The sequence below is a fragment of the Molothrus aeneus genome, chromosome 1 (assembly GCF_037042795.1).
Source record: "Molothrus aeneus isolate 106 chromosome 1, BPBGC_Maene_1.0, whole genome shotgun sequence".
NCBI lineage: Eukaryota > Metazoa > Chordata > Aves > Passeriformes > Icteridae > Molothrus > Molothrus aeneus.
Genome location: NC_089646.1, coordinates 5,449,289 through 5,514,846, shown reverse-complemented (window position 1 = coordinate 5,514,846; position 65,558 = coordinate 5,449,289). Strand labels below are relative to the sequence as shown.

At 39.4% G+C, this 65,558-nt stretch overlaps 2 protein-coding genes across 2 annotated transcripts; one reads left to right on the top strand and one right to left on the bottom strand.

Moving 5' to 3' along the window:
* The first annotated feature begins 13,444 nt into the window (after positions 1-13,444).
* Positions 13,445-40,282, top strand: WDR48 (WD repeat domain 48). Its single transcript, XM_066550776.1, has 19 exons — positions 13,445-13,541; positions 22,564-22,704; positions 23,028-23,106; positions 23,384-23,466; positions 23,582-23,711; positions 25,505-25,593; positions 26,459-26,560; positions 26,880-27,104; positions 28,467-28,541; positions 28,855-28,957; positions 29,255-29,352; positions 30,925-31,032; positions 31,389-31,485; positions 31,992-32,087; positions 34,105-34,210; positions 35,593-35,680; positions 36,244-36,320; positions 37,072-37,264; positions 38,259-40,282. Exons 1-19 carry the CDS (start codon positions 13,494-13,496, stop codon positions 38,352-38,354), a joined length of 2,034 nt encoding a protein of 677 aa, XP_066406873.1. The 5' UTR covers positions 13,445-13,493; the 3' UTR covers positions 38,355-40,282.
* A 3,168-nt stretch (positions 40,283-43,450) lies between these two features.
* Positions 43,451-52,189, bottom strand: GORASP1 (golgi reassembly stacking protein 1). Its single transcript, XM_066550764.1, has 9 exons — positions 52,072-52,189; positions 50,086-50,166; positions 48,873-49,076; positions 48,110-48,196; positions 47,642-47,772; positions 46,953-47,094; positions 46,299-46,443; positions 45,849-46,004; positions 43,451-45,569 (listed from the first exon to the last, which is right to left on the bottom strand). The coding sequence occupies exons 1-9, from the start codon at positions 52,132-52,134 to the stop codon at positions 45,286-45,288; spliced, it is 1,293 nt and encodes a 430-aa protein (XP_066406861.1). The 5' UTR covers positions 52,135-52,189; the 3' UTR covers positions 43,451-45,285.
* Positions 52,190-65,558: the final 13,369 nt, after the last annotated feature.

The window sequence follows — 65,558 nt, the reverse complement described above, 5'->3', positions numbered from 1 at the left end:
CTAGTTTTAGCATAGATTATAACCAATTCTGAGTGTCAAATTATTCAAATCAAATCCCTTGTCAAGGGCCACCAATTGAATATTTCCTATGAGCACCTGGATCTAGAAAAAAAATAAAGAGTAAACCAACTGTAGTTTGGTTTTAGTGTGCATTTAGTATAGTCTTTCACACAGGAATAAAGAATAAAGGTGTGTTCACCTCTTCACCTGAAATAAGAAAAAAAAAAAGAGAAAGCAGAGCTCACAGCAACACCTTATGAAACAGGACAGGAATTCCCTGTTTTCTATTCTGTACCTTGCCAAAAGCTTCTGCTATCATCTACTCAGTTTCAATAAGCAGAAAAAAATTCTGTTTCTGATCACGATTTTCTTCTATTTAACTGCCAGTGATGGTGAACAGATCCAACAGATTTTAATTCTTAGTAAAATCCAACTTGGACATTTAGAAGACAACTGCTGTTTCTAAAATACAAGGCCATTTCTTCCACCCAGCACTTTGTCCCCCATTCTCCACTTCTCACTCATCACCCCATCTCAAGGAAAAGTTTATGTTTGAATGGGTTGGATAAATATCTACCAATGCAGTTTTTGGGGGATTTTTTTCCTACCAGTGCAGTTTTTCAGTGGGTTTTTCTTTTGTTTTCTGGGGGTTTGTTTGGGATTTTTTTTGGTGTTGTTTGGTTTGATTTTTTAACACATGTAAGAGACAAAGTTATTCACAATATCAATATAATATAATATAATATAATACAATATAATATAATATAATATAATATAATATAATATAATATAATATAATATAATATAATATAATATAATATAATATAATATAATATAATATAATATAATATACTCACTCATTACTTCCAAATTCAGAAATCTATGCAATGGACTAGACTGTGCATTACTTAAACATCCTGAAAAAAAAATCACTCACCAGTATTTTTGTGAGAAAAACATTCCAGACTTGTGTAGGTAAAGAAATTTTAGCATGTCAAGTTCAGTGTAAATAAGATTTGATAATAATAAAGCAAATTTCAGGAATACTCTGCATGAGGTGATATAACAACACAGAGCAGTCAGTAATTAATATGATAATAATTAATATGACAATAATTAATAGTAATTAATATGACAAATATATCAATGTTCAGTAAAATGTTTCACTGAGACATGTTAATTATAGGAAGGGCTACATGTTCACAGCAATGTAGTGGTTTTACATTCATGACAGATTTTCTTACATAGATGCTCCCTGTACCTAAAATAAAACCACATCTAATACTTGGAAACATGTCTGCACATATTTTATTTATATACAGACACACACATGTATACATATATCCCCAAATATTTTGATCAACTAGACATAGAATTAAATTAAGATAATCAGCAATTGAGATTTCTCTAGTACACAAATACTTAGCAAAAACAAAATACTTACAATATCCCCTTCAAACTAGACAAGCCTTCACACAGATTTCTGAAGGTAATGTTGGCTGGCTGTTATCTCCAAGGAGACACAAAGTCTTGGTTTTTCTCACCTTCACCTTTCCATTCCCAACAACATCATTTCTCCTGAGCCAGCTCCCATGCAGAAAGTTTTCTTTGTAGTGGGATGCCTGTGGGAGGGATGGAGGGAGGAGCTTGGTTGCATTTCTGAAAACAGTAAATGAAATTTTGTGCTCTCACTGACAACACTGTAAGAAAGGGAAAAGCGTTTGGGTGATACTTTTGAAGAATAATCACTTAAATATTAATTAATTATTTTCTTTCTGCTGAAATCATAGTTACATTTATTAAAAGCAAAGATGGATTTTTGTTCAATTGGAAATATATGTGTAAAATGGTAAGAAAGCAAAAGGTTTCCTATCTCACATTTCATTCTAAGCTTTTAACCATGCAGTCATGCATTAAATATTGGCACAAAATTTATCTTTCATTAAAACCTTTTGTTTAGAAATTAGAGTATGTATTACTATTTTTTGTTCATTAATTTCCACTTTTTTATTATTCCCAGTCTCTGATATATGTTCATTATATCTTGTACAGACAAAATCTGAAATTCAAATATACTATCTGTAATACACAAGACCAGAGCCCAAAATACATTCAATATCATGTCATAACCTGCAATAAAACCTACAAACCTTGTCTGAGCAAAATGAAAATCACAGCATTTATCCTCATATCTGAAATTACTTATTTATTTAAAAGTGATGTATAAAGCCTGCTAGCAACAAGTACTGGACAGTAACACACACCCACATTCATGGTAAGCCCTAATGGTAAGTACAGTTATTTCTCTTAATTACATCAACAGAACCCATTACTGTCTGAAATTTCTTTTCTTCTTTATTAAGTAGAATATAAATCTTTCCTATCATCTTTCCTGATGATTAGAGAGCTACTCTGGGTTTTGCATGAAGAATTCTACTGGAGGAACTACGCTGTCCTTAAAAGCCAGGCAGCACTAATGCACGCAAAGAAACAAACAGTGATTAAACACTTTTCTGGATAAGTACAACTGCAGATAGTTTTAAAAGAAATAAAACTCCAAGTGTTCTGTGGTGCAAGCAGCAACAGGACATTTTAAGTGCCAGTGTAAGTTGCTTTTCTAGAAAGCAAGATTATGTTCTCAAGACAAGTTCAATTAAGAGAGCAAAATTTTCAAGATCACTCAAGCATCACTCTATAAAAGGTACTACATTTACAGTGCTGTACCACTAAATGCAATAAAGATCCCTACCTGCATGTATTTATTCTGCTGTATCTTCTCCATCCATCTGGCCCTGTGAAAAATGGGGCACAGGGGATCAACACAGACCTCAGCACAGCAAAAAGGATTCCACTCCTTCTGGACACTGTAATGTTTAAAATCCAAAAAGTGAGAGCTCAGAGAAGAAGATTTTTTTATCTGCAGCAGCTTAGGACTTGCAGCTAACCACAAAACACTCAGACAAGTTACTTCTCTTGTGCTACAGTGGAAAATTTCCTTTCTCCCATTAGGAAGACAGTTTCTTACAGTGGGAGAGGGCAGAAAACCAGCCTCAGAGTAACAACACTCTCTTCTTCCCTTTTTCATTCATTATTCCTGTGGAAATAGGAGGAGGAAAATTGAGGAAATAAAAAAGCTGACGTTTAACAACAAAAAGATAATGTTTGTCATATAAGTTACTAAAATTAAATTCATTACAGAAATTACTGTTAATTTATTCACCATGCTCTTGACGTGGATCTGTTTCCTCCATTTACTGCAAAGTACAGCACTTTTCTTGTTCCTTTTTATTGCCAGAGCACAAGACAAATATTTCTTGTTGGTAGCATTAGCACACTACCATTAGCTTAATGACTAAGAGCGTACAGATGTCAAGAGCTGAATAAACCAGATTTTTGCATAATTAAATGTATCTTGTAACTGTGCCATAACTCTAAACATTAGTTGCTACTTTAAATTATGGATCAGAAATGCAGTCATGAAAGATTTCAAGGCATCTGACAGCTCATGCACACTGCATGACCCTCTCATCCTTAGGTTCCATCCAGCCACCTCCATCATTTTTCCTGTGTGTTTGAGACTTTCCCTCAATAGCTTGCTGACCATGGGACCCCTGCTATGGGACACCTGAAATTCATATCATCAAAAATCTCTTTATCACTACATTATCCTCCAAGATATATCTGTATTATTAAGATACTCTGTCTCAAATTGGCTAAAATCAAAAGCTAGACACAAGATCCCAGATGGATAACAGAGGGAATGGAACAAAAATTTCAAACAAAAAAATCATTGCCATCAGTTGAAGTACCTGTAAACCTAATCCTGAAATGTGTGCACTGACCTTTCCAATAGTCTCTTTGTATGATTCATACAAGCACAGAAAGTTTGAGTAAAGAAGTGTTTTACAGAGACAAAATAAATACATTTACCGAAGATTTAATGGAGAAATCAACATTCCTTCACTTGCAAGTTAAAAACATCCAGTAACTTTGACCATAACAGCTGGAAGGAAAACTAATAAAGCCTGAGAAACATATTTCATATTTTGAAGAAATGGCTCCTGCAAAACAAAATCATACAATCCATAACTAGATCATGTCATCCATTGACAAAGAATGCCATTAAATTTGATATAAAGTATCATTTTGAGTGTTTTAATTTAGGTCAAGATTCTCACAGAGACAAATCACAACTGTTAATTACAGTTTATGGTTATGAGTTTATGGTTATGGTTCACTGTCCATTAGCCAGCACCAACCACAAGTGAGTCTGAGACAAACACAACAATGCCAATGATCTCCATTAGAATCAGCAAATGGAAATCACTCTTCACACAGAAAACCCCTCAAAACACAGAAAATTCAGCTGTGCACATAAAAGCAAAGCGGTGTGAACACAGACACCAAAATAGTCTCCTGAAAGCAAAATCTCAGACTCTGGAGAACAGGGAATGGAAATCAAGTCAGAGCAAGCACAGGCAGATTCTGAGTTTTGTTAAAGATAGATCCACCACAGGAATAGAAGTTGTCTTTTTTGGGCATAATGAAAATAAACACAAATCATAATCATAGTAAAAAGCTTTTATTAACAAAAATCAGTTGTTATTTTTGTCTCCTTACAAAATGCAAGGGAAAAATATTTCCAAGTAACTTAAGAGGTAAAAATCAGAAAGTTGCATTAAAGAGGAGGAACTGTTTAAATGCTGTAAACCTGAACAAGTGATTTTGTGACAGACAGAATTTCTCAACAGAAAATCATAAAGACTTGCAGATGAATGAGAGCTTTAATATTGGATGGCTTTTCAAGTTGAAGTTAAAACTAGTCAATGCAGACCAGTAAAATGGCACCAGTATTTAACAGGATGGATCATTTCCTACCAAAACAGCTTGTGAGCACCTGTGGCCTTCTCAAATACTCAAAATCATTGGTGTCTGATGGTGTCAGTAGATCTTTGTTTTTGCATCCCCACCTTGCTTTATGTAGACAAGGAATTCACAGCTGATTTTCATAGGGCAATAATTTGTTATAACACAGATCTTGAGCAGTGTGGTACCTTAAGTTTTAGCTTTCATATTTTCCAGATTCTGTACTGCATTGGTATATAACTCTGAACTTCATATCAAGTGTTAGCAAGTTCTCCTCACAGTGTAGTCAGATGAAACAATCCTTTTCCAGTCCCAGAACCAAGGACACCGTTGAAGCTTCAGGCCCAAAAAGTAAAAACAAAAGTGAATTGAGGAGAGCAAACTGGGAGGATGGGACAGCATAACCTGGAGCTGTAATTGGACAATCAACCCCAATATGGAAATGGACCAAAACTTATAAAAGTGTAAAAACTCATGACTCAGAGTCCATCTTGGGTCCATCTTAGGTAGAGCCATGGACAGGCTCTTGTCCTACCCAAGGTGTATCCTTTGAAGGCCTTTTATAAATCCCTACTTTACTCCTTTAACTCTGTCTAGCCTCTGTTCTAGGTAGCCTCTTTAGGCATCAAGTGTAAAAGTTGCTAACTCTGATGCTAACAGCTCATAAATTATATTTATTACAAATTTATGTTTAAATACTCCTTGGTAATTCAAGGGTTTGCATTGGAGACACTTGCAATGAAAATTATCTGCAGAGATTTCTGTTTACTCTGGCTGCAGCTTCAGAGACTTTGCAATCCTCCTTCCTGTCTGTAACTGAAACTGGCACACAGGGAATGCAGTGCCCACAATGTGGGAAGCACTATAACCTCTGGAATATCACATTAAGAGTGATCTCTAAGTAATGCACACACATTTGTTACAATGCAAACTCAAATGTATCCTTTGTGGGCTGAACTAATTCAGCTGCTGGCCAGAAGCTTCAGGATTCCCCTTAATTTCAAGGGTGACTAATTTCAAGATGTAGAGGAGATTCCTGGAATGTCTTATAAAACATCATAACCCTGGAACAAGAACAAAAGTAATAGGGAACATCAGGGGGGAAAAAAAAGGATGGGAAAATACAGAAATACATCTGCTTTGTTACACTTGAACACAGAATTACTAAATATTACATACACAGTAAAACCAAAACAATACACAGAGAAAATAGCATACAAAATCTTCAAAGGCACAAGTCCAGAAAAGAGGGGCTTTGGCAAATTATCTGTGAGATAAACAAAATGTGCAACTCAATCTTTCCTAGAAAAGAATCTAAGAGTCTAAAGGACATGCTGTATTTATCTAGACAATAATTTGCATGATTGCCATTTCCCTTTTCTCATGCTGCACAATGAAATAAGAAATCGACAGACATGAAATTTGGTATTTGGTAAATAGCTAATTGACTTTACAGAACAACAGGAAATAGCTTTTATGGTAAGTACACATTAAAGGCATTGTTACACAAAATAGCTTTCTGCCTAATGACCTAATGTACACTGAAGAAGTCTGAAAATGATCTCAGTGCCTGAAGTTCGAGTTATTCCATCTGTTTCTTCTTAGTGTTCTGAAAAACAGGATTAGTATTTTTGAAGCATTTTACATTTCTCTAGAGTCAGATGCTAAGAGCAAAGTACTGCTGTTACAACCTCTGAAAGGTTTCCAGCATTCCTGATGTAGTCTCGTTAACACAGTTTATGAAGTCTCCCCTTCTATTGCATGGCCTCCAAACACAACCATGAAATGAGAAACACCAAGAGGCCAGCAAAGGTTGAGATATTTGGTTTCACATCTATTTCTTACTGTACCTCCCTGTATTATTAAAGTCTAAACTTCAACATGTCAAGAGTGCAACTTGTAAAAAAACTAAAATGGAGATGTTTTTGTGATTGCTGTGCAAGGCTTACACAGAGCCTGCTTTTCATATTGCCGCACTGGCAAAAGAGGCTGGGGATGCATGGGAGGTTGGGAGGAGACACAGCCAGGACAGGTGACCCAAACTGGCCGAAGGGCTGTAGGAATCCTTAAAAATCAAGAGGGTTTTGGGAGAGCTGCAAAAGGCAGGCCTCAGAGACAGCAGGACTGTGGTTAGAGCTAAGCAGTAGCCATGAGATAGGTCAGCAGAAAAATTATGTAAGAAGTAGAAAAGTAAGGACAAATAGAATAATGGTCTGTGTATTAACACTTGTCTAGAATAACTCCCTAAGCTGCAGAAAAGTTTATCTAACAAGATATTAGGAAGTTCTAAGCTTGATAATGGAGCTCTGTGCATTGTGTTTTAAGGCTTACAAGCAGGTATTGTATTCAGAATAAGCAAGCATTGTTTTAACCAAAGGTACCTGTGCTTATAGTGGTTGGATGGAACTACTGTCAATGTGCTTTTGCTTCATGTGATTGGTCAAAAAACTTTTAAAGTAAATTGTAACATGAAGTTCTTGGTCTGCTGCCTGGGACGTGAGCTGCTGGCATCTTCCCATTGTCATAATCATGTAATGAGGCTGATGCTGGAAAATAAAACATCTCAAGGCACGTTCCTAGCAGTCCCATCCCATCCATGATTTGCACATAGCCCCCAGCCGGCGATAAGGGATACTTCAGCCCATGTGACATCATGCTCAGGAAAAAGTGAGGGAAGAAGGAGGAAGGGGGGAACATTCAGAGTGTTGGCATTTGTCTTCCCAAGTCACTGTTCCACATGATGGGGCCCCTCTCTCTTGGAGATGGCTGAACACCTGGCCAGCCATGGGAAGAAGGGAATTAATGCTTTGGTTTTCCTTGCTTGTGTGCATGGCTTTTGCTTTCCATGTTAGACTGTCTTTAACTCAACCCAGCTTTTACCCTTCTGATTCTCTCCCTGATCCCGCTGGTGGGGGAGTGAACGAGTGGCTCTGAGGGGCTTTGGCTGTTGGCTGGGGTGAAACCACAATTCCTTATTCACCAAATACTCCACTCACTGAATCCATCTCTCTCCAGTTCAGATGATGCCTTGCCAAGGCTGCCCTAGAACAGAGGTTAGATGGAGCTAAAGAATAAAGTAGGGATTTATAGGAGGCCTCAATGGATCCACCTTGGGCAGCACAACAGCCCAGCCAGAGCTACACCCCAGGTGAATCCAAAATGGTCACAAAAAATGGATGCCCAGTCATGGGATGTCTCATTTTTATAGGTTCTGCTACATTTGCATATTGGAGCTAATTGTCCAATTCCAGCTTTAGCCCATGCAGTCCCATCCTTCTTGTTTTTCTCTCTTCAGTTCACGTTGTTTGTGCTCTTGGGCCTGAGATTTGGATCATTTGTCCTTGGTCCCCAGTTAGAGAAGGAATTGTTTTGTCTCCCTGCTCTGTGAAGAGAGCTCACCATCCCCTGAAGTGAAGCTCAGAACTACACTCTAAAGCAGCACAGAATCTGGAAAATATAAAAGCTAAACCTGAGGCATAACAGAGAAAAGAATGTTGTAGGGACCATGTCAATGGCTTTACAGAAATGACATCCAGAGCCCTTCCCTTGTCCACTAATGTGGTCACTCCATCACAGAAAGCCACTGGGGTGGTCAGGCAGTATTGTATCTGCAGGGTGCCCTGATGAAGGAAGGAATGATGAATCTGACTCCATGTTCTCAGAAGGCTCATTTATTATTTTATGATACTATATTAAAGAATGCTATACTAAACCATACTAAAGAATACAGAAAAGATATTTACACAATGCTAAAAAGCTAATAATGAAAACTCATGACCCTTTCTAGAGTCTCGACACAGCTTGACACTGATTGGCCAATGAGTAAAAACAACTGACTTAGAATCCAATGAAACAATCACCTGTAAGTAAACAATCTCTAAACACATTCTACATGAGCAAAACAGAAGAGAAAAAAATGAAATAAGAATTGTTTCTTTTTTCTCTGAAGTTTCTCAGCTTCCTAGGAGACAAATCCTGACCGAAGGGATTTTTCCAGAGAATTTGAATGCCACAAGGCAGGGCTTGCCCTTGGTGAAGCCATGCTGGCTGTCCTGAGTCACCTCCCTGTCCTCTGTGTGCCTCACTGCAGCTTCCAGGAGGATCTGTTCTGTGATCTCCCCAGGCCCAGAGGGAAGGCTGACAGGGTAGGAGTTCCAGCAGCCTCCTTTCCACCCTCTTTAAGGATGGGGAAAAATGTTTCCCTTTTCCCAGTTAGCTGGGACTTCACCAGGACTTTTCAAATAATTAGAGAGAGGCTTGGCAACTACAGCAGACAAATCCCTCAGGCTTTGGGAGGTATCCCATCAGGTCACATAGACTTAGGTACATTCAGGTGTCATGAACCTGATTGTTACTCACACTGGGAAGCATTTTTGTTACAGCAGTGCGAAGATTATGATTTAAAGTATCTCCTAAGACAAACTTGAAATGTGTTTATTGTTTATTTTTTTAAAATATTAAATGAAGGCTTGGTTTTTTTCAGTTTAGACGTGCTGGCTTCAGGCTAAAGGTAATTGCTGAAGTGTTTCAGATGCTGTCATGCACAAAGCATGGAGATTTACTGGATTCTGGCATGGAAAAGAATGAGGCAAAGTGAAGTTTTCCCTGTAAGTAAATACTGAGCAAATTGCTTGACTACATTTCACTACACATTAGTCCATTAAGAAGCAGATTATTTCTTCTCATAACAGTCATTTTCATGCATACACTTAAGTGATTTCTTGTCTTGTCTTAGAGGTAGTGAAATTCTGATGTTAATTTTGTGTTGTTCTTTGATAAAATGAAGCACTAATTTCATTCATAAACCATAACTTCATTATCCATAATCACCAATGGATTATTCATTTAATAAAGATAATACTGTGTCTTTAAGAGCAGTCAGCATCTTTTGCACATTTGATCTGAAATTGACTTTGTTTATAGATAGAGAAGTTTGCTTTTTACATTTCTATGCAATTTAAAAACGGGCTTTCCTCTTTTTTTTTTTTGTGCATCAAGGAACTTTAAGTATGTTGTGGCTGCTATTAGTGTATATAATGCAGTGTTTGTTCAACTTGTCAGACCATTAAATTTAAGGAGAAGACAAAATGTACAGTGATGCCTTTGTATCACAGAACCATTGTGGTCAGAAGAGATCTCTGGGGATTGCCTGCTCCAACAAAGATCACATAAAAAATATGATACTCATATTTTTACTGAGGGCAGCTAAAAATATGAATATCACAATAGTGATAATTTTCTGGTTTCTGTGTGTATGTTTACCAAACCCCAACTGAAGGCAATATTACATTAAAAAAACATGGTGGGTAATGACTTCTTTGTTATGCAGGAAACCTTCCAGCCTTTCATCATGTTTGTGTCATTTCCTAGTAGGAAAGGGGTAAGATGAGCTGGTCTATAACATTAGCTGTTTGCTTTAGGTTTTGGAAGAGAAAGAATATGATGTTTATATGAGTCTAGGGATTATTTTTCAATTACCATGAAAATCTGATCTTCTTAGGCTAGATTGTGAATCTCTGAGAACACTGCAGTGAGCAAACTGCTGCTGAGTCAAAAAGGAAGTGGTGGAGAGCCAAACAGGTCTCAGGAGTGAAGCCAGGATGTTGAGACAGGGAGAGAAGGAAGAATGGAAATGCCCAGAATGTCAGCATTGAGTGAATAAACATTGTAATGAAGAGCAAGCAATGTAAGTAAGAGTACAGAGATTATATTTCTTTAATAACAGTGACTTCTAGAACGCTGTGGAATTTCCCAGCTTCCTCTGTGTGCTGCTGCACTCTCTCTCATAAAGCTTGACAGTCACAGAATTAAAATGTTAAAAGATTTTAGAAATACACTGCAAGAATGATTTGTAGCCTGAGAAGTATGATTTTATCCAGTGGAGAGAAGATGGAAGGAAACACAACAGCATGACAAATAATTAAGAAGAAATGTGGAACAAACTCATCTTCATGTCCACAAGGAGTGAACCAAGCAGTAACAGGCTGAGACTGCAGCTCAGGAATTCAGATGAAGCACAAGAAAAGCCTTTTTTGGCAGTGAGAACAGTGAAGGAATAGAATATATTGCAGATGAAAGTATTGGAATCACCATCTGTTGCAACTAGGGACTAATCAGATATCTCCAGGAATTACATCAGTGGAGTTGATGCTGTTTTGGGATAAAAGAACTAATTGGTTTTAGGACATCACTCCCAAACCCATTTTTAAAAGGCATAATTATACAACTACAAGTAGAAAATATTTTTCATAAAAAAGGCCTCTCTAATCCTCCAGGAAAAGCTGTAATAGGTTCTCTACTTGGGATAAGAGCTACACAAATTCAAGAGATAAGACATGCATTTTAAGATCAGATAATCATGGAAAAATTACCCAAAGGAATGGTAGATTCTTCATAGCTTGAAACCAAAAGTGTTGTAGGCTATATATAATTTATGGCATGACTCAGATGCAACTGTTTGAAAATACTGTATTTAGGTTGTGCTTTATGGGATGAGAAACTTGGTGATCTAAAATATGATTTAAATGTTTTGTGTGACTAAAATCTCCTGAGATATCATATTCTAGTCTGCATAAGCAAGGCATTTGAGTAAAACAACCCACAGTTTTAGACTCCATCATGTCCAAAGTCTGCTGTAAAAGCCACAAAAATACATTCACATAACAATGTACAATGAGCCCAGTGTTTGCAGTGCTCTCTGGAAGTGGTGTGTCTGTAACTGCAACTCTTGCTGCTGGATTAAAGGAGAGAAATTACTATTGTGGCATTAACTTTGTCTTAAATTTGCTTAATCTCACCAGTAAATACTGGATTCTAGTTCAGTGATTAGGAATAAATTCTTCCCTGTGAGGATGGTGAGGCCCTGGCACAGGGTGCCCAGAGAAGCTGTGGCTGCCCCTGGGTCCCTGGAATTATCCAAGGTCAGGCTGGATGGGGCTTGGAGCAGCCTGGGATAGTACTGAATGAGCTTTGAAGTCTTTTCCAACCCAAACCATTCCATGATTCTGTGAAACGCTGCAGTGAAGGAAGGGCTTTGGCCAAAGCAGATCTCATGTCACAACCCCACACTCCACCTGCAACTGCAATGAGGACACTGCGTTCTGCACTGCTAGCAAAAGCGATCTGCATAAAAACAAAAGTTTAAATCAGCAGAAGTGATAAATATCCTTATCTTCTACTTAGCCTTGCAAACAGCATTGAAGAATAGGAATACCTGAATGCATCATTTCACCCCTAACCCCTTACATTTTACCTCTCACAGCATTCTTTTTTCACTGATTAACTCTTAGCACCTTCACTGATCTACCACAAAGAAGTAGCTGGTCTAAGAAATAGTGTGCTGAGAATAGAGTCTTGCACACAACTTCATACAGATCCTCACCCAGAAGATACAGAAGGATACAAAATATTCTGAGTTGGAAGAGACCCACAAGGATGATCAGTCCAACTTTTAAGAGAGTGCCCCATATGGGGATCAAACCCATGGTGAGTTATCAGCACCATGCTCTAACCAACATCCCTACTTCTTAATTGATAAGAATATCCCACACACAGAAATCTCTGGCTATTATTAAGTATAAAACTACTGCTAAAAGACTGTCTGATTATTACTGTGAAAAATGTGTATTTTATGATTGGCTTTTCATAAATATTAAAGTGAATATTATATGTTATGTTAGAAAGTAATGCTGTATTAATTTTCTTAAGTAATGGGTTAAATATAGTTTTAGGCTATAACATAAGGTTAAAATAGAAACTATGCTATGTAAGCGACTTTTTTTAATGAAAGGACTCACAGCGAGATAGCAGCCACAGGACACCTGAATCTTTCAGAGAAAGAGAATTTTTTGCCCCATTATCAGGAGAAACCAACTTCTTCCTGCCTTGCTCAGCCATGAAGACACCATTTAGGATTCAGAGGAAGAAGCTGACACTGACCAGACAGAATCCTGTGTTTGAATGGAATTTATGCATCATGGACGAGATGTATGAATATGCAACAGGCTATTGTTTTTAAGGGTTAATCCTCTGTTAATGTGTGTCCTTTTTGGGCTGATGCAGCCGAGAAAAGGTACCCAGACGTCTGTAACTCTTTGTTTTTATTGTCTCATATTGTCCCAATCCAAATTGTCCAAATTATTATTACTCTAATTATATTGCTATTTTTATAACCATTTTATTATCATTAAACTTTAAAAATTTTAAAAAAACAAGTAATTGGCGTTTTTCACAATTACCGACAGCTGAAACTGCTGATTTAGTTTATTCAAGTGGGCCTTTCTTATTTCAACATAGACATTTCGCCACCACTCGAGACAAAGCAAAGCGGGACGAACACACCTCAGGAGCACCAGGACGCGAACAGGGACGAAGAAAGAGCAGCAGGACGGGGAAGGAGACAAACCTAACCCGCCCTGGGGCCGGGCTAAGGCGGTGCCTCATGAGGCGGCAACATGGCGGCCACACCGTGAGGGCGGGAACGACGGCCGCGCCCCCATTGGCCACGCCCCGTTGGCCACGCCCCGTTGGCCACGCCCACCACTGCTCGCGTATAAAAGCCTCGCGCGGGCCGGGTGAGGGGGCCGGCACTTCCGGTCGGACATGACGCCACAGTGTCAACATGCAAGATGGCGGCGCATCACCGGCAGAACACGGCGGGGCGGCGGAAAGTGCAGGTGAGGGCGCGGCGGGGCCGGCACGGCTCAAAGGGAGCCCGGAGCCTCGCGGGCCGCGCCAGCGGCTGCAGGGTGTCAGCCTTTGGGGGTTTCTATGGCAGCGCAGTCGCCTCATCTCGCACAGCCGCGCTGCGCTGAGGGGAGGCAGCGCCGCACGCCCCCGGGGTCTCTCCCCCGCCTCCGCCGGCCGAGGGGGCGAGCGGCCGCCTGAGGCAGCGAGGGGGGGAGCTGCTGCTCGCTGCCGAACCGGGCCGGGTTCTGCAGCCCGCAGGAGGCAGAGCTGAACCAGCTCGGATCAAAAGCGGCGGAGCACGGCGGGAGAGCGAGAGAACGGTGACCCCAGACCTGCTTGGGTGGAACGGGAATTGCCAGCAGCGACAGAGCTGCGGGTTCCTGTCACGGCTGTGTCCGGTGCCAGAGTACTTTTAGGTTAGATAGTGGGAAGAAAGTATTTGCTGTGAGCATGGTGAGACGCTGAAATAGTTTTCCTAGTGAAGCTCTGGATGCTCCATCACTGGAATTTTTCAAGGCCGGGTTGGACGCGGCTCTGAGCAACCTGGCCTAGAGGAAGCTGTCCCTGCCTAGGGCAGGGGGTTTGAACTCGGTGATCTTCGAGGTCCCTTCCAACCCAAACCATTCCATCATTCTGTGATCTGCTTTGCATCATGTTTCTGCTTAGTTTCTGTAAAACACTCTGTCCTTTCGCACACGTGAGCGAGGAGCAGGATTTTTTTTCCTCTCAAGTTTCAGAGATATTCCTTGCCAGCTCCAGGCAGCATTTGTTGAAGGAAACCCGTGGCACAGGCAGTCAGGTGGGTGTAGACTTTCTCAGCACACTTGAGGAAGAATTAAACCCTGTGGTTTGGGCCCAATTGTAGCTACAAATGGATTGTTGTAGCCTTGGTGGAGACTGGAATTTCCAAAGTGCGTATAAAAAGTCAAGACTTTAACAGTTAAAGTCATTAAAATAGGTTTATTTTATGGTTCTCAATGCTTTTCTTCTTGTTTGTGATACTGCCTGCCCTTTAGATGTTCTTACAGCTTTCACTATGGAAAAGATTTAATGCATTATCAGTGTGCCAAGCTGCCTAGTGGCAAATGCCAGTTGCAGCTGTACCTATCCAGTGTGATCAAATGAAATATTGATTAGGCTTGAAATAGCATTAGGAGCTTTCAAAACAGAGGTGGGTTTGATTTTTGACATATCATTTATCACAGAGAGGAAATGGGCATCTTATAGAGCATCTAGTGTTTTCTGTGGTTAAGGGAAGGACTCTTTCATTTCTATATAAAGAATTCCCTTGCCTTGACAGAAAAAAAAACCGGATATGATTTAAAATGTAAAGAATGCCTGTGCTGTGAACAAGTTTTTGCAGGTTACACCCCTAAGCAGGGGGTTTTTATTATACCTTGATATTTGTTTGATACACTCCTATTTATGAAGTAGTATTTCCCTGACAGCAGCATGCATCAAAGAGCTCACTGTTTCTTTTTGTCACTACTATTTTTTGTATTCCAAGCACTGATTGACTCAAAAGTTTGTTTTTACAGGTGGTTTTGTGCTGGTTTATGATGTTTTGTCTGTTCTCATTGTGCTGTGTGGTATTTTTTTCACCTTATGTACTAATGACACTTGATGTACATGACACTGGTCTGTGTCTCAGCAGTGCACTGTGATTTAGATCCAGATTGGTTGTGTTTTCCAGAGAAGTTTCCCAGCCCTGGAAGTGTTCAAGACCACCTTGGACAGGGCTCCAATCAACTTGGCATAGTGGAAAGTGTCCCTGCCCATTGCAGGGGGTGGAATGAGAGCATCTGTAAGGTCCCTTCCAACCCAAACCATTCCATGATAAACATTTATAAAGCTTGACTAGAAGCTGGGTTTTTTTCTTGACTCTTATTATTTCACCTGCTTCATTAGTAACAGGACTTTGCTCAAGTAAATGAGTTTTAAGTGGCTGTTTTATCCATCAGCTGCAAATGAAAAAATAAAACCACTCATGATTTATTTTAATCCCCAATGGCTGAGCATTTAGGGTGCTTCTACAGAGAGTTTTTGGGAGAGAGACAGAGTTGGAGAAATTTGTTCCAAGCCTCTGAGGATGGAAGAAGAGGCTTTTACAAAAGACACGTCTCAGGCATGAGGGAACATTGATTCCTTACATGGCAGGAGAGCTGGTTGAAATTTATGGAAATCAGAACTATTATTAGCTTGGATGCACCTGTTCTACTGGTAAGCAAAGCCATCCAAAATAGTCAGTTTAGGGTGCTTCTGCATATCATTTTAGTTTCTAATGGTTTAGTCAGAGTGGATGTTTTAGGCCTCAAAATAAATTCCATGCATAGAAAAAGAAGAGTAGTTAAACTCTTTAAATGGGAGTTAGGCATTTGAAGTGTCCAGTGGCAGGTGTTTGTGAAGCTTAGCCCTGCCTTTCTGAAGGCTGCAGGAGTGAGCTTGAGTGATTTGGGAAGGCAATAAGGGTGCAGGGCTGTGTCAGACACTGATTTGGAGGCAGTGAGGGTGCAGGGCTGTGTCAGGCACTGATTTGGAGGCAGTGAGGGTGCAGGGCTGTGTCAGGCACTGGTTTGGGAGGCAGTGAGGGTGCAGGGCTGTGTCAGGCACTGATTTGGGAGGCAGTGAGGGTGCAGGGCTGTGTCAGACACTGATTTGGAGGCAGTGAGGGTGCAGGGGTGTCTCAGGCACTGATTTGGAGGCAGTGAGGGTGCAGGGCTGTGTCAGGCACTGATTTGGAGGCAGTGAGGGTGCAGGGCTGTGTCAGACACTGGTTTGGAGGCAGTGAGGGTGCAGGGCTGTGTCAGGCACTGGTTTGGGAGGCAGTGAGGGTGCAGGGCTGTGTCAGACACTGATTTGGAGGCAGTGAGGGTGCAGGGGTGTGTCAGGCACTGATTTGGAGGCAGTGAGGGTGCAGGGCTGTGTCAGACACTGGTTTGGAGGCAGTGAGGGTGCAGGGCTGTGTCAGGCACTGGTTTGGGAGGCAGTGAGGGTGCAGGGCTGTGTCAGACACTGATTTGGAGGCAGTGAGGGTGCAGGGCTGTGTCAGGCACTGATTTGGAGGCAGTGAGGGTGCAGGGCTGTGTCAGGCACTGATTTGGAGGCAGTGAGGGTGCAGGGCTGTGTCAGACACTGATTTGGAGGCAGTGAGGGTGCAGGGCTGTGTCAGGCACTGATTTGGAGGCAGTGAGGGTGCAGGGGTGTCTCAGACACTGATTTGAAGGCAGTGAGGGTGCAGGGCTGTGTCAGGCACTGATTTGAAGGCAGTGAGGGTGCAGGGCTGTGTCTCAGGCACTGATTTGGAGGCAGTGAGGGTGCAGGGCTGTGTCTCAGGCACTGATTTGAAGGCAGTGAGGGTGCAGGGCTGTGTCAGATGCTGCTGTTTGCCGTGTGCTGCAGTTTCAGATGTTGTCCTGGCAGTCAAGTCAAGGTGAAGCTTTCCCAGCAGGTGCCTTGAAGGAGCTACCCTGGAGGAGTTGCATTGTGACTGCTCTCCCAAACTTGCTCCTTGGCCAGAATAAATTTACCCCCACAGTCGAAACAACATGAGAGTTTTGCCATATAAGGATCAGCATCCTTATAATATTATTGCATGAATTTTAAGCACTTTTTAGCTTCACATCTTGTACAGAGTAAGAAAATCTCATTGTCCATTCCTGGGAGTGTTCAAGGCCAGGCTGGATGGGGGTTTGAGCAACTTGGTCTAGTGGAAGGTGTCCCTGCCTGTGGCAGTGGGTGGAATGAGATGATCTTTAAGGTCCCTTCCAACCCAAACCATTGTGATCTATTTGAATCTGATTTTGTCATATTTGTGCACTAATACTGCAGCTTAGTAGGTGTGATATCTGTCTTTTTATATTTCATATATAATAAATGTAAAAATTAGAATTCTGAATATTTATTTATTTCACGTGATGATTAAGCCAATATGTTGGTTCCATTGTAAAAAGATAAAATGAGCTTCTTAATGCTTTCCATTACTTTTATTCTGGAACCTAGATAAAAATTCAAATAGTCTTCTTAATTAAAAGCCATGTTTTTAGGAATACATATGCTCCACTAAGATATTAAAGCAATGTTCTTTTTTTTTCCCTTGGTATTTCACTGCTGCTTATCTCACTCTTGATGCAATTCAGAACCCTCTCATAGAACCTTCCCATTATTTGGAGAAATACCTTTTTTTGTTTTTTGCTCACTTAGAAACAAGGAATGAGTGTCCTCAGAGCTCAGCTGGTTACAATTTCCTCCATGTGGTTCGGTGGGATGTTTTAAAAGCAGATTTTACCCATCTGTGAAGATAAAGTCTGTTATAATGCATGTAATGTAACAAGGGTAACATGATCCCACATCAGTTGATACAAGTGTTTCCTGCACGGATAAGTGTAAGTCCTGCAAGAAATTCATTTGGCTTTGTGTGCCAAAATGTATCTGTGGGCAGTAGCTTTATGTGTGGAGCTCTTAGGTAGTCATTAAAATGATTACTCCTGATCCATTTAGGCTCCTGAATCCCATAAACTCTTTCTAATGAGTGGATGTTTGTGCACTGCTGCTGTGGAAGATTCTTACTCATTCTGGGAGCTTATAAAAGCTGCAGCAGCGTCCATGGCAAAGCTTTGGTTGTTAGTAAAATATTTCACATGCCACACGGCCTGCTCCTCCCAGCCAATGTGGCAGTAAAGCAATGCTGATCTATATCCCAGTTTTTGTGTCTGTTTGTATATCCCAGATTTTGCCCCTGGCTCTGTGCTCTGCTGGGAAGGGCACAGCAGGGATGTGCTCCAGCCTGCTCCAAGGAGCAACGCCCCTGAGGTCTCAGAGCCCTCACTTCTGGGGTCTCCACACCCCTTTCCAGTGCTTTATCTTCAGTGATAAGATCTGTGTTCTTCAGGAGCAGAGGTGAATTTTATTCACAGCAGTTTCTCCTCAGACACAACTTCACTGCATTTCTATTGTTTAGATATGTTTGTGTACACACAGACTTGAAAATATGCTTTGTTTTTGTATTTTTGCATACTTACTAAATCTTCTAATATTTCTTAAGTCTATGCTAAGTGACACTCAAAAACCCAACCAAACAAAAAATCACTTTCTCACCTTTTTCTCCTCAAATAAGAACATAATGGACAAACTCATGTGGGTTTTCAGCAATCTTCCTCTGTTCTTATTAGTGAATGTTTTGGTTTTGTGGACTTGACTGTGTGTCCACCTCTCTTACACAAGTTCCCCATGCATTTCAGCAACTTTTCAACAGATTTTGTGGGGCCCCTAATTTTTCCTTCTATGTTAATATGGAGTTAATGCATTTAAGTGCAAGTATCTGGATGCTTCTGGTGTTATACCTCCCTTTCCAAAGGGTTCCATGTGGTGTGCAACAAATGTCTCATGGGGTTGTTTTTAGTTCAGCCACATGTGCTGTGTGTCTTGATCTAGTTTTGTTAATACACAAGATGTTTATTTCAGCCCCAGTGAGTGGTTACCAGGAGTAGACCAGTCAATATTTATTATTTTGGATGAGCAAATAAATAAGTATTTTCAGTGTAAACAGCTGACAGTTTCTTGGATATCATTTGGTCTCCAAAATGAGTTGGAGAGTGCATTCTTTGCTGCAGTCCTTTTCAGCTCATACTGTTTTCAGGACAGATGGTTTGCCTTGTCCTTAGCCAGCTGCTGAAATTGCAGCGTTCATTTCAAGTGTTGGTGTTTTGTCCCATCAACTTGCTGACCACAGAATAATTTTCTCTCATTTTCATTTTCTTTGTTTGTCCTTGTAGTATCATGAATTAAAAAAAAAAAAGGAAGTCTGTATTTAATGTGGATTAGAATTACTTTTCTGATTGAAAAATGTCTGTCATGGTTTCTCCCCATGACATGGAAGAAGTTATCATTACCTAATAAAATAGGAATTTCTTTTTCTTATTGTTAGTCCTTCAATTTTTAAGAAAGTTTATCAGGACAAGTATACTTGTCCTGATAAGTATATATATTCCAAATATATATATTCCTTCTGTGGACAGTAAATAACACTGTAAAATTCTGAGGAGAGACAAAAATAATTGTTTGAATTCTGTGCACAGTAGCAGTCACTGATGGGAAATTCTGTATCAAGCTCTTTTTGTTGTTTTGCTATATTTTTTTGCATCAAAGATCTCTTGTATTTACGCCAATAAAAGAAACACAGTATTTTAATCTTGTTTAATTCAGTTGTTACAGCAGAGTTATTTACCCAAGTTTGTCACAGGGAGAAAGAAAGATGATGTTGGATTTCCTGCTCAGCTTCTGCTGAGATCCATTTCAGATCTAGAAGGGAACAATAACACTGAAACAATATAACCCCTCTCTTTAGCCCAGTTCTTTTAAAATAAAAGCAATACTTGCCAAGAGATGTGTGACTGAATTAATATGTGGAAGTCATTAAAGGCAATAGAGGGCAAATTAACTTTTGACTATTTCAGTGCTGTTGATAATGAGAAATGGTTGTCAGTCTCCTCTGATTATGTCTTTTTGTGAGGGAAAAACAGCATTTGGTTGAGCTGACTTTAATTTCATCAAGATTAATGTAGAAATATGACTCAACTTCCAAAGTCCTGTGAAAGTCTTAATCATACATGAAAAGTACCTCATTTGGGGATTTTTTTGCATTTTTAAATATTTATGCCTGTGTTTTTCTTGACTTCCTTTAAACTAAAAAGAAGTAGCATCATTATGTGCAGAAAGCATCAGCGTTACCGTGCTTAGGTGACTAACATAGTTTGACAATCTAACTTATGAGTGGAATGAGGAGCTCTTAAATTATACCTGAAAATATAACAAATATGGGAGGCAACTGACAGAGGAGGAAAAAATCCAAAAATTGAGCATTTCTCAAAGTAATATCCTGGTAGCATTTGGGAAAATGAGAGATGGAGGGCCCTATCGTATAACAAATAAGGGAGGTGACTGACAGAAGAGGAACAAATCCAAAAATTGAGGATTTCTTCAAGAATATCCTGGTAGCATTTGGGAAAACAAGAGGTGGAGGGCCCTGCTGATCTTGAACCTGATACTGTGTCAGGAAAATATTGCTCTCTCTAATGAATAACATTAAATTTGATCTACTGGTTTGTGTCTTAGCTGGTCACATATAGTATTTTTACCTGAGTGTATTCATTGGTTTTATAAGCGTTTGATAGCAACATGAATTTGATGGGCGTCCCTTTGCCTTGTGTTGGAATCATGTTAAACCTTGAGTTTTGTGCACATAATCTGTGTGGGTCTTTCAGCAACAGAGCCATGATATGATTAAGCCCAGGTAAGGATTGGCACACATCTTTCTCCCTGCATCTCACAAAGAAATAATACCTCAAGTGCTTAAAGTGCTTTAACAAGAGCACTTCTGTGTGGCTGATGGTGTCTCCTTGCAGCAGCATCTCTGGAGCTGTGTGTAGGTGGAAACTTGAGCATGGAGAGTGAGAATGTTATGGATGAGTCTGGGATGGGTGAAAGAAGCTGAAAGTATTGGAAATGAGGATACAATCTAAAACTGGCAGAACTGTGGTACTAAAAGGCTGAGAGTGGCTGACAGAAGGTCTTTAAGAGCATTGGGGATATAATAATATACTTATGTGTATTACACATATACAATTATGTATTATGTACATCACATTATTAAGTGTAGTGAAGGACTTGTGGAATGATAATGGAGAGTGTTGAGGCAGGAGGATAAAGGAGATTCTTAATTTTGGTCCTTCAGTGCTGGTCTGTAAAGCTGCTGCAGCTGTTTCTCAACCAGAGAATAGCACTGGACTGGTTTTCTGGAAGCATCAGTGCTCTGGCTGTGCTGCCTGAGGATGGGATAATTTGATGGAGGTGTTTCCCACATTCACCAAATGGACCTGTCAGCTCTCATGGTACAGAATCTGAGCTGCTGTAAAATACTTCTGTGATAAGGACCAGTGAACAGCTGAATTTATTGGATTTATTTGGTGTCACTGAGATCTGATCTGGAAAACATTTTCTTTATACTACTTTAATGCAGTTACTGGAGTGAAAAATTGATTTCAGATCTCTAGCCCAGGACTACTCCTTGTAAGCATTTTCAAAACACTGGTGCTTATGTGTCCAGAGGATTCCTGTTTTGAGCAGGTTTGATTACACCAAGCATGAAATTTTACCTTGTTCTGGTTATATTTTATAGAATCTGGCAGGATGCATAACTGGCATCTTCCCCTCCTTTTCTCTCAGTGTGAGGGCTTTCCTCAGAGCAGTGTGTAAACCCAGGGATCAGGAAAGTGAGTGCAGGAGCTCTGAAGAAACTGCAGTGTCTTAGAATTGTATTTACTGAACACTAATAATGGAGACTGCTGTGGTCTTTCAGGGTCTCCTGAAATTTCCCTTTAGTTTTTCTGAGCAAACCCATGAAATAACCTTTACACACAGTGCTGTCAAACACAGAAGGAAAGAAACTAATGGAATAATTTATCTGAAAGAGCACTAAGAGTTTGAGTTTCTTATTATATTGGCAGGTAGGCATTTCTTAAAAAATTGGTTTAAAATTAGTAGTGACACCTATTGAATTTGTATCTGCAGTCTTTCAGTGCTTTGTCGGCCATGGTGACCACATCCTCTCCTTTGTGAGGCTGGGAAATACTGACATTGCAGCTATGGAAACTGTGGAGCCCCCTTGGGAAGTGACACACAGACTCAGTGTGTTGTGTAAGATCACCCAGAATATGCACACCCAGCAGGGAATTGAACTGAGGATTCTCTGGGTCTAACTCAGCTTAAGTTGCAATGATTAAAATAATCCACTGGGCTCCAGTTGTATCACTGCTAAATCTTCTCTGACTGTTGCCCATTTTTGGGGGCAAATAACTTTGGTGGTGCTGGTAACTCTCAAACTGACAGACAATGCTTGTAAAACTCTCTGTGTTTTCTGCTCAAGAACCTTACAAAGATGAAATGAGATGTTCAGATTTTATGGCCATGTCAATATCTTAATACCATAATTGGATTTGTGCAAATGTGTTTTAGGTTTCCTATGTGATTAGAGATGAAGTGGAGAAGTACAACCGGAACGGGGTAAATGCGCTTCAGCTGGACCCAGCATTAAACAGACTCTTCACGGCAGGGCGGGACTCCATCATAAGGATATGGAGTGTCAATCAGCACAAGGTCAGTCAGGACAGCCTCCCTGGCTCTAAACCTACTTTTTTTCCAAGTTATTCTGCTGGTAGGCTGCCTACAGGGCTGTACCTGATGTTGTTTCTTAACAGCTGCCAATTATTGTGATCACAGAATCCTTTTGGTATTGGTTGTACTGTGGCATGTTACATAACTGTGTAGTTCTCACAAAAAGGGTTGTGGGAGAGTGATTTCAAACAACTCTGCACTAGGAAACTTTGAATCCATATGCAGGTTGAAGAAGGTACCACAACAGGATGTGATAGTCACAATCTTCTCCATTGGTGATGAGCTTATTTTTTCTTAATTTGCAGCAAGACCCTTATATAGCATCTATGGAACATCACACAGATTGGGTAAATGACATTGTGCTCTGCTGCAATGGCAAAACATGTAAGTACTTAAAAGTTTCAGAACTGCAGTATTTAGAAACTGTATACAAGTAAATTATCTGCTGCTTTAATTATTTTGCATCTTCTCTTAGCATGTAAAATTAATTTTTGATGTATATTTTAATTTTGGTAAATAGTCTAAGCAGCTGTTCTAATGAAAATTGAAATGTTATATGAATTTTTTTAATCTCTTTTGAAAAACAAATTAGACTAGTACAAATATGCTCTAAAGTAATATATAAGCCATTAAAATTTAGTCTTTATTCTTTCCAATTTAGTGATATCTGCTTCTTCAGATACTACTGTTAAAGTGTGGAATGCACATAAGGGATTTTGCATGTCAACACTAAGGACGCATAAGGTGAAAAACATTATCTGTAAATACTGTGTGTGATCAGTGCCATTCTTACAATTATTAAGATGTAGACTTCAAAAGGATAACATTGATTCATATTGTTGTATTTATTTTATTGTAGGACTATGTGAAAGCCTTAGCATATGCAAAAGATAAGGAGCTGGTAGCATCTGCTGGGCTGGACAGACAGATATTCCTCTGGGATGTAAATACTCTCACAGCACTGACTGCCTCAAATAATACTGTCACAAGTAGGTACCTGGGGAGGGGAGGCAAATGCAATCCATTTTATTGAGTAACATAATCTGTGAGGTCAGCTTAAAACCACAGATGCCTTTTTCTGTCTGTACATAAAAAATGGGCAAGAAATTTGAAGGAGGGGTTTGCATGCATTGAGTCCATTTGTTGTGTTATGTAATAGCTGGAAATCTAGAGCAGCCAACAGTCATGGCATTTAGAATAGAGGACAAGTCTCTGTGAACTGTTTCTCCTGAACTGTAACATGCTGGTTTCTCTGAAACTTGATAGAACTTTAACTTGGGAAGATTTTAACCTCTCAACCAGCCTTTTATAGAAATGTTCTCTTAGCTTATTTGTTCCTACATTTTTCTGTGTTTTGTGATTTGAGGTTGGTTTTTTCTTGGTATAGATGCTGAAAAACAGGAAGTACAGCTCCTAAAGCAGGACTTGATACATTTGTCAAATCTGTCAGAAGAATAAGTTACTAGATAAACTAGACTAAAAAGCACACAGTGACACAAAGCACTGATTACATGTAAGGATAACTGACAGGTGAGATCTAACTCACTTGAGAGTGGAAGGCAAGCAAAAACTGAAAATTCTACTCATCAGGGTTAATGGTCAATGTCACCCTCATCTTTTAGGAAGTCACCTGTTCTGCTTCTCTCCCAGAAAGGCATTGTAGAATATATAGAATATATATAGAGTATAGGGTTATAGAATATCCTGAATTGTAAGGGACCCTCAAGGATCATTGAGTCCAGTTCCTGGCCCTACATGGGACAGCCCCAAAAATCTCAGCCTGTGCCTGAGACTGTTGTCCAAATGCTCCTGGGGGCTCTTGGCAGCCCTGGGGCTGTGACCATGCCCTGGGGAGCCTGTTCAGTGTCCCACCACCCTCTGAGGGAAGAACATCTTCATGATTTCCAACCTAAACCCCTCTGACACAGGCTTCTCCATTGTGACAAAATGTGATATTAAATTATGATATTAGGTTACAAATCCTGTGTTGAAAACTTGGCTCCATCTTATAAATAAATCATTGTGTGAAGTTTCTCATTTTTACTGGCCATGCAGTTTGCTGCTATTCTCAGCCTTCTTGGCATACTGATGGTATGGATTTGAGGCTTGATGAAATGCCTGATTGTGCTCTCTAAATAGATGATTTTCATTTGCTGTGTCTGTGCTTTTCTGAGTTGAAGGACTGGTACTTTAATCTCCAAAAGAGGGTTAGGCTGGTTGGTATAGAATTCCTCAGCTCTGATGGTAGGTGTGATGCTAAGGAGCTGCCATATGGTTTTCACAAGTGCAGAGGTAGCATCCCTGCTCAAATAACACATTTCAGTGCTGCAGTGTAACTTCTCTGCATTTCTGCTGAATTAGAAGAGCCTTTAATACAAAATGTAGAATTTTACTGTTACTTGGCTTGGAAAAAAAATCTCTGCACTTAAATCCACATGCTGTGTGTTACAAGATCACAAAGTGTCATATTCCAATGACACAGTTGAGCAAGAGTAGCTTGATGGCCCTGGCACGGAACTGTGGTGCCAAAAGGTCACCAAAATTGTAATGACCATAAATCTGAGGGGTTACTTTGTTTTTATGCAGCAGTAGATTAAGAATTGGAAAAGGGTTTTCCCAGCACTATGCTGACTATAGTCTTTCTTAAAGCAACTCTTTATATGGGGCAGAGTGGCACTATTTTCATGAGTCAAGGAGTATTAAAATACCAGTTTTGAGTCAATAAGTATGTGTTTCAAATAACAGCATTAAAATTGAAAATGTGAATTTTATTTTGAAATAGCTTCTTCCCTGAGTGGGAACAAAGACTCAATCTACAGCCTTGCAATGAATCAAATGGGAACAGTTATTGTATCAGGGTCCACTGAAAAGGTAAGCAAAATTTGGTGGGGTTCATTTCACTTCAGTTCAATTTCAGTATAAAGAGACAATTTTATTCATTTTCAATGTCATGTCTGTAGCAGCTTTTGTGTTTTCAATAGCAAGGGCAGACACTTCTCTGAAGTGGGAGTGCAAGTGTAGGATACAAATCCTGCCTCAGTCAGAAGATGTGATGTATCCATAGAGCTTTAATACATAGGGGAGACAGTCAGATCATCTTGTGTAACCCTCTTTGTCAGGGATCATTACATTTCCCCACAAGAGCTCTGATTTTGAGGACACATGACTCAGATGATTATCAAAACTGAAGCAGTTGCTGCAGGTAGGAGAGAAGGTGCCAGCAATTTGCAAGATCCCTGCAGGAGGTGGGAAATGAAGAAGCTAATGAAGCTCAAGTGTTCCCAAGAGACAGCCTTGCTCTTTGTTAAGGAAGGTAAAACAGGCTTATATCTCTGAGTTGGTTTTTTTTACCTAATCTAACCTTGAGAGAATTTTATTTCCAAGACAATATAAAACAGAAAATAGGATACACCAGTGGAGCATCTTAGAGATTCTCAGAAGCATAGTTTATGCCCACATGACACTGTCCTGTTTCCAGTCACTTCCATTCTTTAATTTCTTTATGACAGAAGAAGCCAGAACAAATTAATTTAAATTAGGAGAAGATCACATCTGATTATTAGAGCTGCATGAGATATAGTTATGTCTGTCTTGTTCAAACATATATTTTCAGTGATGGATGTCCACATGTTTGGAATGAGGGTTGATTCATTTGGAAAGATCTCATTTCTGCAGAGATAGCACATTGGTGAGAAGAATGGTGTTAATGTCATTTATCCAATGTCTGTTCCCATAGGTTCTAAGGGTGTGGGATCCAAGGACTTGTGCAAAACTAATGAAACTCAAAGGGCACACAGACAATGTCAAAGCTTTGTTGTTGAACAGAGATGGCACCCAGGTACGTGCTTTAACCTGAGACAAAGGCATTTTACAGAGTAGAAAAAAGTCATTAGTCCATTTCAATGTAATTATTTAATGTCATAGATTACAGATATTTAGTGGTTAAGAGGGGGAGGCTGATGGGTGAAAGTTGATTTTACCACTGTTCATTTAAGTGTGCGGTGGGTTTACATAAAATACTGGAAATCCTGACTAGGATTTAGCACCATTTTAGAGGAAAAATATAACTATATGAGTGATCAAATCTTTTTATGGGGAAAAAATATTTTGAAATACTGAAATAACTATTTGATTGAAATTTGCTGGTTGTTGCTCAGTGTCTTTCAGGCAGCTCTGACGGGACGATCCGCCTGTGGTCCCTTGGGCAGCAGAGGTGCATAGCCACGTACAGAGTCCATGATGAGGGTGTTTGGGCTCTGCAGGTCAATGAAGCCTTCACTCATATTTATTCAGGAGGAAGAGACAGGAAGATTTATTGTACAGATCTAAGAAATCCTGATATCAGGGTGCTGATCTGTGAAGAAAAGGCACCAGTTCTTAAGGTAATTGAGTTTAATTCAGTGAATCATAGAACGTCTGAGCTTGGGAGTGATGGCTGAAGATCATCTGGTCCATTTCTCTGCCCTGCCCAAGAGCACTGGATGAGTTTTCAACCAGTTTTCGACCAGTTTTCAACCCCCATCAAGATGGGTTTTGAGTATTTCCAAGAGTGGAGAATTCACAACTTGTGCCAGTGTTCTGTGACTCTCATAGTATAAAAGGATAATTGCGTGTTTTCTTGTGAAACAGTGGCTTGAGGTATAAATTGATTAAAGAATTCACATTGGCTAACAAGTGTTTACTACACCACATCTTCAGCAGATTGGCTCTGTCTCCTAAATTGCATCTGAAGTTTAATTGCCTGAAGAAGATGGATGCCTGGCAGCTACTGAAAATGTGCAAATTTGAACATTACTGAAATTGAATATGCTTCACACATGAGAAGTTGGGTTTATCAGGCTCTAGTACAGTTTTAAGAAACTCAGCTGGCATTGCCAAGGTTTTATACAAAAGGGGATTTTTCTTAGCAGCAGCATATGTGCACAGGACTGTTTTAGAATCTTACATACTCATGGGAACCAGGAGTAAAGTTGTTTGTGGGTTTTTTTTGAACACCTAAGCATGATATTTGCAGGCACATGTCTGAATCTTTCAAAGAGGCTGGTTTTTATTTTTTTTGCTGTCTCTGACTTTAGTGACATGACTTTAGAACCTGCAGGTGTATAAGGAGTGTGCAATTGAAACATATGCTAATAGATATGAGCAGCCTGGCTTTCCTTGGGAGTGAACTCTAGCTTAGAGTGTTAAGATAAAATCCTGGATACATTAATTTAGTTCTGGAAAAGTCAGGATGTGAGATTTCAGTTCAAAATGGAAAATGAAAGTGCTGGTCAGCTGTACAAAGGTCAGAAGGGGCCTCTAATCTTGGCTACAGTGATCTGAGAAATGTAATGGCAGAGCCAAATATATAAAATTCTGCTTTTTCTATTAGAACTTCTTACATTCTCATTTTAACCATATGAAGTGTCTGAATACAAAGTAATTCAGAAAATCCTGTACTTAGGAAGCTGTCCATTAGGCAAGACTGCATCATGCTGGAAGTAACTCTAGCTACTGTGTTAATACACATTGCAACTATTATTGCCCAAGTCTAGAATTCATTTGTTGAATACTTGTAATAATTCCTCTGGATTTTCAAAGTTTCATATTAGGTACTTTTCATTTAAACTTTGTATTTCTGCAATAAACTGAAAGTCATGCTGTTTCTGAGATACTCTGTTATAGGAGTGGGTCTATACAAGACAATACAAATTATCAAAGGGAAGCTAAGTTAAGCATGACTGAAAATTTGTTTTATTATTTAGATGGAACTGGATAGATCAGCTGATCCTCCTCCAGCACTTTGGGTAGCAACAACTAAATCCTCTGTGAATAAATGGGTAAGTGATACATTTTACAGTCTGTGAATACAATGGAGTAGTCATGGCATTTGGATGTACTTTGATGTGTAAGTTTTCTTTAGAATAAATCATAAAATACTAATATTAAAATTGCTCAAAATGTATGAAGCTTAGAATTACTTTCTTTGCTCTATGGTTATGATGCTTTTAGAAATAAATTCTATTCCTTGGATCTGAGTAGATAACATCTAAATATCAGCATGAACTGGCAGTTGTTACTCACAGGTAAAAGCAGAGTTTGATTTTGAATGTGATGATTATGAATGTGTCATTATTTTCTTTCTTTCTTTAGACTTTGAAGGGAATCCATAATTTTAGAGCATCAGGAGATTATGATAATGATTGTACCAATCCCATACCACCCCTGTGTACACAGCCTGACCAAGTTATAAAAGGTAAACAGCTGTTTTGCAGAGGACCTTGTAAAATCTGTTTTCTTTAGCACAAGTGATCGAGCTTTAAGATTGACTCAGTTTTTTAAAAGCTTGATACTATGATTTCAACTAGAACAATGTGGTTATTGTCTATCCACTGTTGGTTACAGTTAAAATCACGTTTAAACCTTGGTGGTATCCAAGGTTTACACAAAAAATTGAAACCAAAGAACAGCATATGTCATGTCATGCAATTTAATTTAATGGGATATTAGATAAAAATGACAGCAGTAACCTTAATTCTTGTTTGTTTGCCAGGGGGTGCTAGTATTATTCAGTGCCACATTCTTAATGACAAGAGGCACATATTAACCAAAGACACAAATAATAACGTGGCATACTGGGATGTCTTGAAGGTAAGAATGTAATTTCAGATTTTCTACTGTTGGATCATTGATTATTTTGTGCCACTTTTTTATCTATCCACTTTTACTGTTTGAGATTTCTGTGGTAGAAAGTAAATCATCTTTCTGTCTCAGGATTTCATGAAAGGTTTGCCTTTTGAAAAAGGAGGGGCATTTCTGAGCTTTTTTGTAGCTTTCCCTGGGGTGAGGTTGATATCTGCATTCACCTGAATTCAATCCAGTATTGACATCTGCATTCTCCTGAAGTTCAGACCCTTGAATTTGTTCCAGGAAATAGTAATGTATGTTTTGATGCAGTTTTGTTTCACAGAGGGCTTATGTTTGCTGGTAACTCAGGAAGGCAGGAAAATGAACAGAAGGAAGCCTGATGTTGCCTGGGGAGACTTGGTGTCACATTTCTTTATGTTGTTTTACCCAATGATTGCTCAGAGGAGAGGGGAAAGAGTGCAGAGAGAAAGGACTCAAATCCCACATCAGTGAGGTGGTCAGCAATTTCTTCTCTGGCAAAAGCCTGTTTAAATTCTAAATATTTTCTTGTTCTTGAGCTATGCAGTGCAGCAGCCAAGATCAGTAATGAGGTAAAGCATGCTCAGCCAACTTACTGAGTTGTTAAATGAAGTGAAAAAGAAATTAAGTTGGAGGATATAGATATATACTAAAAATTATCTAGATTATTTTTTGAAAAGTTTTCTTTATGTCTGTATTTAAATGTGCAATGTTTGACAAAAGTCAAATGGTAATGGTAATTTCTACTTTCATTCAGGTATTTTTTTCTTAGTAAGGCTGTGAGAAGTCACTTGATATATGTTTAAATACATATTCACTGTAGAGGTGAGATGATTTGCCAGGTCAGTGTTGCTCCCTGCACTTGAAAGCTGAGACTTTATTGAGGGTGCAGGAGGAAGAGAGGGAGGTTTTCCTACCTGAAGCTGCACCCTTCAGTCTTTGCTTCCTGTAACTTTTCCTGGATTTTGAGGGAATAAATTCCAAGGTTGCAGGCCTTAGTGTTTGCCTAAAACAAGTATTTCAGGATGACTTTGCAAGTGGATTATAATAATTTGGATTTTAACAGAATTACTTAAAGGACTTTTAAAGTAAAAGTATGATAAAAACAGAAATAAAGCTTCTGCACAGAAATTCACTCACTGCTATTCCCATTGCAGTAGTTGAGCTGAATTAGTTGCTAGATGTGCTGGAAATACTGGTGTTTGATGGAGTACTGAAGTATTGGTACTGATGGGGAGAGAAATGACAGGGGCTATTAGAAGACAGCATTCTACTCAGTGTAGGGAAAATATTTTCTAATAATCTGAAGTAACATTTCCAGAGTTCTCTACTGGCTTGATTCCACTCCCTCAGAGATAAATGAAGAAAAAAAATTACTTACAATATAAATAACTGTGTGACTTTTTAAAAAAGATTTAACCTTTAACTTGGATGTTTTTGGACTGCAGTGCTCAGGAGAGATCATAAGTCACAATCATTCCAAGTGTGTATGAAAATCAAGGAAAAGTCTTGAGTGTTGATATTACTCAGTACTTGTACATTTCTTTTGGTGAACAGGCATGTAAAGTTGAAGACCTTGGGAAAGTAGATTTTGAAGAAGAAATTAAGAAGAGATTTAAAATGGTTTATGTGCCAAACTGGTTCTCAGTGGATTTGAAAACTGGGGTGAGATACAGCTCCTACATCTGTTGTTTTAATGTCATGTTTCGCTTTTTTTCATGTATTGTTTGTTCAAAAAGGTTTTAGTTTGTTAACTTTAGAAGAACATTCATTGCTTATCTGATGGATTAAATTTATTTTCAAATAAAACAGCAAATTTTATTTCTTAATAATTGGAGTAACATATCTTTTAATTAATTTGTGGTATAGTCCACCAATACCAATTGCGAATTAATACAGTTTGGTAAACAAAGTGTGCTGTCATGCTTTCAGAAATTCTTTGATTTGTAGGAGCAAAGTTAGAGATTAATAGACTTACTTAATCCCAAACTATTACATTCCTCATGGTCTTTTGCCAACAGATGTTGACAATTACTTTGGATGAAAGTGACTGCTTTGCAGCCTGGGTTTCAGCAAAGGATGCTGGATTTAGCAGTCCCGATGGTTCTGATCCAAAATGTAAGTTTTAACTAATAATAAAGTTTTATTTTAACAAAGAAATCAGAACAAATTCCAGTATATATGTTTTGAAGTATTCCAGTGCCACCCATGTCAGTATCTGGTTGGATTTTGAGGCTTACTTTCTTAATATTAAATTCTGTAGCATATTCTCCAAAGAAAGTATTTCCTTTTTTTCTGAAACAGTCATGTTCAGGGTTTACATCTAATTTTGTTTTAAACTTTTAAGATGCAAAAGGGAAAAAGTAATTATAACCTAATGTAGAGAATGCTAAAGCACAAGAGTGATCCAACAGCAGGGATTCTAAAATCAGCTTTTCCTGAAACATTGTAACATGCAGCTCTCAGATTGTGACAAGCAGATTTCAGTGCCCATAAATAGTTTGCTTTGGGAACAGGCCTGCTCAAACTCATGGGGAATTTTCAGCTGTGGATTCAAATGGACATTATTGTATTGCCCATGTTTTTTTGTGTGATTGAAGTTCTGCCTCACTGTGTGTTGACAGTAAACCTTGGAGGGCTTCTGCTGCAAGCACTTCTGGAGTATTGGCCTAGAACACATATCAATCCAATGGATGAAGAAGAAAATGAAATAAACCATGGTTAGTATTTTAATATTTTCCTTTTTTATTACTTGTCTCTTAAACAGAGACATTTGTTGTCTTACACCTATTTCTCTGTGCATTATAGACTTCATGTTTATTAGCACTTCTGAATTTGCTTTACACTAGAAATGTATTGTACTTCTGTTATCAGCAAAAATCTTAGGTCTCTCTGTAAAAAAAAAAGTAGGTGAATAAATGATTCTGAAGTTATAGAAACATGAAAAATATTGATGAAAAACAGTTACTGGCAAACTGAGGCTTGACTTGGAAAAGAAACACTAGATAATGGCAGTAAATAGTAATAATTCAGTTATCCAACATTAGCAAGTATTCTCTTGACTTAATTCCAGTTTTCTTCTAGGTATTGTGAACAAAATAAAAGCTTTATTGGAAAAAATACTTTCAGTGTAATAATGCATGAAGTAATTCCATAGAAAACTCCTTAAAGTCGTGTTTAAGGTAATAATGCCAAGTCTAATCAAGCCTTAGATGAAAGCCATGTGAAATGTAAGGTAGAGGCTGAATTTGGCAAAATAAGAGACTCTGTAAGTCCTGAGTTGGAGCTCAATTCAGCCCAGGTCAGAGTTAACTAAGTCTCATTTTTGGTGATCAAGAAATTACTTTCTATAGATAGATGATGCAATTAAGAAAACTGCACATTCAGCATATCTCACTGCTTTGTGACAAGACTGTGCCAAGAATTGGTTGCTTTCTTCTTTCAAAACTGGCCTCCGAGGAGGTTTAGAGCTCTTGGCAGACTCTTCTGGATCCAGCTGCTGATTCTCAGACTGTTGTGGATTGGCAGTTGGCAGCTTAAAGCCAGACAAGGTTTGAGAAGTGTCACTCACAGGCTTCTGTAGTGTTGGATTATTGATGCCACACTGCTTGTTCCTGTATAGAGGTATGGATTAGTGGAATGTTTGGAGTACACCCAACAGAATATTTTCTTTGCTGTTCCAAAAGAAAAAAATTACGAGATTGGCACTGAGCAGTGACTTGAGAAGGTGAAGTGGATGCTGGCATTTTTGTAGAGATACAAATTTAAATAAACACAAATTATGTGCAGTGTTGTTCCTCTCAATTGTTCAGAGAAGTGTTATGAAAAAAATCTTTCAAACTATAGGAGTTTTCAGTATCATGTTTACCCCTTCCAATACAGATTTTCTTTTTTTGTTTCTTTGCTTGTTACAATTTCTGACCTTTCTTTGCCTACATGTTTCTGGTTAGAAAGCTGAGGAATCATTCATCTCATCAGTCTGTGCCATTTAAATTTCTTAATGTTGCTTGAATTCAACATCTCTTCAAATACAGTAGTGAGGTGCTACAGTGTAATGGAGATGATTTTCCCAAGTGCAAGTCAGGCATCCAAATTCTTCTACATTGTTTCAAGATCCCTACTGATTAGAAGCTGCACTGTTCAAGAGGTGTATAAATAATGCTGATTTTTCTTTAATCTTGTCCTATCCACCTGATATGGAATCAGGTTTTTCAGTCTTTGAAGACCATACTGCTGTAATTAGCTATAATGAATTGAATTTATAACACAGGAAGTTCAAGGCACTGTGAGTCTGAGCTTTACTAGTACAGTGTTTTGACATCTGGCAAATCCAGGTAGAAGAGCAGTGCAAACAACCCTTCAAGAGTTCTGTACTGTCACTCTAGAGGGAAGAACAGTCTTGTCTCAGCAGAGTCTCATTAGTTGATTCCTAATTTTACTATTGTTCAGTTTGACAAAAGAAATGGGAGAAAAAACTCATAATTGGGTTTTGACTCCTGGACTTTTTCCTTTTTTCACAGGCTTTTGAAACAGACCTGCCACAAACCTGTATTGATCTTGCTACTGTCTAGTGGTTTTTTATATACTTGCTGTATCTTGGAAATGGGGATTTTCTTGGTTTTCATGAGGTTATGAGTTTATTAATTTACAAAATGCACCTGCTGTAGGTGGAATGGGTGCCCAGTTTTAAGGCCTAGTGCAGTCTCACTGCTGTTTTATGTGGTTTTTTTCCAACAGTGAATGGGGAGCAGGAGAACAGAGTCCAGAAGGGAAATGGATACTTCCAAGTGCCACCACATACACCAGTTATTTTTGGTGAGGCTGGAGGACGCACTTTGTTCAGGTATAAAAACTTAGAAATTCAGTGGCTGAGCAATCCCATTCTTGGTGGAAGCAGGAATGTTATCAAAAATGTTATTTTGCTCTCTTCTGTACATTTAAGACATAACTTTGCCAGGCAAAATAAGCAGTTGTTGATGATGATTTGTCCAACTGAGCATGTGAGTTTGAGCATCAGCAAGGTGTGGGGATTTAAAGCAGTAAGAGTTGTGTATAGTCCTTAGTTGTGTGTGATATTTTTGGGTGCCCTCTTTCTGCAAACTGATAAATTAAACTGTGTTTTAGAATGAAATTGTGCTACTTTAGATTGTGTGTTGTGCTGATCTCTGAGGATGAATTATTCAGGAGCTGCTACTCACTAGAGAATTGGCTTCTGCTCCCAAAATTAGTTGATAAATCCAGTAGAAGGTCCTAATCTCTGGCAGGCAGGAACACAGGCTCTGTATTGCAACATGTGTACTGGTTACCCTTCTATTTCTTCTTGTTCTACATTGAAAAACCCAACTGTGATATGTGATACATCAGAGACATTTTAACAGTGCTGCAAAACAAGTGCTGATCTTGCAACACTGTGAATTGTTTGATATTTACCGACATAGTGGATTTTAAATTTAAGGGGTGGGGCATGTTTGATTTGTTGGTTTTGTTTCCCAGGCTGAACAGGCCCCAGAATGATATGACTTTTAGTCAATGAAACAAGGAAACCATTTTCAGCTTGGAAAACTGACTTTTTTCCCTACAGTATCAATGTATTTATGTTATACCTGGGACTTAGTATTTGCCTGCATTGTGTTCTGGTGGATCTTCCCTTTGATGTAGCTGCTCCTCCTCCTCAAGAGAACACTGGAAAGGCCCCATTGGAGGGAGCAAGCCATATTTATGGGACCTAAAAGGTGGCTTGCAGGACTCTGCCAAAATACCTCGTTGCAATTTATAAAATGAAATGTGTCTTTTTTCCATCATTGCATGTGCACATTTCCTAAAACTGCTTTTATTCTTCAAGTGAGAGCTTAGCAGATGCTTTACATGCAAAGCTCATTTTTCTCAAGAGGAGAGAATTGCTTTATGCCAGGTGCCTTTCCCCTTCTCCTGACAGTTCTGTATTTTAACACACAACCATAACACAATCCAGAGCAAAGTACTTTTATCTGTTTTCTGTGTCATAGCTGTAGTCTCCTGAGATCCTACTCTCTGTTTCTGGGATTTGTCTTCCTACAGCTCCTTCTGCTCTTTACAGAAAATAAATAACCTCTTCCCCAGTAAGTTCATGATCCTAACAGAGTTCAGGCTCTCTGCCCATTAAAAGGGCAGAACCTCTCCTGAAAGCTTTTTAATGGAAATGGCAATAACTGTTGTTACAATAAAGGTTATTTCTGTGTGTCTCAGGTTGCTATGTCGGGATTCAGGTGGTGAAACTGAATCCATGCTTCTTAATGAAACAGTGCCACAATGGGTAATTGACATCACTGTGGATGTGAGTATTGGGTGTATAAGTTTGGATTGTTTTAGTTTTTTTTAAGATGTAGTACAATTAACTTTGCAGTATCTAAAATGACATTTTAAATTTTCGCTGTGTTTGTATTTAAAACAAGTGGTCTCAAGGTCTGTAATCAAGACCCTTTGAGATGCATCATTTTTTGATGTGTCTAGTTAAAGTACTTCTTGCTCAATTTCTTTTGACAGACTGTCTTAGATAAAGAATTCAAAGTCCTGTGCATAATTGGTATCCTTTCCTGGTGAGGAGCTCAGGAATAGAGAATACACTTCATATTGCTGCTGTCTTTTGATACTATCTAATTGCCTTTGAAATAAATGATAATTTATATTCAAAAGCTAGATGATCTGTGCATCATCTAAATTGAAGTGTCTCAGGAGTATGAGTAATTTGGAAGTTAGCTGTGGTGGGGATGTTGATTAGGAATCTCTCATGAGTTTTGATAATTAGGAGCTGAATATACTTCACATAGCAGCTGCTGCAAATAGGAGCTGATAATGGTTCATCCTAAATTAACACTTCTAAAACTTGTTTTCTTCTAGAAAAATATGCCCAAGTTCAATAAGATTCCCTTCTACCTCCAACCTCATTCATCATCAGGGGCAAAAACTCTAAAAAAGTAAGTAATGCAAATAAGACTATTAACATTGAACATCCAAATTGCAGAAAAAAACTGCAAGCTCAAGGGGAAAAAAAAAAACCAAACAAACAGCAAAAAAACCACCAAGCCAATTCACTGATTTTTCCAGAGAATTGTTTTGTGCTCGATGGATTTGTAGAAGTTCTTAGTCATTTAGGAGCATTGCTCTAAAGCACTAAGTTATATCAGAATATTTAAAAGCACTGTGGATTTGGGTTCAACAGGCAGTTGTTCAAGTTTATGCTAAGAAATGTCTAAGAACTGCCTACTGAAATGGAACTTTGTCTTTTGTGGTATTTAATTGGAAAACAGATGAATTTATAGATTGCTGCTCTGTTCAGAACCACAGCTTTGTTTCCTGTTGCCAACAGAGATGAATAATTGCTTTTTGAAAGGAAAAGGACAAAAACTGCCAGTAGGGAATGCAAACTAGTTTGCAGTCACATGAGCTGTAACTGGGAGCTGGGTTGGTTAGAAATCAATGCAGATTTTTATCTGGTCTTTTGAATATCTCAACTCATTTTTTGAGTTATTTGCTGTGTGACTCTTTGGCTAAATTGCTGTTATGATCATGGCATTCTGGATGATCCTGATAATTTACTACCAGACAACATAGAGATGATCTCTATGTAGTTACATAGTTTGCTACAGCTAAGGAAGAGGTTGTGAAGATAAGAAACACAGTTTGTTTCTCAAGTTTTTTCCTGACAAACACCTCTAACTCCTGCAGAGACCGGCTGTCAGCCAGTGACATGCTTCAGGTGAGAAAGGTGATGGAACATGTGTATGAGAAAATCATCAACTTGGACAATGAGTCTCAGACAACGAGCTCCTCCAACAATGAGAAAGCAGGAGAACAAGAAAAGGAGGAGGACATTGCTGTGCTAGCAGAGGAGAAGATTGAACTTCTGTGCCAGGACCAGGTAAGTTCCCTGTGATCAAAACCAGGCTCTAGCAGTGAATTGGTTGTGCATTTTTGAGTTCTGAACTTATAATATGCTACAGATTACCTGTTAACTTTAAAACTAAGTAAATGTTTTGACAATGTTAACTTAGTGCTGACACAAGTTTCTGACAGTTGCAGATAGGCAGATGAAGAAATTTTCATAAAAAAACCTGTTTAATTTGGTCTGGCATGGGGCCCTTACAGGGTTACTTGCTCATAGTCAACAAATGGCCTTAATACAATTCCATACAGTTGTATTTTTAACATTTCTGGAATTTTTGATTTCTGCTTTTTTGGCAGTTTTCAAGATTGGTCTGAAACCACTAATTGCCTAATAAGTGTAATGGAGATTAGGCACTGAGGAGTAATCTGAAGTTACATGTTACTCTGCTAAAATCTTTCAGTAATGCCTCAGGCTCAGTTGCTAATTGAAAAATCTGAGCTTTTGCATGGTATGGTATTTTCTGGTGTCCCCTGTGGCAGGAAGGAGTTGAGAATCTGACTCCATGTTCTTAGAAGGCTAATTATTATTTTATGGTATTGTATTATATTATATTAAAGAATGCTGTACTAAAACTATGCTAAAGGATACTTATAGAAGGCTTAACAAGATACTGATGAAAAACTTGTGAGTCTCTCCAGAGTCCTGCCACAGCCTGACCATGATTGGTCATGAAGTAAAAACAATTCACATGAAACCAATCAATGACTAGTTGGCAAACAATGTCCAAACCACATTCCAAAGCAGCAAAACACAGGAGAAGCAATCAGAAAATCATTGTTTTCATTTTTCTCTGAGGCTTCTCAGCTTCCCAGGAGAAGAAATCCTGGTAAAGGGATTTTTCAGAAAATGTGATGGTGACAGCATGGCTCATCTTGGTATCAGTTTTCAGTTTGGTTTGCTTTGTATTTTTTTAATTTCTGCCAGCCCAGCAGAATTGTTGAGTAAAAGCTGCCTTTTTGCTGTGCAGGTTTTGGACCCCAACATGGACCTTCGGACTGTCAAGCACTTCATCTGGAAGAGTGGCGGGGACCTGACACTTCACTACCGCCAGAAATCCACGTGAGGGCAGCGCGGACCCAGAGCAGCCATCTCTGACTTGACCTTGCTGTGCTGGTTCCCAGAGTAGTTCTAGAGCAGCCCTGAACCCCTAAGGTAGAGGAGACTTCTAATGCCTCAGTATGGATGGGAAGTAAACATTTAATTGAAGTGACTAATAGACCTGTAATATAGAGGAAAAGAAAAATCTATATGACTTAAACTAAAGTCTGTCCTAGTCTCAGTCAATGAGATGGGAGGTCCCTGAGTGGTTTGTGTTGTGTGAGGTGTACAGAGAGTGGATGATAACCCAGTGCAGACTTTTGCTTCCTCCTTTTTGCTTTTGGTTTTTTTTCCAGAACATAATCCCCTCATCTGCTCGTGTTCGGTATCAAACAGGTTTGGCCGTATTAGTCACTCTTCACAATGTAATTAAGAACTGCACATGAGGTGTTTTTAGCACATTCCATTCATGAAGTTCCAGCAATGATTTCTCACAGGTTACTTAAGCATTTCTACCACTAAAAGAAATTTGGAAAAAAAACCCACCAGAAAATAGGTATTGCATACTTGAATGAATGGGCCCATTTAATTGCAAACCAAGGGTTAACATGAGAATTGTTTTAATTGCTTTAGAGAGCTGTTGACATGCAAGATAAGAACACTAGAAAAATATCAGAGCAATGTGAGTCCAGTGATGCTGTGCATCATAATAGAGTGAACATGCTTTGCAGCAACTTAGAGTTTTTTTTTTCTAAATATATATAACTTCTTCCTGCACTGTGTCTTAGGTGTTCTAAAGACACACTAGTCTAATTTTTGGTAACTGTGCTCCAAAAGTATGTGACATTTTGTTAAAACTTCAAACCATTCTGATTATAACTTCATATGTTTAATGTTAAACTTAAAAAACTTCTTAGCAGATTTCATATTCATGAGATAAAAATATTGATTCTTCTTTTCTGAGGTTTTATATGCAATTGTTCTTTTGTTAGAGATTTATGCAGATCTTGTTTTCACTGCTATTTCTAAAAATCTGTGACTGTCATAGGCTCATGGTAATCTTTTATAGAAGTTTAACTTATTGGGGGGAGGGAGGGTAAGGGCCTTTCAGCTTTTTGTGAGGAAAATGTGGGGATATCCCAGAAAACCATTTGTAGCCAGATTTGAGCAAATTACAAATCCTCATAGAGAAATGGTTTAAAAATTACTCTTGTCTGAAGCAGAAGCACAAGTGCCTTCAAGGGGCAGTATTTTATTGGAGTTTCTTCAGGAGACACATGCTCTAGCCCTTCCTGTATCTTGTGATCAAGATTTAGGTTGAGGCCTAAGGAAAGTCCCAATAAATTATATTACTGGGATTGTATTGGTCAGACAAAAAGCAAAGTATTTTTTCCTCATGTTTTATTTGAAAAAATAGTCAAAATACAGTCAAATTAGTCATTCCCTTCTGCACTTTAAACCCAGCAAAACAAATTCATTGCTTAGACAAAACCATGGTTCAGAATCAAGCTAGCATGTCTTCTCCCATCTTTTGAGAATCAGGTTCAGTTTTCTATCCCCATTTCTGTGTATGCTTAGTTTGACACAATTGTGCTTTAACTGCACATTTTTAGTGCTGTTTGTGAATTAAATGGTTAAACAGAACTGTAACTTTTATTGGTAATCTGTCCTGACTTGTATTTATTACTAGCAAGGGTCTTTGTCTGTTCCAATAGGCACTGTTTGGGTTATGTTTTGTTTCCTGGTTGTCTTCCTGTCCTATTGTATACATTGGAGTTGCTCACAGTAATTTTTTGTTTGAAATCAGCCCAAGGTTGTAACTTTCCTTCTGTTTTTTTTCTTTCTAACCATCCCAAAACACAGTAACAGGAAAGATTAATGGAAGAGTCTGCAATGCCAGAAGGGTAAATGATGTTTCACAGTTGTATAGAATAAAAGGCTTTAGTTAAAATATTTTCAAGTTGTTTTGTGTACTAGATAAATTGTGTGATTTTGGAGCTTGAATTTAACAAAGAGCTTCAAAGTGCTTTGAAGCCTTAAGTAATGCAATGACTGAAGAAATGGCAATGCCTTAGCAGAATCCTGTGAAGATAATCTTAAAATGTGGTTGAATGTAAGAATTTTTGAGGTGAGCAGACCTTCAGATGTGAGCTCTGAGTCCTGTTGAGGGGACAATGTCACATGGGCAGTGCTGCTTTTGTACCATGGAAGTATTTTGTGCTAACAAGTGACCTGTACCAGTTGCTGCTGAGCTGTCTGGGTGTGGAAAGGTTGTAAGAGGCACATGGGAAATACAGCTGGGTGTTCTGATGTTGAAAATGCCAGGACAGAATGCTCAGAGCTTTTGCTGAGGGAATTGTCAGCTGAGCTGCTCTCTCAGAGCACACAGTAATTCAGAGCCCAAATGTGCTCCCAGATTCCCAGCTCTGACTTACATGGTGTATAAAGTGAGAGAAGGGTTTTTTTGCTATTGTCTTTAAAATTCTGTTACCTTTTCTGGAGTTGTTCTGTCTGTAAGAGTCCTGAAGGCAGAAGGAGGAGAGTGTTGAGTTAATATGAGAGTCACAGCCCCTGGGAACATTGTGAGCAGAGAGTTTAAGAATGCCAGAATCATAGAGAAGGCTGCAGATTTGCAGAAATGAATTAATTTCCAAGTTCATAATGGGAAGGAGTTGTAAATCTGGTGTTTAGTAGTGCAGCCTGTCTCCCAGAAAAGCATTTAAATTTTGTATGACAGGTAATTTTTTATTCTCTTTAGATGGGGTGGGGCTGAGAACAGGAGAGCTTGGCTCAGAACTTGTAGCTGAAGTGTAAGTATCATTTTAGGATGAGAGGAACTGCTTGAAGGATTTACCAGTAACTTTAAGAAACACTGAAAAAGTATTCAAAATAAGCTCTAGGCAGAAAGGTGGTGGACTCCCCTTCCCTGAAAGTGTTCCAGGCCAGGCTGGATGGGGCTCAGAGCATCCTGTCCTAGTGGAAAGGTGTCCTGGCCATGGCAGGGGGTTGGAACTGGATGAGTTTATTACAGAATCATAAATGGTTTGGGTTGGAAGGGATCTTAGTGTAATTCCACCTCTTGGTCTTGGGATTTATTAGTTGGATTGTCCATGTATTCCCCAGGAGAGGGGCAGCCAGGGACTGGCAGGGCAGTTACTGGTGTAGAGACATTACACCAAGGTATGATTTTTCCTTTCACAGAGCTCCTGTTTGATGCAAAATGTATCCCTAGAAATTTATTGAACGTGACATTTAGAATCAATCATTAAGCACGTGCTCGTACGCTGTAGATGTGGTGCTGGCTCCTGAACAGAGCCAGGAAAAGTCACTTCCCAGTTGGATAACAGAGCTGTTGGGAGCACACACACTTAACAGAAAAGTGGTTGATTGAAAGAGCTCCCTGTAATAGAGTGGAGGTTTTTCTGTCCAGAGCTGTGCAAACACCATGCAGAGGAGATGTGCTGACTAGAGCCTGGGTGGGACATGTCTGATCTCTCTCTGAGGATATTGTGACACTATTCTAAATGTCTTTTTTGGGGGACTCTGAATGCTGAATTACATATTAATTCCATATTACACATGTAATAATTACATATTGTTGCTTAGAAATGTAACTTTGAGCAAACAGTTGAAATTTTGCTACAGCAGAAGCAATGCCAGTTAGTGTTTGCTTAAGGCAAAAGCCAAGAAGGAAGTTGTGTGGGCAGTGCCCAAGAAATGGAACACAGTCTAATCAATGCAATGAGTAACCTGTAGCTGCTTTCTCTTAAGAGCCTGTTCTTGTGTTAGTGCTTGGAGGTGAAGATCCTTGCCCAGTTTTGGGGGAAGATGGAGAATGCATGTGTGAATGTGTGTGGTGTGATCTGTGCTCAGCATTGCACAGATCCATTTTCCTGCAGCATTTCTGACTTACAGCTCAGAGAAGTTCAGCCAAGTGTGGCTGAGCAGCCTCTGCACAGAGCCTAGAGCAGTCCAGCAGGAGCTTCAGTAGATTGTCAGGCCTGCTTTGAAAGTTTAAGAGGGAAAATTAAATCAACAATGCCTGAATTTGATGTTACAATAGTTCTACCAGTAGGTGCTTAACTTAAAGACAATAAACACATCCACATTCACTCATTCAAGTTCAGCCAGAATTAGTTCAGCATCCATATTGCTGTTAATAATGAGATTTGCATGTTTATCTCTATTTCCTTATCATGATCTTGGGGGTTTACAATCTATACAGGGTTATGCTGTATGCAAAGTTCCCTTGGATCAGGTCAGCCTCAGCTGGGGCAGGGCTGGGCCAGCTCTCCGTGGCCTTTGCTGAGCAGAGGTTTGAGCATGCAGGTGGGAGGAATGCTGGGGCTCAGAGGCTCCTCCTGGCTCAGCCCCATCAGCCATCCCTGGGTGCTGTGGCATTGGCAGCAGCAGGGCTCAGGGGAGATGGGCTTTGTCTAATCCTCACTCTAATGCTTGAGCTGCTGGGAGCCTCTGTGGATTTAATGTCTGCCAGGCCTGTGTCCTCAGGCTCAACTGGTAATTCTAGGGAGCAGCTCAGGTCTGGCAGCTCATCCTGTTCTGTCTGGCCATACAAACCACCCTGCTGCTGTAACATCTGAGGTGACCTCCTTCTCCTCCTGCCTTTGTTCTACCCTTCTCCTGATGCTGCCCAGATAATCCTTCTCTGTCTGCAGAAGAGCTGCTGCTGTCGGGTTTAGGGAGCTCTCAAAGTTTACAGAGTGGAAGAACGGTCACATCCAGCTCCTGCTTACCTGGAAACAGATCTCTGGGAGAGCAGCAGCCTGAGTGGCTGTTTGCTATTGGCTCTGAATCCAGCCACCCTCAGGTGCTTCTCCCATTCTTTTTAGGTTTTATTTCGAAACTAAAATTACAGTCACTTTTCTCACTTTGCACTCACAAACAGGAATACTCTTCACTTGCTGGGCTGCAGCTGGGAGGGAGTATCCAAGAGGAAAGAAATTTGATGAGGAGGTCCAACTCTTCACCTCATTTAGCATTTGAATGATCAGGTTTCAGGTTTGGAGAACACAACATTCTCTGGCTCAAGGTTTAACTACTTGGTTTTCCAAACCCCTTCCCAGAGCCAGTTAACATGACACGCAGAGGCTGGACACAGACTGAAGGAAGTTTAACCCATTTATTATGGTGACATTTGAAATCTAGCATGAGTTTTGACATTCCCTGCTCTTAGATTTCTAAAAGGTGTTTATGGTACAGAGTCACTTAAATAAATTACCATGTCATGGCCATTTTTGAGAAAGATTAAGGACTAGAAACAGTCCTAAATAAACAACATGAATAAAACACCACCTAGGTGTCTTCAGGCATCAGGCTCCAAGATCAAACAAACCTAGGAATAGTTTAAATTACATTTATTTTTAGTGTTTGGCTGTTCACCCTTGTAACAGCTGGGGGAACAAAATAGGAAATTTATTTTAGCAACATAGGAAATAAAACTGGCCCACAATTAACAGACCCTTTAGCAGACTAGAATCCACTGTCAATTCTACTGCCTTTAGTTAAAAGTCAATACATTCTTTAAAGCAACAGGTACTTTGACAATCCTGTTCAGAACTACTGTGCTTGCAGTATTTCAGACTAACAACAGATCAAGGACAGATTTTTTTGTCAGGGTGGACTCATCTGAAGCCCTCATGTGCTGTGACTTTGCCTGCACCCTTTGGCTGAAGCTGAGCTGTCACAAGCAAACCTGTGGGACCCTGAGTCCCCCCTGCAGCAGTACCAGTGTCACTTACTGACACTGCAGAAACAGAGCAAGAGCCAGGGCAGGGCAAAGGAAGTCAGGCAATATTGTGCTAATAAGTGTACTTTAGTTTATAGCCTAAACACACACCAGCCTTGTACCCCATTCTCTTCATTTACAAAGGGTTTTCACTGCACTAGCTCTATTATTGCCTATCAGCAGCTTTGAAATTCCATGATAAATCACTGCCCTGAGGATTATAAAACCATCCCTGTCTTCCATTGTTTATGTCATGCTTGCCTTTACATTCAGAAGTGATTTGGAGACAAATGCAAACAAAAAAAGGCTACAAAAACCAATTGCTGGTGCTGCACAACAGCCCTGTTTTAAACTTAAAATACTTTGTATAAAAATAGTAATGAGTAAATAGGAAAGCACAAAGGAAAGCTATTTCTTGGTCACTACAAGAGCCAAGACATTCAATCTTCACCAAAAAGATTCATCACCCCTACTTTAAAATCATCTTCAATTTATTCCAAGTAACCTCCATTATTCCCTTGCCCCTCACTGTTTATTTAACTGCAAGGCCCCCACCTGGTCCACTCAAGAGCAGAAGTGAATGACAGGACCCACCACCATGGCTTTGTCCCATTTGAGGCTGCAGTTTCAAACCCCATTGTATTTCTTTCCTGCCCAGTAGGGATAAAGAAGGTACACGAAGGACTGTTGCAGAGAAGGGAATTAAACCAGGAAAAAGAAGAGTCTAGTAAGAGTACTAGAGCAGTAAGTAAAAGTATCTTAGTGTAAGAAATGCCTTGCAAATCACAAAAACAGTCTAACCAAGATGTACCATTAGAAAAGCTTTCTAACAATTCCAAACTATAAATATTTTTTTTAATGCCATCAAGCATACTGATAAAAATCATCACTTAAGTGTCACTCTTCAGGCACAGTGCCTTTGTAAATACATTCAGGAGCACTTTTAGGCAAATGTGAATTCCTGAACTTGACATTCTGCCAGTGTCCAACTTGTTTCTGCATCAATTTCTCTATTGATTGGGTCATTTTGGACAGCATTCAAATTCTGAACATAGATCAATGCATTAAACAGTGATTGGAAAAGACAACAGGCTATGTACTTCATGTGATTTCTTTTCTAGTATTGTCTACACTAACAAAATAGAGTAACTGTAATTCTTTCAAGATCAGAAAAATATTCAGCAGTCTGTAAACAGCAGCAGGGTCCATTTCACTCAGGATCTCGCGCAGCTGCTTCTCCTTTCTGCTCACTTGCTGCTTCATGCTCTGGTGTCTCTGGAGCAGTGGGTAATGAGCTCTCCATGCTGTTCACAAGCACCTTGGGCTCCTGGTTATCAGCATCAGTTCCTAGTGTTGTTTTTGAAGAAATGTCATGAGGAAGATCAAGAGAAGGTAAAGATGGAATTGAAGGCAGGAGGTTTTCCAGGGTGGGCTGCTTGCCTGATCCTTCAGGATATGGGGTTAAACCTTCAGGGTCCAAAGCTGAGGTGTTTTCTGGGAAATTGAGAGAGTTGGTAAAAAACCAAAACATAGCAGGCTAACAGACAGTGCCTCAGCATTTTCATTTAAAGAAAGAGACCCGCATGCTATAAGCTTAAGGAAAAGCACATTCAATTTTTCCATTTCTAAACCTGATTTCTGCTACTTTTTCCATCCCATTCTTCCTGATTTTTATTAAAATCTGCCTGTTTCCAAAACTGTGATGATGTTAAGTGAGCATGAGTTGGTGCCATTCCAGAAACAAGACCCAAAGGAAATCTTGACTGCACTTACCAAAATAAGCAGAGGCTTCACTCTTTGGCATTAATGTTTCAGAGCCTACAGAAGCCCCTGCTGCTGGCATGTTGAAGGGGGAAGATGAGGACAGGTTTGACACTTCTGTTAAGCTTGTGAACTCAGAAACGGAAATTCCAGACATATCTAGAAATCCTGAAGGAGAAAGCAAGTATTAGTTAGATGCAACACAAAATTCTAGATTCAAAAGGACATGTTCAATCCAGACTGAAGTCAGTGAAGTCTCCTTCTTACTAAAGGCAAATAAATTTAACTTACCTGGTACCCAAATTCTACAGCTTCGAAATACAAGGAAGTCAAAAAACCTCAAGGAAAACCACCACCAGTGCTCAGAGTTCTGGATTTAAATCTCTAGCTTGTTTAAGACCATATTAATTTATTTAGATGTGCTTTAAAGAATTGGTGAAAAAAGCACCCAAGAAAACATACCTGGATCCATAACTCTCTGGAGAGGGGGAGGAGGAGAAAGGGAGCTTTCTGGTGAGTAACCACTCATTTCCTGCTCTGTGGAATGATCCAAGTTCATAACTGCTTCAGAGCTGTCATTCTGAGAGGTAGGTGCCAACAATGGAGTCTGGAGTAAGACAGCAAGAAGTAAAAACATTGTTTTATGTCAAAAGCTTCACTTGTAGCTAAACCTGCAATGAAAGCATCCTGCCTGTCTCCACATGCACCAGTGGAAGAGAGAAGCTGTGATGCTGAAACTGAAAGACAAACACCACTCAGGACATGTTCCAGCTCAGCCTTTTACAGCCAGTCTGTTCTCAGAACTTGCTTCCTGGAGGTGTATCTTTCTCCTAGTGAAGTAGGTGTTTTAACATGATCCCCATTGACTGGCACAGCTGTAGGATGCAAGACTTGAAAATAGGGAGAGAATATCTGGCAAGAATTTATAGCAGCTGCCACTAGTGATCTGGCACCTGCTCAGCAGCATCAGCTCTCCCCTTCCCTTCACCCAACTGCATTTCATTCAACAAAACTGAATGCTGTACTCAAACATTCTGTATTACCACTGTCCCAAATAGCAGAAAATTCTGAAACTCCAGAGAATGTGGCAGAGATTGGAATTTATTTTTTTCCTACCTCTGTGTAACCATTAGTGGATGGCAGAGGAGTTCCAGTTTCTGGTGAGGGTGAAGGTGATTTGCTTTCTGGCTTTTTCTTTGATGTTGTGGACTGTGTTGGAATTCTGTGCAAATAGCCATATCCAATACCACATCCTAAACTGTACAAGAGAAAAAAATCAAGACACAAAAAGGTGCTCTTAACAAAGCTAATATTTTAAATTTTGACTTTTTTAAACAAGAATAGTTTATGTCTTTTATCTATAGCAGGAAACACCTACCTGCAAGAATTTCCACTTAAGAGTACTCAAGGAATGCTCTGCAATCAACTTTGAGACATGTACAGCTTAGCTATCAGTGAACTATTTTATATCTTTACAAAATATTTAATCTGACCTGATGTGGGTTTTGTTCTTGGTTTAGCTGAATGTTTTGACTATGAGAAAGCAGATAATGAGTCTGCTAATGGGGAACTCAAAACAGGAGTTCTGCCATTTGATTCAGCTTGGGCAGGATTAGATCCTGAATGTGCCCAATTCCTAGCTCTAAGCTGGTTTTTTATTTTTAATGTAAAGGTTAACAGTTTTGGGTGACAAGTGCGAGGAAACAAGGCTTAACATGGAAACACCAATAAGTGGTAGCAGTAATACTCCTAACAGGATCTCATTTACAGCAAGTGTCAAACCTGTCATCAAGAGAGATCAGTACCTTCCTTCTCCACCCCAAGCTCCATTGGGAGTCACAACTACCTCTCGGATGGAATCTGCCTCAGTGTTGTAAACCATCAGCTTCAGAGGCTTCCCCTCGTGGGATTCAATCAGGGAAAAGAAATCCTCTGACTAGGAAAAAAAAAAGATAAAAAATAGTAGTTAATAAACCCATATGTGCAAGTCAACATTTTACATAGTTATTTACTTAATGTGAGATATTAAACACCCAGAGATAGAAAAATCACCGATGTAGTTTGATCTTAAGTGGCATATTCTTTTTATTGTCAGACTAAAAAGAAAGATGATGTTTATGTTTTTGACAGAAGGTAAGATTGTTAAGGTAAACATTAACCTTCCAAAATCCCTCATTGCCACCCCCATGTGTTTGATGAGATTTATACAAAACAATAAACAGTTGGCAGGCACAAAGACAACCACTGCCTGCTGGAAGGAACGTGCACCCTACCTCCTGCAGAATCTGATCAGATCCAACAACGTAGTCAGTGTAAGGCTGGAGACCAGCCAGAGCCGCAGGAGACGAAGGCTCCACGTCCTGTGGAAGAGTGACACAAGTCATCTGCACCTCCAGCAGGGTTAACTAGCAAGGTCAAAAAGAACTAACTCCCAGAGCAAGGAGGGAAAGAACAATTTGTTAATGGGATAAAAAAGAAGTTCTCAGATAGTCTACATCTACCTGTGACATCCTGTAAAACATGCTGAGTAAGAACGATGTAGAACATGATGAGTAAGAAAATCTTACCCATTTAAAATTACATCCTCTGAGGATGCTGAGAAATTGCATTTACTTAAACAACCAGAAACATACATGTTCTTTCCTATTCAGTTCTACTCTTTCAGCTCTTCCTCTTTAATTTTAAAATAAATTTGTGGTGCTTTTTGTAACACTAAAATTACTTCAGTGAAGTTTAGCCAACACAGAGACACCAATCAGGCCAGAATCTTTTTACTTTTGCCACTGATTCTTCAACATCAAAAGGCAAAAACGCTCCCCACCTATACTGTTTGGTCTGCTTGGGATGGAGTTCTTTTTGTCACTGGGAGCCCTGACAGCCACCCACTCCTTGTCCCTACTCAAACAGCTCAGACAAACCTTCAGGACAGTGTTCCCTTCCTCTGTGTGGCTGCACCACTGTACATTACTGCTAAACACCACCCAGTAAAACAAGGTTACACAGGCAATAAGGAGCCAGCCAAGCACTGCTGCTCACCAGAACGTGCCAGACGTGCTCATTGGCTCCCTGGAAGCTGCAGAACCTCACACTGGCCCCAAGGAGGCCTTGTCCTCCCCACATGTTACTGGGGATCACCTCCACCTCTCGGATTTTCATTGTTTTGATGTTGTACACCTCCAGCTTCACTGCTTTCTCAGCATTTGCCTTCAGCAGGTCTTTCAACATATTGTTCTCCTTGTTCTGTAAAGCAGATGCAGGATTAACATTATTTCCAGTTGCACCTGTAACATCTGTGGGAGAATTTGAATATAAAGAAGCAAAACTATCAAAGTTTAGGCTCTGTGGTTCACAAACAATCCCAGCAATTTCCAGTTCAATTTTCTTTTACTAGAAGGCAGTCAGTACTGTCAACACACATCCCTTTACATAAGTATTTCCTGTTATTCCATTTCATCACTGGCATTCCTGTCCTTCACAACTGCTATTACATAATACCAGCAGTATCAGATGCCAGCTGTAGTCTAACAGTGAGCAGCAACATTTCACTTCATGTCTCTGAGCCCCATCCTCTTCAACAGCCCTTCAAAGTCACTGCACACTGACTGAGAAAGAACAGCTTCATTTCTGTCATGTTACAAGATGAAATGATCTTCCTCCAAAATCTGCTCTGATAATGATCACTTCCAAAAAAGACATCTCCTCTCATAAAACCAAGACAAACTTAATGAATTCAGCTTGAACGCGGTTATGGTGGAGCACACAAGGCACAGCCCTGACAAAACCCCAACCAAAACCCAAAAAAACCCCATCAAACCAAAACTCAACTCTTCTCTCATAACTCAACACACAGGAACTGTGTTCTTGGTCTCAGAAGTGTAAGTAGACACACTGATTCTTTTCCATGTTTTATCAAACGTTGAAACAAGTTTGTTTAAACAAATGTTGAGCTCTGACTATTGACTCACCAGTTCAGTATTCACCTTGTGGTAGAAAATATGTACAAATGAGCAATAACAAAAACATTGTGTTAACCTGCTAAGAAGTTAAGCTGAGTAAAGGCATAAACAAAACCTTTCCTTCAAACTTGGGGCTAGCCAAAGAGACTTTGAATAACTGCAAGTTTTACTTTACTTTTAATGTCCAATGTGAAAAGTTTCTCTGCTTGTGACAGTTTTGGTTTTTACCTTTCATCATCACTACAGTGCCCACAGTTCATGTAGGGTGGAAAACAAAATCATCTGAGACTTACAAGCCTCGTGTGTCCTATGGCAATGATGAAATCAAAGAAAGGTTCCAGTCCTCCTTGTTGGGCTGGGGAGTTCTCCTGAACCTGCAGAACACAGATTTTATTGTTATTCCACACTGACCTCCAGTTACATAAGGGAAAGTTTTAATCTTTACACTTGATTCAATATTTACTTTTGAGCTGAGCCAGAGATAAGGCACCAAATGAGCACCCTCAAGCAGCAGCCCATAATTAGGCTCTTACTTTTATATAACTATGAACAGATACCCAAATCAAGCTGTAAAAAGTAGGTTTTGAATCCCATATAAGACATAAATATTGTAATTCAGAATTCACAACCTGGAATTATTAAATACTGAATACTTTGCAGAAAGGTTTGGTTTTCAGCGTGCTGCTGCAGGATTTCCTCCTGTGGTTCTAACAACCTGAGCACTGTGAGAGTCCCCACTTGCATCAGCACCATTTTTCCATGAACACAAGTGACAGCTGGGTTCCCACATTTCCAGCCCACTGGAACAGGAATATTTACACAAGCACACACCTGCCCACAAGTTCTGGTCAAGAAAACTGCCACCACTTACAAAAGATTAAGAGTTGGGACATCTCAGTTTCATTAGAACCAAAGCTGTCATAGAAGAGATGCCATCACTAGAGGGAACACTCATAAAACACATTCATACCAGGAAAAACCCTTCCAAAAGTCTGCAATTACATTAAATTCACCCACCTCAAGGTGCACTGACAAAGCAAGATGGTGTTAAGGAATCGCTGCAAACCTACTGACAGTATGCTCTGGACTTTATTTTTTGTTACCTCTTTTGTTACCTTTTTGTTAAGCAGCCCTTAACCTGAGATGTGTTTGACTCCTGAGAGCCACCTCACAATTTAAGCACAAAATTAAAAGCCAGGCATCACCTAAACTGGGAAGTTCATTGCTAGGAAAGTTACATCTTATATTTGGTCTGGTGTTACCAAAATGCTATATATATGTATTTACTTTTTTTTAATAGATAAAGTTGTATTGGTATTGGAGCTTTTGCTGGCAGAATTGTCTATAAAAGTTATAAAAACAAATTCAATAGCATAGTTATTTCAGTTAAAGTTTCTAAAGCAAAAATAAGAATAAAAAAATCATGCTTTATTTTTAAACAGAAAACACTGAGCACTGTAACCACAGCTGAAGTCGAAGTATTAACTTTTATCACAGCCCTGAACAGCATCAAAAGCAAGCAGGCAGCTTTATACTGATGCTGAGAAACACAGAATGCACATGAAGTGGAAACAGCACGTGGCAGCAACACTCCCATTCTTATTCCAGGAAGGGAAAATACCCACTAAAAGAGACGATAGCTCTAGCAAACAGCGGTTATCTGCCCATCCTTAAACTTCCAGATATGCATTTACACCTCTGTACGGGCACACAATCTGCTAAAGAGAGGAGTTACAACAAACTTGCATCTGGGAGAGGCAGCCACGGGGGAAACACCGCTGCAGGGGGAATTAACCCCCTAACGTGATATTGTGGGGATCCACAGAGAAGGGAACAGGAAAGGAGGGAAGAAGGGGAATAGGGAGAGAGAGGAACAGGGAGAGAAGGAGAAGAGCAGAGAGACAGAGACCAGGGAGAGATAGAGGGGAGCCAGGAGAAAAAGAGGGGAACAGGCAGGGAAGAAGCGCTGCTCTGCTCTCGAACTATTTCAGGTTCCCCGAGGGGAGCCCCACAGGCTCCCCCGGGCTGCTCGGCACCCAAGTCCCGCCAGGTCGCGGCCCCGAGCTCGCTGCAGCCCCCGCAGGTACCGGGAGCGGCGCGGCCGCCCCGCCCCGCCCCTGCCGCCGTGGCAGCTCCGGGACGGAGCCAACAGCCGGGAGCCGGGGCGGCCCGGCCAGCACGGGCGGGGACCGGCGGCGCGACCCCGCCGGAGCCGCCCCAGCGCCCGCCGCCCCTCGCGGCCCTCCCAACCTCCCTCCGTCTCCCCGCGGCCGCCTCACCCCGTGCACGTGGAATCCCTCGGCGCCGCCGCCGGGGCCCTCGGAGCTGGAGCCCAGCCCCATGGCGGCCGCCCCGGCAGCGCTCCGCCGGACCCGAGCGGAGCCGGCCCTCAGGCGGCCGCGGCCCCCGGCAGCGCCCTCACGCCGCCCCCGCAGGCCCGAGGAGCAGAGCGCCGAACACAGCGCCGGGACACAGCGGAGCGATGCGGGAACGCGGCTCGACTCCGCGCCCTGGCGCGTGACCGGCAGGGAACGCCCCCTAGCGACGGGAGCGGGGCGGGAGAAGCGAGGCGTTGCTGCGGGGGGGTGGAGAAGGGGCGTGGCTAAGGATGGAGGAGTGGCCTATGATGGGGCGGGGCCAGGCCTGAGGCGCGAGGCCAGCGCTGGAGTCCCAGAATCACAAAATCGCTGAATTATGGAATATTTTAGTTTGGGAAAAATCTCTGAAGTCACTGAATCCAACCTATCAACGAACACCACCGTGGGGACAGCCCATGGCACTTCAATGTTCCCTCAAGCATCTCCAGGCACGGTGGCTCCACCACCTCCCTGGGCAGCCCCTTCCCAATGTCTCATCAACCCTCTCTGTGAGGAAATTCCTCCTGTGAAAAATGCGTATTTTATGATTGGCTTTTTGCAAATATTAAAATTAATATTATATGTGTTGTGTTAGAAAGTAATGCTGTATTAATTCTCTTATGTAAGTGTGTTAAATATAGTTTTAAGTTATTTAAAAAAAGTTAAAATAGAAACTTATGCTATGCAGGATACTTTTTTTAAAGAAAGGACTTGCAGTGAGATAGCAGCCACAGGACACCTGAATCTTTCAGAGAAAGAGAATTTATTGCCCTCTTATCAGAAGAAAGGAACTTCTTCCCACCTCAAAGGCGCTGTTAGGATTCAGAGGAAGAAGCTGACACTGACCAGACAGAATCCTGTGTTTGAATGGAATTTATGCATCATGTATGAGGTGTATGAATATGCAACAGGCTGTTGCTTTTAAGGGTTAATTCTTTGTTAACATGGGTCCTTTTTCGGGCTTGTGCTGCCCAGAAAAGGTACCCAGACATCTGAAACTCTTTGTTTTTATTGTCTCATATTGTCCTAATTCAAATTATTATTAGTCTAATTGTATTACTATTTTTATAACCATTTTATTACTATTAAACTTTTAAAATTGTAAAAAAATAAGTGATTGGCATTTTTCACACTCCTGATGTCCAACCTAAACCTCCCCTGGCACAGCTTAAAACTGTGAAAAAATCCCCAAACTCGCCCACTACTGTTCTCATTCTAACAGCCTTTAAAAATCATCCCCATTAGTATAATCCAAAAAGATGTTATTGCTAATTTTTAACCAATATTGTGTTTCTGTTCCTCTCTGTTGGCAGAGAATTGTGCCCAAGAATAGTGTTTCCACCAGCTGAGACAAATTTTAGCATTAATTGATACTATTAAATCAATAGTCCAATGTTGCTGTTTTACAAGTGGTAGTCTGTGGTATTTTTAAGTGGGTAGGTATTTCTATTTAAGAGGTTTTTTTCTATTTAAGAGGTATTTGCACCTCCCTGACATTTCATGTCTACCCCACTCTGTTCTACTTAGGATGGATCCTTCTGATTCTGCCTTTAACTCATGAATAGAAAAGTTCTGAAAATTTTCAAAGTAGCAGAACTAATTGGAAGTGTTGTTATATTAATCTCCTTAAAATGTTTCTTATATTTCCTGCATGAACATTTTCATTTCAGTATAAAAGTACTGTTTTCATTAAAACTCCTTGGTAGTACTGCTGTCACTTCCAAGATTTCATTTTTCAAAGGATCTATCCACATAATCTCTGTGGTTCAAGTGTGATGCACAAAAACAGGAAAAAAAAGGAAAAAAAAAAAAAGCTGCTTTTTCCATTCTGTGCCTTTGCTTCCAAGTGAAATTCTTACATTCCCTATCACTTCAGGAGCTATTTATGCTTGAAAATCCACACACTTTGGTTCATATTTATCCAAAGAAAGCACAGGATATTCTCAGGAGCCTTTTTAAGTAACTTTTCCCTGGAGTTGTCTCTAGGCTGTGACTGCAGATCTGTGCATCACATTCATTGAGCAGATGGGAAATAAAAGTATTCAGAAGAAAAAAAAATTATACCAAACGTTTATCTGATTTTTTTTTTTTTGCTGTGTAGATTTGGGAACCTTATCTCATAGCTCTATTTTGTATTAAACTTCTTTTTGTGTCTTTGTAACAGGTGAGCCAATGAGGAGCTGCAGTGTTGGCCATGTAATTGTATTTTTACAAACAATAGAAATGGGAAACATTTCTTCAGACTTACCAAAAGTAGATGCCAAAGGAGAGAGTCTGATTCCAATACTAAATTAGTACTTAGGGGAAAAAAAGTTAAAAAAAAAAGAAAGAAAGGTAATCTAGAGGAATTCTTTGCATTTGTGTTTATCACAGAGTGCAGTGAGGAGGTTCCCATCCTCAAAACTTTCTTTGCATTTTCTTGTGTTAAGGTGGAGGTGAAAGAGCCCATGAAGAGAGAAAATAAGCAGGAAATTTTCAGGAATAGGTGGCACTTACCCCATCTTTCTGGAGGAGCAGGTGAATGAGCTGGCACACCACAAGCAGAGGTTTTGTACTGCTTCCTTCAAGCACTTTGGCTGCAGGGGCCTGGGAAGTTCTAAACATCCAAATTTTTAACAAGGTGTCAGTTTGGAAAGGCAGGTGTCTGCTAAGGAAGGCAGGAACCTCCCTTGAAATGGAAAATGTAAACCCCCTCCCTCTGAATTATTATAATTTTGAAATTAAGGGGCTCTCAGGCAAAGATATGGGAATAGGAATAACAGTTCTTTATTAGGAAAAATAAAAATACAAATGCAATAGTACAAAGAGAAAACAAACCACTGCCAGAGTCAGACTATGCCCTGTCCCCTGTGTGTCAGGGGGTGGCACAGCCCCATCCCATGGGGGCTCAGCCCTCCTGCAGTGCCAGCTGTGGTTCTGCTGGAGCAGGGATCCTGCACAAGGGGGGAGTTTTCCTCTGCAGTTCCAGGGCTGCTGGAGATGGGCCTGGGCTCCCTCTGGCAATGCAGGGCAGCAGAAAGCTGCTCCTCTGGCAATGCACTGGGCAAAGGCTGCTGGGCTGTCCCAAGCTCAGATTGGATCCAGGTAGGAATGCTTGGCTCCGCCCCTGGGCGGAGCATCTCCCCATGGGATGCTGGGATTGGATCAGCCCTGCAGGGACACTCAGTGGCCATGGACAGCAGAGATCTCCTGGAGGGAGGATTGGCTGGGGGAGAGAGAAAGAAAAAACTGCCCCATCAGATAGGAACAGAATGCACACACCCATTTCCAACCTAAGACACAAGAAATTCTAGCAGAGATCTGAAGGGGAGGTCTGCAAGCCTTAATAAAATAAGAGAAACTCCAATAAGTAATATTTTTAGTGGGTAGCTGAGTATTATATTCTTGGCAAGATACTGTATTTGCAGGGAATGCCCCAATGAAGAGAGAAATGATGTATCTGACTCCATGTTCTCAGAAGGCTCATTTATTTCTTTATAATACTATATTATATTAAAGAATACTATACTAAACTATACTAAAGAATACAGAAAAGATACTTAATGCTAAAAAGATAATAATGAAAACCCCTGACTCTTTCCAGAGTCCTGACACAGCTTGGCCCTGATTGGCCAAGCAGTGAAAACAACTCACAGCAGAATCCAATGAAACAATCACCTGTGGGTAAACAATCTCCAAACACATTCCACATGAGCACAGCACAGGAGAAGCAAATGAGATAAGAATTGTTTTCCTTTTTCTCTGCGGCTTTTCAGCTCCCCGGGAGAAAAAGCCTGGGCGAAGGGATTTTATCAGAGAATGTGAATGCCACAGGAAGAGCCCACATGGCTCTGATAAAGGAATACCCTGTCCCACACATCTGGAAATACACAGAAAGGAGCAATCTGCTGGCTTGGATTTCAAAAACTCCCTCATCAAAGCTTTATCAAAGTTTTTTTTGTTTTTTTTAAGGAAACTAAGCAGCACTGCTTTGAGTTATATTCATATCAATGAGTGGCTAAAAGATAAATAGATTATGAGAGTGAATGATCACTGGAAGATCATTCAAAGTGTTATCAAAAATCCCAAAACACTGGTTTTCCTCCTAATCTAAAAGTCTGAAAAGAGAGATACACACTGACATGACAAAAGGTGTAAAAATATGGATAAGGTGGTCTTTTTTTTAAATTTCTGCTTTTACATTTTACTTGTCACAAGTTCCAGCCCTCTGAAATTTGATGATCCATTAGCCCAGTGTTTCATCCACCTCTGCAGGTTCAATGAGGAGCTGTAGGACCAAAGAAATCTAGGGGTGATTTGGTAAATGTAGGCATGTTTTAAATAGCATTTTATCTCATTTACTAAAGAAACTAGCACCAAAAATAGTGCTGCTCTCAATAAATTATTGGGAAAAACCTAATCTGCCCTGTGCCACTCTTTTGCAGCAGTTTTGTTTGTTTGGAAAAATACTTTAGCTCATGTTTATTCAACACTTGAGCAGCACTTCCATATTAAATTTGTCAGCTTAGCCAGGGCAAAGAGAGTCCAATAAATTATTAAAGAGCAGCATTGCATAGCAGGATTTGTAGTGACACATTGTGTCTTCTCACAGAGAGAAACCAAGTTTTATTTTCATGTGGCTCCCTCGAGGATGATTCCGTGCTGCACTAAGGATTTATTTTAAATGGTTGCATGGGTGTTTCTGGAACATCAGCTCAAGAGTGTTTCAGACACTAGAAAAAAAAGTTATTTATTCCATTAAAGGTAATAAATTTTAGGAAAGCAAAGATCTGTCACTGGAGAACTATATATATAATATGTATGTGAATATATATATATATATAGTTTGTTCAGTGTGGCTTTTTTTGCAAAAAATATTTATTTTTTTTAAAATATACTTTTTAGAGGAGAAAACTTACTGCTTTACTTACATCATTCACAATCTGGCAAATGATGAACAATTTTGCTTTCAGCACCACAATCTGAGAAGCCCTGCACATGTGTTTCAAGCATTGGGAGGATTTTCTTTGTTTGTTTGAGTCTTGTTGCTGTTACATCACTTTTCAAAATTTTACACATTTAGCACATTTTTGGTTCAGTCTTTAGAATTTGAATATTTTAGTTTTTAGATTTTGAGGCTGGCTTAGAGCTGGAAAATCAAAGAAACAGGAAGAATGTGGGGACTAGTTAATTATATTATACAAGAATGTTTTTATGGCTAATGGATAAAAATTATGAAGGACTTGACAGAAGGCTGAAAATGTCTCCTGGATCTTGATAGGGAGTGTATCAATGGTATTTCACCCATAGCAAGGCAGAAGGCCTCACTGATTAAAAAGTAAAATGAGATCATCAGACTTTTAGTCAAATATGAATAAATATTCATATGCAAAATCTAATTTATGCTGTACCTTAGTTTATAATTATCTAGATTACATTTCTTGTTTACTATAAAATCTGGGATAATTCACTGATTTTTATTTTTCTTCAGTAAATATTTCTATATTATTCCAAAACTTTTTCAGACAAGGAAGAAAGTTTATTTGTTTCTACGGGGGAAAATAAAATAATTGTTGGGGGTAACACTGTTTCATCATGTCTACTTACTTTTGGTTGCAACTTTGGAATTACTTTGATTTAATTATATGCCAGAAGCAAGGAAGCTGGAATTAAAGAGCTTTCTGAACAGATCTTACTGAGTGTTCCACTAAGAGGTAAATCCTGACCTAGTGACAAAAAGGTGCAAGGACTTTCAGATTTTTCAGCCTCTCTCCCAGTGGGTTTTTGTTTGTTTGTTTTTCTTTTTTTTTCTTTTTTTTTTTTTTTGTGTGTGTGTGTAATTATTCTTTCCTTGTTGGTTTTCTTGTACAGGAAACAGTCTTCATTTAAAAGCTCAAGTTTTAGCACCTTAAAACGTTTCTGAAAACAGTCAAAGGAGAATTTTTGGTCCCACGTGACACTGAACAAAGGTGGCACATTCGTGTCATAAAAACTGGTAAATCCTTAACTGGTTGCTGACAATTTTTGCCAAATTTCTTAGCAAACACCTTTTGAAATTTAACTTTTTAAAATTTTATTCTGTTAATTGTGTATTAGACAGTGAAAATAGAATTGTATTATTGGTAATAAATAGCTAAAATTAATATTTTAGGGATTGTCCAAAAGAGTTTGTCCACAGAAGATTTTCCTTTTCTAATAAAATCAGTCCATGATAAAAACCAGGTAATTGGCAATGCAAGGTTAAAACCATAACAACTGGCAGGAAATCAGAAATATATTGTGGTTGTTCCAGGGCTTTAACCCACTACAAATACTTCAGTGTTGTGTCATTTCCACACAATGATATCTACATCAGGTCTTTGCTTTTGCAGGTATTGAATTTTGAAAGAAATGTCATTTATCATTCATGGCAATGGAACTAAAACAATGTCACACAGAGCTGGCAGATCCTGCAGAGAACTGTACGCTTTAAATGCTTATTTTTCAAAGCTCTTTGTGTGCTTAGCACTTACAGCTTGCCTGCAATATCAGTCTTTTCTAAAGGTTCCTATGTAAATGTGAAATGTGTGCTGACTGCTCTACATTTAGATCTGTAGATACAGTATAAAAAGCTGCAGCTGAGCTAGTTGTAGGTTTCTTTTTTCAGTCAGTGGAGAAAAACAGGCAATTCTTGACTGTAGCTGTTATTAAACATTTCTCAAGCCCATTGTACAAGTAATTTTTCAGTATGGCAGAAGGATTGTGTAATAGAAAGATTTTGGCTTCTTTCAGAACTGTTTTACTGTAGAACTCAACAGAAATTATAAAGGAATAACATTCAAAATCTCAAAGGACTATTGTTTTCAAATATTGATTGCCTAAAATCAGTAAGCTTCAAAAGTAAGCTTGAAATGCAGAGGAAAATCTGTGAATGAGTTTAATTAGTTAAGAATTATGAAAAATATTAACAGAATATTAGTTCTTCCTTCATTATCAATGGAAAATATTTATGCAGTGATACACCTATGTTAAATTTTAGGATTATGAAATAAGTTGACTCTAAACAATGCTGTGGTAAAAATAACTGGGAGTAAGAACTCAACATTACAGAGGACAATAATGTTTACAGAAAGTCATCATTCAAAATTAAAAGGAAGAGCACCTCCTAGATCAAACCAGTTTAAACTGCATTTCCTTAAGGAGGTTCATTTCATCTTCCACTTGTGCAGATGATTTGCAGGACCTTTATCATGTGAACAACTGAATTTAGTCCTGAACAATTATGTATCTGATGGAATTATCCACTTAACTGGCAAATATTAATAAATCTGTCACAATCCTCAATCAGATTTATTTATACCTCTTGGAAGGCATGAACAGGATGCTCATAAAGAGGAATTCTAACAGTGATTAGACAACATTTTCATATATGCATCATACATAAAGAATTAAATTATCATCACCTTGTTAACAATATCACCTCGTTAACAATATCACCTCTTCAAAACTTATAAAACATTGAATCTTTTAACCTTGGAGAAGCATAAAGAAAGATAATTCTACATTTAAGAGTTGCCAGGCAGAGGCAAGGGCTCAGCCATGTCCATTTTTGTGGATTTTGTTGTTCTGGTGTGTTTCAAGCTCCCTCTTGTATTCACAAAAGAGAATTTCCATTTCACAGAAATAAGATGTTGATGGTAAAGGAAGTTGTGGTGCTTCCAAATGCAGTGCAGCTCTATTCATTACAGTTGTATAGAGCATTTTATGAGTTTAACATCTGATTTTTCTTATGGCAAAGCCTTGCAGAGACTCCCCAGCTTATTCTTTAGTCTCCTTTACTGTGCCACTGTCCTGGTGCTATCAGAGCTGCTTGGGTTGGTAGGCAAAGATATTTCCTGTGTAAACAGAGCCCTTGGAAATGTTCCAGCATTTAAGATGGATGCAGGAGCTGCTCAGCTGGGTTGGCAGCAGTCAGCAATGCAGCCATCAGCACACTGGGATTACTGGGATTTTGGGATAAGTCACCTCAGAGCTTTGGGAGTGAAGGTGAAGTTTCCAGCCAGTTGTTGAATTGAGTGCTCTGGTTTGGACCAGGAAAAGGAGATTTCAATGTGCCCTCCCCTTCACACAGACACAAGTGAAACTGCTCTGAAAAACTTTCAGGAATTGTTGTGGTTGTTACTTCATTTTCTTGCACTTTTCATCATTGCTGCAGAGTTTTGAAACACAGCAGAGGACACAGAGCCCTGACCCTTCAAAGCAGCCAGGACCAATTTCTTCCCAGCAGAATTTGGCAGCACTGATTAATGTCCAGAACCATCAGCACCAGGACAATGTACAAGCTGCTGAAAGCTATAAAGATGCATCAATCTCTACTCCAACAGATAGTAAAAAAAGTATTTTTAAAAATCTCAAGCAGTATCTCACTATACAAGGTGAGAGAAATTGTTCTTTTGGTGTCACAGCCTCAAAAATGTATAAAAAGAAATATTGCTTAATTTTTTCACAACCATGGAATTACCATGGGGGCATTCTTAAATGGTACTTCTGGCATTAAAATGGAATAACAAGCAAAAAGGAACATGAACTTTAAAAGGAAGTCCAGCCACATTAGCAATATTTGTGCTTATTTATCCATTTAAAAAAATTAGTCAAATTGAAAAATATTTTAAACTTCACATGTAATACAGTAAATCATCAGAAGAGAGCATCATATTACAAATATAAAAATCAGGTCACACTCAAGAAAAGGGAAAATTGCTCAGGTATAGTTTTCTACTTACAGTAAAAGCCAGTTCTTAAAGCCCATAAAGTATTGGTATGGAAAAACTCCCATTTACATTTGTGAATGTTTGATTCTCAGGGCCATTAACTGGCAGAAAATTGCATTGAATTAAGTATGAATTCCATCTACACTTTTACTGACAATTAATGATATGCAACATATCACAAGCTTTAATGTCTTGCAGCTTCATTTAAATAGAACAGCCATTAACATTTTGCAGGATTGCTCTGATTTTCAAAGAGAGGCCATCTTCTTGTTATTTGTACTTGACTTCCTCTGTGTTTCCTCTACTTGTTTATTCATGATAGAAATTATGTTAGGCCTGTCACTTCAGATAATTAATGATGCACAAGGAAAATCAGTAAAAAATACCCTTGGCTGATTATTCATAATTACTCAGATACTGCAATAGTTGTGCTAATGGGGAAATCTATCTTTGATTTAATTATAAAACTAGATTGAAATTGTTTTGGAAAAAAATTGATCTGCTCTGTTTCTGTCTTTTGTGATAGAACTCAGCAGAGAGAAAATAAGAGGCTCTTGATACTTATTACAATTGTTATCTAAATACTTCATTTTTAATTACTTCTTATTTTCTCAGACAATAATGAAGTTGGCTTATTTTTAATTTGGGTGATTGATTGTCAAGATGCAATAACTGTTTCTCCAGTCTACACACCAGCACACTGTTTTTACATAAAAGCACCAAGCAGGAAATTCTCCATGAGATAGGTTGGCATCACTAATTTTTTTCCAGAGAGTCATAGAAAAGAAGTAAAGAAATGAAATTATGAAAATGAGAGATCTGTATCCCCTAAATCCTGTCTCTGTAGGAGAGAAAAAATATTGACTCAATGCACACATCTAAGAAGAGAAGAAATGTTTGTGTTTTTCAGGTCGTTGTCACCCAAGTGGTGACACTGCTCCATCCATCCATTACAGTGTGACACCTCAGGATGGGTTTGGAACTCTTCCTAAAAAGGGGAAATGTCCTACACACTCTTTGGGATGGTACTATTAGTTAATTTATTATCTATTCTGATAGAATTTAAAGTAAACAAATTTGGAATATTGTTTAATAGCAATGCATGTGTAGGGCTTTTTATTTGTTCATCTCCTTTCATTTTCACAAGTTTTTGTATTCTAGATGAGGAGAGATCTCATGTTCAAGAAACAGAAATATGAACAGGCAATAAACTTTTACCAGAATGTTGTATAGAAATCATAAATATATAACATTAAATAAGCTTAAAGATTGTGATTTTAGTCAGATTTCCACTCCAAGTTTTACAAAACCAACTTATGAAAAGATGAAAATTCTGTTTTCCTAATCTTACCTACAAAATTTTCCCCTTCTGGGTAAATTTCACAGGCATTTCTGTAGTGTGACATGGAGAATTAATAGATTTGACAGTTTTGGAAGAGCTTTCTACTTCTAGAAGCTGGAGATGTCAGCAGCATCTGAATTCCTCTTGGCTCTGTGGCTCTGCCATAATTTCTTTTAAAAACCTTACTCTTTTCCCAAGAGAAAAGCAGTATTGCTCTATCTGATTTTTTACAGACACAAAACAAAACAAAATTAAGTCTGCATGATTTAAGTCAGTATTTAAATTTTTCCAGATCTGATATAATCTGAGTTATTGTAAGGTAGTGATAAAATGTAAAGATGTACTTTAATGCCTTAAAATTTTTTGGTAACTTTTCAGCCCTGGAAATATTAAATTTTCTGAGAAGTAGCAACCTTAATAAAACTAGAAAAGAATTTAATTTTTTTTTTTAATTCTTTGGAATGTTGAAGAAAAAATACATGTTGAAGAAAAAATAAATGTTGGAATCTAGCTATAACTACTTCAAAGGACTCTATTGCTGGTAAGGGATGTGGGGGAATGTTTGTGGATTTGGGATTTTCAGAGCAACACTTGTGTGCAGTTTGTGTGATGGCTCTAAGGCTCAGTTTGTAACCCAGATTGTAACTGGAATCTGTTCCCATCTTTAGTGATTTCCTCATGTTTGCTCAGGGCAGCTCCCCGCAGGCTGGGATTTGTGTGAGAGTGGATGGAACAGATCTTTTATCCTGCATGGCACTGGCAGCACTGGATGAAAAGCACAGTAAAATGTTCATTATTTAGATGTACATCATTTTTACTTCTGTAAACACTGATGTCCAACTAAAAAGCCCCTCAAGAACTTGCTGTGCTGAAATGGGGAGGTCCTGCTCCTCCTCCAGCCTTAATTCTCTCACAGGGTCTCTAATTCTGCACCTGATTCAGCTTTCAAAAACAACCAGCAAAAGTAGGAATACATTTTCCCTGGCTTAGTGAATCAAATCCTTTCACCCCGTGAGAGGAAAGACTCCAGAGCTCAAGGCAAGTGAGAGGGATCTGTTGCCAGGAATGGAGTGATAACAAGTCACTTCTTTTTGCAGCAACAAGCTGTTGGAGCAGCTCAGCACACCCAGCACAGCTGATCATCACTTATCAGTACCTGGAAATGGAGAGCCACAAGCCAGTGCCCTCATGCTCCTCTGATAAATAAATAAATTATCCTCCCCAGCTGCTCCAAGGGATTGTTCCTTCCAGTTGTTAAAGAAACGCTGTTCTTTATTAACACTGAGCTGGATTTTGTTTGTCACCATCACAGCCATGCAGGTGTCCCTTTGTGGATGGTGTTAAACAGCTCAGTTAGCACCTGGCACGACCCATAAAATCTCCTTTTTTATGAGATTTTCATAAAAAACAAAGGGGGCTTTGTGCACTTGGCAGAGCTCAGGGGTGTGCTGTGATTTCAGGGTGAGAGTGGGAGCATCAGCTTGGAGATTTCAGGGAGAAGTTTGGAGAAATGCAGGCATCTGTGTCCCAGGGAGAGATTTGGATTGGCAGCTTTCCAGCAACACATGCCATTGACAGAGTTTAAATTTATTTAGTGCCTGACAGAAGTACTTCATTAATTGCAGAAGCACTCCTTGTCTAAGCATATAATCAGAAACAAGGTACTTAAGCTGTCATGATTCAATGGAAGAGTTGTGGTACTTGGGGAAAAGTAAACAAACTAATTTTCCTCCCAGGCTGACTTCTTCCTTGGCAGGGTTTATATGCTTAGTGCCTGATTTGTCTCTTTTTTAAGAGTTGATTTTCCATTAATCTGTGCATCAGAACTGGCAAGCACATGATCTGTAAAACTGTAAGAACTGTGAAGCTATAAATGGCATGTGAAGGATGGCATATGTATGAGAAAACCTGTACATTCATCAATATATTGTAAAAAGTTAGACATCTATCTGAAAAAAAACATGCCATTATTGTTTATAAAATTATGTGCAGACCTATGCTTACTGCAAATATTTCAAAATTCTCTTTTTTTTTTTTTTGTAAAATAACTTTTCTATTTCATGATGCTTTATATAGGTAAATATGGAAACTTCATGTTGAGAAGATTGGTCAGCCTCTGTTTTTTCCAGATAGGCTCATGGACAATCTAATCAAGCTCTGGGATAATTTGGAAAAGCTGGAAAGGACAGAGAGCTATGAACAGTGTGCTTCAGATTGGTCCAGATCCTCTGGGGTTTTGGCTCTTCATGTGGAACAGGACCACAACTTCTCTGACAGATTGTTTATAACTCCTGGAAGGGATTTTTCTGCTCTGGTGAACTTAACCACTCCTTCCATTGTTTGGGATAAGGCTCTGTTCCCAAGCTTTGTCTCTATCAAATCCAACATTTGTACACATGCAGGGCTGTCTATAAGGAAGGTTGGTTGCTATCCTGAAGTTTTCCTTTGCATTTTCCTTTAAGTGTCAAGTGCAGAACTCATTTGTCCAGTCCTTTTCAGTGCTTGAAGCAAGTTCTGACCCTTTGAAAAGGACTAATTTGGTTCACCACTTCCAAGGAGTTATCCTGTTACTCTCCAGGGAGAGAACAATGTGCCACTGTGTCCTCAGCTCCTTTAAACTCACAATGTCCTCTTTGCTTCAGTCACTGTGAGCTCTTCAAGAACAGCACGAGCCTTTCAGCAGCTGGCAGTACTGACAGTACCCTGTGCTTTGTGCTTGAGGACCTTGGCATGGCCTTTAACACCAAAAGAGGCATTTTGAGTTTGTGTTCCAGGTGTCAAAGCCATTTTCTCTTTCCTTTCCATTCCCACCTTTGTGCATCAGCACAATGTTCAGTGCAAAGCTGTCAGCTCTGTTACCCCAGAGCTAAAAGTGTTCAGCATCCCACCCTGGAGTTGCACAGTTCAGTTCTGCAATCCTTTTCCTTGGATTTCTCAGGGCAGGAAGGAGATTCCAGTCAGGACCTGCCACTGCTGCAGGTGAACATCTTACCCTAAAATACCAAAACCCATCTAAAAATATTACAAGGGCAGAGTTTCCTAATAGCTGTTTGCTACTATTAAAGACTAGAGGAGGCTGGGAAACCACTCAGGGTTTGAGAAACTCGAACACAGTCATTCAAACACTGTTATTATTTTCAATAAATAAAATAATTTAATAAAATAATTATTAAATTATTTTATTTATTGAAAATCCTCATTAGGATATTGGTTTACTATCTTCTGGTCTTAGTCAGATTGAATTATGTTGTTTACCATGGGTCAGAACCACGATCATGAGTAGAGAACTCTGTTGCTCAACTGCTTTACAGCATCCAGATTTTTAAAATATGTGATAT

What these genes read in the sequence shown, in the direction of transcription:
- WDR48 (XM_066550776.1), top strand. Translation starts at nt 13,494, where the DNA reads ATGGCGGCGCATCACCGGCAGAACACGGCGGGGCGGCGGAAAGTGCAG. An exon ending in TGAACAGAGATGGCACCCAG is followed by an intron (nt 26,561 to 26,879) that starts GTACGTGCTTTA and finishes GTTGTTGCTCAG; the next exon opens with TGTCTTTCAGGCAGCTCTGA. An exon ending in CAGTGGATTTGAAAACTGGG is followed by an intron (nt 31,033 to 31,388) that starts GTGAGATACAGC and finishes TTTTGCCAACAG; the next exon opens with ATGTTGACAATTACTTTGGA.
- GORASP1 (XM_066550764.1), bottom strand. Translation starts at nt 52,134, where the DNA reads ATGGGGCTGGGCTCCAGCTCCGAGGGCCCCGGCGGCGGCGCCGAGGGA. An exon ending in AGCACGTCTGGCACGTTCTG is followed by an intron (nt 48,197 to 48,872) that starts GTGAGCAGCAGT and finishes ACTCTTCCACAG; the next exon opens with GACGTGGAGCCTTCGTCTCC. An exon ending in CCACTAATGGTTACACAGAG is followed by an intron (nt 46,444 to 46,952) that starts GTAGGAAAAAAA and finishes GTCTTACTCCAG; the next exon opens with ACTCCATTGTTGGCACCTAC.